This window comes from Hakea prostrata, chromosome 8 (assembly GCF_041222555.1).
Source record: "Hakea prostrata isolate BN-2017 chromosome 8, UWA_Hpros_2, whole genome shotgun sequence".
In the NCBI taxonomy this organism is placed as follows: domain Eukaryota; kingdom Viridiplantae; phylum Streptophyta; class Magnoliopsida; order Proteales; family Proteaceae; genus Hakea; species Hakea prostrata.
In genome coordinates, this window is record NC_142607.1 from 20,327,776 (window position 1) to 20,399,864 (window position 72,089).

General features: G+C 40.6%; 1 protein-coding gene across 1 annotated transcript; it reads left to right on the plus strand.

The window, feature by feature from the left end:
• Positions 1-2,261: 2,261 nt before the first annotated feature.
• LOC149007404 (PII, uridylyltransferase (DUF2921)) lies at positions 2,262-6,520 on the plus strand. Its single transcript, XM_089166768.1, has one exon. The coding sequence runs from the start codon at positions 2,745-2,747 to the stop codon at positions 5,928-5,930; it is 3,186 nt and encodes a 1,061-aa protein (XP_089022894.1). The 5' UTR covers positions 2,262-2,744; the 3' UTR covers positions 5,931-6,520.
• Positions 6,521-72,089: the final 65,569 nt, after the last annotated feature.

Below are 72,089 nucleotides of genomic sequence, written 5' to 3' on the forward strand. Positions count from 1 at the left end.
TTAGTTCAGATTCACGTGGGCTCAAATGTGACATCCATCTATCCCGTTAATCTCTAGACAAATCGTAAGGGAGCAACACTCAAAAAGACCTAAGCAAATGGGAGGCTTCCTGATGGGAGCTGGGAATTTAATGCACCTCAGAGCATTTAATGCTCTAACTAATGTTTCGATAAAGATGAGCTGAATCCCTTCGCAGTGTTACTTTTGCCAAGAAGTGACATTCTGACCACCATGTAAATTCTATGCTGAGAAGTCCCAATGCCACATTGCATTCACTGAGGGACATTCCTCAATGCCAACATTACTCCGAAAAGTGTCTTACCGAAAAGTGCTTGGACAATTCTTCAAACCGGATCTATGCAAATGTCCCCAACCAAGCGATTTGTACCGGTATAATGATCTAAACTATAATGTACATTACAATAGGTCAATGTGGGAAAAATGACCAGGTGGGCAGGGTGTTTCGCGACAGTGATGTTGTATTTGGGAAGCTTTACCTGATGAATCTCTAGGTGTTTAGTGGTTGAAGTTGAGTTCTTTGCTATCCTTTGTGGTTTAGATATCGTAGTAGACAAGGGTTGGCGGACCCTTGTGGTTGAATCATACTCAATTAAGGTTTTAGCCATCCTTAAAGATGAGTCTCGGCAACGAGGAACACTTACCAGTTTGATTGAAAGAGTCAAGGTGATCAAGGGTGTTGATGCTACCATAGGCTTTAGCCATGTGTGTCGGACCATGAACAACGTTGCCGATTGGATGTTGATGGTCCATTTCAGGGATGACGTTTAATCGATATTCTTTTAAGGATCCACGTTTGGAGTTGATGGAGATCCTTCAAGTAGATTTAGCTAGATAGTTGGTGTAGCGTGTTTTCTTTCTTTTGGGCACTAGCCCCGTTCATGTATCAAAAAAGGGAAAACAAAAGTTGTTCTTAAGAACATAAATTATCAAATAATTTGTTTCATAGTTCACAAGTGGACAAAATGATTCAACATGGAGGGGGGGCAAAAAATGAGAGTTGGATCACGTCTCCCATTAGGGGAGTACTAATGTTTTTTCACCACATATATTGTATGAAGCCCCCACTATAGTTCCTACTCTAAATTATATTATCATATTCAAGCGTGGATCCACATAAATTTGTGGGGCCCACATTATTGAGAATGAAGTCTTTATACTTACAAAATATAGGTAAATCAAAATATGATGATATCTAAAAAGAAGAATCTCAAAATCAACATTGCAAAAAACAAAAAGGCACATGATTGCAACAATAAAAGGCTAGATGCAAACTAAATGAATACGGTCGTTAGTTGTGTTCAGAATATGAAATTAATAAAAATAAATAAAAAGAGAGGGAGAACCTAATTGTGGATAAGATAAGATTTAAAAATAAACTCTTAATATTAGCTTTTCTAAGTTTTTTAAGCCATGTATGAGGAAATGGGAGAAAACAAATAGTGAGAAATTTTAGAGATCCAGAATTAGTTTTTAATTAAGATTTAGTTATTTATTCCTTAAAAATATGATTTTAACCGTATCCTTCAATAATTTTAGGGGAGCCACATAATGATATTTCACCATAATATTGAAACAAAGCAAATTTTTTTAAAAATTAGGGGCACCCTTGCGAAAGTAATTTTCACACTTTATGGAGGCAGGCTTTATCAAATAGCCAAAACAGTACTCAGATGACCATTCTTTAATGATAACGTCAGAAAATAATTTCGGAAAAAAAAAACTAATCGAATGCATAGATAAGGGACTGTACATTGATGTTTAGTTCAAGCACGGCTAGTTATGTGTTTGATTCGTTATCTTTGCTCGCCATGTCAATGGACCTTCGATAATACAGTCTAGTACTATTTTTTTTTTTTGGTAAATGGTCTAGTACTAATCCTTGGCTCAACATTTAAGTTCTTTTTTTTTTTGATATGAGGTTCATCAGGGCAAACACACGCGCACTACGATTTACATCCTCAAGGGAGCTTTTTTATATTAATGCCGCCCGAGTGAGTGCGAATCCAAGACATCCCCTAAGGAAATTGAATCTTTAACCTATTACATTCATTAACATTTAAGTTCTTTGATGTTAATGAATGTAATAGTTTTATTTAATTAAGTGGCATTTTTACCCAAAAAAGGGTTTCCAAAAGAAAATCCAAATATCAGAAAAAGTAAAAAAATGAAGTCAATCGGTTAAGTATGGCCGCCACTTTTGCCTCTTGGTATCCAAACCAATTCCGCGACTGACGCCGCTTCATCGGCTAAATAACATGCTTTCTTCTGTCAATCATTTTTCTGAACTCTTTAATTCCCAAAAGGGTCCTTGGAAACGTCTCTAGAAATTAAGTTGCCTTCATCGCAGTCTTCCACACCGAACAAGTCTAGTGTGTGTCTCAAGTCAAAACAGGGACGATCCTGTATTTATCTTCAAGTGCACATCTGTGTGTTCATACCATCCGGATCTAAAGCTCTGTGAGAATTTAGAGTGGGTTTCTGGTCAGATCAAGATAGTGAAACGATCAATGTTGCAGGTTAGTCTTCTCAGGTCAAGTTCGAATCTTGGCTATTTAAGATCTATGTGTGTTGGATCCAGTTCTTTATCATGTTCTTGCTATAAGTGAAGTAGGTCGAATTCATTTTCTGGTCTTGTGGATATTTTGTAAAAATTGCATATTAAGATATCTGAAGGAATTTGGTCTTCGGTTTTAGCAAGTGGGTGGTTGATAATTCACGGATATATGGCTAAGAAGTCGATTCCTTTGTTTGTATATCTCTCGATTCTTTCTGGGTTGTTTTTTTTCTTCATTAAGTTCTCGGATTCATACACGGTTGGAGTTGAAGATTCTGACGCACAAGATGGTTCATCTATGCCCTTCAGAGATAATCGACTCGATGAGGTCAAAAGGGAATGCAAATCTTTTATAGCTTCTGCTTCTGAACTGAAATCAGATGATGGTATAATGTATAGAATAAAAAATGAGCTTAGTTTCATGAATGGAGATTGGTTTCAGCAGGGGGGTGGGGCACCATTGATGCCATTTGATGACAGTGACTTGCCCAAAAGCTCTTCGTCACCACAACATTCTTTGAACCTAATCTCTTTTTGGGTAACGGGTGTTGATTCGGCTCATCCTTCTAAGAAGTTTGTTAATGTCAATGGGTTGTTGTTTATGGGCATTACCAGAAATGGTTCCTTTGGCTACAAACCCTATGGTCAAAGCCCTGAGTTTCAGATGTACCCAGGACATTCTCAGCTGACCATCGTTTTTCAGGGGATTTATACTGAAACGGAGAAGAATGGAGGGGAGAGAGCGATGTGCTTGATTGGGAATGCGATGTTGCCTTCTCGTCAACCTGGTTCTGCTGATCCATGGGAATGGGTGAAGTATTACCGACCAACTCTTCTGCAAGATGACCAGATTTTGCTTCTACTTCACTACCCTAGGACCCTCACCTTGACAACTAGGGAAATCCAAGGAGAAATGAAAAGCCTAAATGAGAAATCTAGTGTTAAATTCTTTGACAAGGTTCAAATTTCTTCTCAGTTGGGTCCATATGCAAACTACCAGTTTGGTTCCACAGAGCTTGTTTCTAAGGCTTGCGACCCATATCCATATCCAGATCGCTTGATACATGATACCATTGATGTTTATAGAGGATCTGGATTTTGTGGGATTCTTCAACGGTTTACTTCTAGAGATGCTTTCTCTTTTGTGCCCAACTGGAGATGTAATAGCTCAGAGTCAGATGACTATTGTCGCAAGTTGGGTCCATTCATGACAAGTAAGGAGATTAATTCCACAGATGGGGGTTTTAAAAATGTTAGGCTTCTTTTGCAGGATGTGAGGTGTGAGCCAAGAGGCGGGGATGGTAACCAAAGTACAGCAAGGGTGTCTGCTTTATTTAGAGTAGTTCCTCCATTTGAAAATCAGTACTCTGCCATGGAGAGAACAGCTCTTAGCAATATGACTCTTACTGCTGAGGGAATTTGGAGCTCTTCCACAGGGCAGCTCTGCATGGTTGGATGTATTGGAATTGCGGGCTCTGAATTGGACGGATGCAACTCAAGAATATGTTCTTATATTCCCATTTCATTTTCCATTAGACAGAGAAGCATCATGGTGGGTAGCATTTCAAGCATCAATAACAAAACTGGTTCATATTTCCCTCTATATTTTGAAAAGGTAATGCAGCCTTCGGAGCTGTGGGATCGGTTCAGCACTTCCCATCTATCATACAAATACTCCAAATTTATTCAAGCGGGTGTCGTCCTAGAGAAGAACCAGCCTTCTAACTTCCGAGCAGCTTTTAAGAAATCATTCCTCAATTATCCTAAACTTGAAGACTCTTCAGGATTTATGGTTAGCCTTTCTGATCTCTCGGAAGACCTCACTCTTCATGTCTCTGCAATTCCTGATCCAGTGCCAAAGGTCGGAATGCAAAGAACATCCATCGAAATGGAGGTACTTTCTCTTGGACCATTGCTTGGGCATTACTGGTCGACGGGAAATACTTCTGTGGGAGACGAGACTCCATTCCAAGCTAAAACTGAATCTACTGAAAGACAGCTACTTTTGAATGTCTCAGCTCAGCTGACTCTTTCAGGGAAACTTTACAGCAATGCTTCTGTGCTGTTCCTGGAGGGTCTGTATGATCCAACTACAGGAAAAATGTATATGATTGGTTGCAGGGATGTTCGTGCTTCGTGGAAGATCTTATTTGAGAGCATGGACCTTGAGGATGGGTTAGATTGTTTGATTGAAGTGATAGTAGAATATCCCCCAACAACTGCCCGGTGGTTGGTGAGTCCCATGGCAAGGATTTCAATCTCCAGCCAAAGGAATGAAGATGACCCTCTCTATTTTAGCCAGATCAAGCTTATGACACTTCCTATTCTGTATCGAAGGCAGAGGGAGGATATACTTTCACGCAAAGGTGTTGAAGGGATCCTTCGGATTCTTACACTTTCAGTGGCAATTGCTTGTATACTAAGTCAACTGTTTTACATCAGGGCAAAGGTAGAAGCTGTTCCTTACATGTCTCTTGTCATGCTAGCAGTTCAAGCTCTTGGGTACAGTATTCCACTGATTACAGGGGCTGAAGCTCTATTCAAACGGATGGGCTCTGAATCTTATGAAAGGCCTTCCTATGATCTTGAGAAAAATCAGTGGTTCCATGTGATTGATTACACTGTTAAGCTTCTCGTACTGGCCGCTTTTCTTCTCACAGTTAGACTTTGCCAGAAGGTATGGAAATCTCGCATCAGGCTGCTCACTCGCACACCTTTGGAACCAGGGCGTGTTCCAAGTGATAAGAAAGTTTTTCACATCAACTTGGTTATACATGTGATAGGGTTTGTAATTGCTCTCATTATTCATACCATTAATGCAAGCCAGAGGCCAAGTCTACCTAATAAGTATATAGATCAACGAGGAAATGTCAACGCTCTCTGGGAGTGGGAAGCCACACTAGAAGAGTATGTCGGTCTCATCCAGGACTTCTTCCTTTTCCCTCAGATTGTTGGCAACTACTTGTGGCAGATCCAGTGTGAGCCTCTCAGGAAAAGCTACTATGTTGGGATCACTGTAGTAAGGCTTCTTCCTCATGTCTATGACTACATACGAAATCCAGTTTCTAACCCCTACTTTGCCGAGGAGTATGAGTTTGTGAATCGAAGCTTGGATTTCTATTCAAAGTTTGGGGATATTGCAATACCACTTACAGCAGTTATACTTGCAATTATTGTCTATATTCAGCAGAGATGGGGTTATGAGAAGCTCAGGGAGACTATTAACTCAAGGTCTTACAGCAAGCTTATCTCATTGGGATCAAAAGTGTATGAAAGGTTGCCTTCAATGTCATTTGAAGCTGAGCTTGTCTCAGGGGTGAATAAAGAGGCACATGAGATTGAACGAGAGGATTAGCGATGATTCATGATTGACCTATTTAACTGCTATAAAAGCTTGAGCAGTGAGAGTTCTTACTGTCTCATGTTAAACCTAGGTGAACCACGCCATTTCTTGTTGACTGGAGATGTTGATTACGAGCTACTCCTTTTCAAGCTTTTGAGCAGTGAGAGTTCTTACTATCTCATGTTAAGTTAGGTAAACCACGCCATTTCTTGTTGACTGGAGAGGTTGATTACGAGCTATTCCTTTTCTTTATTGTTCTTGCTGATCAGATTAATATCATTTGGTTGCATTTCTTACCGTTGCTCCACGTATTTGCATGTGAAATTGAGTTTTTGTTTGTATCCTAGCTTAAACATTACATTGCCTGGAAATATTTCCTTCTTTTTTTTTTGGCTAAAGAGGAAATAATTAAAGATTCTAAAGATTCCAATACATAGGTCACTGGGAGAGCTCCTCCCCGTTCCTTTCTACCTTTCCTGATTCTAGAACATACAAAACCCTTTATTCCTTGCCTTTGATGCTACGCTAAGTAGATCCAGTGCAAATTCCATGGGCCACACTTCCTTATTAGGTGATGGTAGGTAGTGAGTGATTTTGTTGATGTTGCTCAAAATGGTATTCTCCCCGATTTGTGAGTGTCTGCTCGTTGTAACTTGTAAGCCCCTTAAAAAGCCATTTAGTACTGCTTTAGTTGGGCTGTTTAGTGCAATATACGGAAAACTACCTGATTACATATCATCCAAATAGCACGATAAGTAATCATCAGAATTGAAAATTTCCATCGCAACATAGGTTCTATCAAGATGAGAATGAAAAAATAATATGAATAGCTTCAGTCTATTGGTATGATTAAAGCACTCAGTTGGTAACCCTAGAGGTCGGATTGCCCAGGTTCGTCTGACCCAATCGCCATCAACTGATACCATATTAATTCGGTGCTTCCACCACAAAACACACAATGAGGTTGAATTGTTGTCCGCCGAGATTGAATCTCTTTAACTGGGGCTCCTCCATTTATCAGTGGCCAAAAATGACATTAAATTTTGCATGAACATTGACTTTTCAAAAAAACTTCCACCAAGCATATGAAATTTCGTAGAGTTTTGATAATTTGCATATTTTCTACGAAACGATCTTTAAATGCTAGTTTAGTAGAAAAGCATCCAAAAGGGGATATCAAAGATTTCCAACAATGGACCAAGGTAAATGGCATTTATGGCTGTAGCAAAATACTGTAGGAAAGTTAGCCGGATTTCGATTAGAAGAGGTCTCCTCTCAACCACATCAGCAAGACTGGAACTCCTTGGCTAAAAATGGGGATTAACATCTCCAATCTTATGATCCATGGTTGAAAGGGTCCAGGGATCAAACCAAAAAGAAGTTTATCTGCCATTTCTAACATTTTAGACAACCATACCTCCAAGAATATAGGGAGAATTCTTCATGACTTCTTACCAACCTTAGGGTCAAACAAAGATATGGGGAAGTATTTGGCCTTGAGGCATTTGGCCGAAAGTTGAATTTGGTTTAGTTAACAGTCTCCATCCTAGTTTAAGTAAAAGAGGGCAAGTTTAACCTCTTCCATTTTCCTGATTCTTTGATCCTCCAACTTCTTTGGGTGGAGAGAGCCTCTTTTTTGGGGGATTGGGGGGGATGGGGGGGAATGTTTTCATTAAAGGAAGTTATTCCGGAAGAGTTCAAGTACAGAGAAGAACTAGCTTTAAAATGAAATCAAACTTGACATAAATTACCAAATCTAAGAGTGGACATATTCCTTGAAATAAAAAGCAAAATTGGGACTAACTCAGTAGACCAATTAGTTAGTGGCTGACCCACTAAGGGCCAGGGGCCATGGCCCCCCGGATTTGAAATTTTTTTTATTCCTTTAGTTTTGTCCTTATTTATATTAATTTGCTTTTATTTTTTTTTGGATGAGGTTCATCCGCGCACCAATTACTCCAAGGAGATTTATATATATATAATTAAGCCCAAACCAAGACCCCCAGGGAAGTTGAGCCTTAACCCTTATAACCTATCATGGGATAAATGCATCCCTAGTTAAACTAACTCTAACCTATTTATTCTTTATTCCTTCCTTTCTCATATGTATTCTCTTCTGGTTCTTTCTTTCCTTTCTATAAGCGTGGGTCAAGGAAAATTTGGTAAAAAATCTTCTCCATAATTAGAAACTCTTTCTCTTTTTCAATCTATTTATCTTTTTTTTTTTTTTCTCATTTTTTTATTATTCTTTATTTCTTCTACAATTTTTATTATTTGATTTTATGTTATAAATTAAATGTCAATAGTTAGTAACGTAACTAATTACCATTGGCTTGCATCTCTTACCTAAAAAAATATATGGTTTGCATCCTACTTAAAAATATGGTTTGCATTTGACTTTTTAGGGGTCGTGTATTTAAAAATGTCGCAATCCCGAATACGAAAAGATTTGCTGGAACTCCTCATACCCGATTGATGGAGAGTTTCTTGAAGTTGCAAGTGCCTACTTTCTCTTGCGTCTATAAAGATACATTGTTTCTGAACAAGTGGCTGCGGGAATTAGAGAAAGCTTTCCGGAATCTGTAGTGTTCTGATGCACAACAGGTTTTGTTTTCCTAACTGAAGCTCCAGCATGAAGCTGATGCTTGGTGGACCTCCACCCAGCCTGTTCTTGAAGAATTGCATGCTAGTGTTGTGATTTGGGAATTATTCAAGGAAGCCTTTTGTAAGAATTATTTCCCTGAAGCGGTGAGAGATGCCAAGGAAGCTGAGTTTATGGCTCTTGTGTAGGGTTTTATGTCTGTGCTGGATTACCAGCAGAAATTTGAAGAGCTCTTTTTCTTTGGCCCTGATTCTTTGAAGCCTGATTGTGCTAAGGCAAATAACTTCTTTAAAGGTTTGCAGCCTACAATCAAAGCATACCTCACTATCCTCCCTATTGAGAGTTATGCCCAGATTGTATAGAACTCGAAGAAGCTAGAAGAGACTGAAAAAGAAAGTGCTTGTGCTCAAAGGCCATGGCAGCCAAGGAATCTCGGCTTAGTTGACCATACTGAGCAACGATTCACTAGACCTACACCATATCCTACTCCTGCTTTTCAACCTAGGAGCATAAGTCAGAGTTCTGTTTTGCTCATGCCAGTCAGCATAGTCAGTTTGGTGAAAAAAGACCTGCAGTGAATGTGCAATCTTCTCGGCCTGGAAATGCGAATCATAAACCCATGGTTCAGAAGCCTCCAACGGCAGCGACTCCAGTTGGGCCAAGGGACCTTGTTTGCTTTTTCTGTAAGCGGACTGGACACTTCACTCGTGCTTGCCCTAAGAGGTCGAATGAACCGTCCGCCCCTGCAATGAGGAGTGCTCTTGCCCCTCCTTCCGGAAGAGTGTTCAATATATCTGGTACTAAACAAGATGTGAACCATGATGTGGTAACAGGTACATTGTTAGTCGCTTCTATACCTGCATTTGTCTTATTTGATACAGGTGCATCTCATTCATTCATTTCATCTGCATTTGTTAAGAAGACTAACCTAACACCCAAGAACCTATCTAATTGTTTGATGATTAGTACACCTACTAAATCTATTGTGAAACTAGATAAAGTGTTAGAAGAATGTCATGTTTTGGTTTGTGAAAAGAATCTGAAGGCTAATCTAGTACTTCTTGACATGAAGGACTTTGATGTGATTTTGGGAATTGATTGGTTGACATCCTATAATGCTGTAATTTTATGTTCTTTGAAGAAAATTCAGTTTCAGATTTGTGGAAATTCAATTTTTGAATTTCAAAGTGAAAGGGGAAGAATTAGTAAGAAGACTTTGACCGCATTGATACAAGTCTGTGTGTGAAATCCAGCCCTAACCTAAGACCTTGACCCGAAAACCCAGTTGTTTATAGGTCCAAAGACCAGGAGTAAAGGAAGAAGCCAGCTGTGGGCCATCTCAGTAGAAAACATGGTGTTTGACTTTGAACCCATGGATATTGATGGTGGAGTTCAAATCTTGGAAGCCTGTGCTGATTTGGAAAGGAAGCTGCACCTGTTTGAAGATGAGATTAGTTGAAGGACTTGGAGTGTTATCTGACTTGGTTTGAAGGCATTTTTATACACTAGGTATATCACTTGATATGTGTGCAAAAGCCCTTGAGGTTTAGAGCCCATTTGATCCTCCATTTCCCCATTCGACTAAGCACTCGACCAAAGGTTTGCTAAATCCGAGAAAATGCAATTTTAGGGTTTTTCACTTTTATTTAAACCCTACTTCGTGTTTCTTAGTTGCGGCCGCCTCCTAAACACTTTTTGAACGTGAGAAGACCTCTCCGAAACTCTCTCTGGTGATTCGAACATTTCCTCTGCAGATCTGAAGCTTCTCATCTCTGATCTGCCAATTCAAGGTTAGTAATCACTTCGACATTACGAATTTCTTTTCTTTAATCTTATTCTTGATTGAGATTAAGAAGAAGATGTTGCATCCTTGCAACCATCCCTTCGTGATCTCATTCCATTCTTTAGGATCTATGATCATCGTCATGATCTTAAACCTAGCCTGATTAATTTCTTGAAACCCTGACCTTGTATGATGTTTCTGGAAACCTTTGGTAACCTCCCATGCAAGGGAAACCTCATGGGCAATGTTTAGATTAATCTAAGGGATAATTACTATTGCCCCCTTGTACTCTGATTTTATTACTACTTTATCCCCTGTACATTTTAAAATTGCTAATCCAACCTTTAACTTTGTCTACAATTACTAATGCCCCCCTACCGTTAAGCTCAATTAGTTTACTGATGATGTGGCATCTATATATTTTTTCAAAATCCCAAAAATAACCCTGCAGTTATCTCTTTATTTATTTACTCTTTTGTCAAGTTATAATACTACCCTTAACTATGGGGAAGAATTAACTTTAAATTAACTTTCTTTTCTAAAAAGAAACCACTGAATAAAAGAAAGATTTGATTTTTCTTCTCTAAAAAGGAATCACCGAATAAAGGAATATGTGATTAAATAAAACTTAAAATATAAACTAAAATATTAGGAAATATCAAATGTAATTCAAAGTTGTAAATTTAAAATCACCTAATATATGCTAACCATTATGCATGTTACCAAATTTTCTATTAATTAACATCTTATATGCTAATTTATTTGTAAAACTTCCATCATTGTGATTGTGAAAATTTTAAGTGGAATAGGAGAGGTCCCACCAAATCCAAAATTGATTCTAAAATATAAGGTTTTAAGGATATAATTGACTTTCTATATAGTTTTTATAAATGAGGGTAATGTCATATTTTTGACTTCTTAATTTTAATGAAGGGCAAAATAGACATATTTGATGTTAACAACCACTTAACACCGTTAGAAGTGAGGGAGGCAATAGTAATTTCATAAAGAAAGAGGTTTGATTAGTAATAAAACCAAAGTACAAGGGGGCAATAGTAATTATCCCTTCATCTAAACTTGATTTTTTAATGATTTTCTTGTTATTTTTGGCCAAGCAATTTATTCCCTTTCGTCCTGTGATCATAGCCTTTTCTTGGGAGCCATAAGGTTGAAACCCTAGTTTCTTGGTTCAAATCAAGAACCCATATTTTGACCATGACTTGATGATTTTACCTTCCCATATAGTTCTAATACATTCTAGGAAGTTCCCCTTCGAATTTCGGATCAATCCGACTTCAAACGAAGAAGTTATGACCAATCTAGTTTCTGCAATTCCGTCTTGACTCGGTTGGTCGAGTTTATTTACTGTTCTTGTCTTTTATACTTCTGATGTACTACTATAGGTATAGTAGCACTTCAATTATGTTTTCTTTTTCATTATTCAAGCATATATGAATTGCTTATTACAATATTGTTTAGTGATTAGATCATGACTTTATATTCTCTTTTATATGATGAATTGTTGATTGTGTATGACATGACTGATCTGAGAATGTGTTTGATTAAGTATGGTTTGGGATTGAGAGGTGTCCTTTTGACACTTCTGTCCTAGGACATCGGAGGGAATGTATGGGATGTTCTCCAAAGATGCTCATGGACGCTTTCCCGAATCATTGGGTGTCATACCTAGGACTGTCTAGCAGTGTTTGGCTAGGATGTCCCCATCATATCAGACCCGATTCAGAAGGGAATTGAGACCGAACGACCCGTGACAGCAATGGGGATTCATGGGCGCTCAAGACCTGTCACATCCACCCAGCCGGTACCCTATCTGGCATATCCGAGTGTGTGATCCACAGTCCACAAGATCCAGTAGTTAGTGAAATCATCCTCCCACATTCACAACAATATAATCAAGAACAAGACTAAATCAATGTTAACAGTATTACTCAAATGAATCAAAGATAAGTAACGAGATAATCATCAGAGTGCGGAAAAGATACCAATAGATATATTAATCAAAAGTAGAGTGAGGCCGAAACTCACTCCACGAGTACAACAGAATGTAATTCGAAAATCAAATGGGATTACAACTGATTCTAAAAACAAGAAAGAAAGATATAATCTAACTAAACTAGAGTCTTTTCTACTTTATAAAGGATGTCCTCATAAACATAAACTTCATCGATTATGCTCAGACGCTCCCACTCCATAGTAGGGCTAATCCTGGTAACAAGAGAGACCACTCGAGGGATCCTCACAGTAATCTTCGTAATCGCCAACACTTTGCGTATGGTACGCTTCTTCATCTTGCGCTTCTTCATATTGCGCTTCATAGCCATCAAAACCTATAGAATAGTCTAACAAAAGATATTGTACAAAAAGGAGTGAGTTTCAAAAGAAACTCAGCAAGGCAAGTTATTCCATAATAGCATAAATAACATAGTATCACAAACAAAGCATAAAGGGATATCATATGAGACAACAATGCATGTATGAGTCTAACTCTATGTATACTGGTCTCTATAGGCAGACATGCTTTAAGTCATAGCACCATATTTCTTTGGGTAGGTCTCATCTCACAACGCCGGTTGGCAAAGGGTCCTTCATCCATCTTGGACAATCCATGGTTAGGGGTTAAGTCACCTCTCTCTCACATCACCGTTTGGTCTAAGTATTGGCGCATGTCAAGGTAAAGCCTAGCCCAATGCAAGTCTTCTACTTGGTCATATCAACTCAAATCCAGATATGTCCACTCCTCGCCCCTGGCGATCCTTTCCGGTATCCTTCACACTAGAGTCAGCGTATCCTATGGCTACAACCAACTCGGACTACGGACTCATCAACCATATATGTGAAACCCAGCCCTGACCCTAATCCGGAAACTTTGTTATTTGTAGGTCCAGTGACCCGAAGTAAGGCAAGAAGTCATCTTTGGGCCATTTCTGTTGAAGACTTGATGGCTGGATTGGAATCCATGAGTGTTGATGCCAGTGTCCCAATGGTGGAAACTGCACCCGGATGAAGATTAGATTAGTTGATGGTCTTGGAGTGGTCTCTGTATTGATTCAAAGGCATTTCTAACTCCTAGGTATGTCACTCTAGAGGTGTGCAAAACCCCTTGATGTTTGGACTTGATCTGAGCCTTCAATTCCCTGTTTTGAAGTTGTTGTCTTGATTGGTCGACTCATTGGTCGATTGGACCAATCGACCAATTGATTCTGTTTTTGAAATTTGAATCCTGTCTCTTCTATTTAAGTCTAATCTCAGGAATACTCCACCTCCTCTGCCTCCTAAGCCTTTGGAACGAGTTAGAACCCTAATCTAACCCATTCCCTTGCATTCTTTGGTGATCTCTCGCAAAGACTTGAAGAATTCTTCATCCTCCTACAGCAAAGATATGATTTCACTCACTCTTTCTTCTATCTCTGATTTTCTTTCTTTAATTATGTTCTTCGTTGAGATCAGGAAGAAGATGATGCACCTTTGCAACCATCTATTCTATGATCTCATCATGTTCTTTAAGATCCATGATCATCATCATGATCTTAACCTCAGCCAGTGGAATCTTTGAAACCCTAACCCTAATCCTTTGAAACCCTAACCTGTGAGATCGTCTGGAGAGCTTTTGGTAACCTCCCTTGTGAAGGAAAATCTTCTTGGGTAATATTGAGTTAACCTAAACTTCATCATTGAATGACCCTTCTTGTTATTTTTGGCTAACAATTTATCTCCCTTCATCCAGAGCTCTCAATTAATTTCCAAGGGAACCAAAAAGGGTAAAACCCTAATTTCTTGGGTAAGATCAAGAACCTCTAGTTTAATCATGGTAACCCAATCAATGTGTTTTCTTTACTATATCTGTAATCCTCATATCCTAATTCTTGAATCTTTGATTATAATATTTTTCTCTCATAATCTATGTTTAACCTAGTAGGTTAACCTTTGTGTTCCTAGGTTATAATTTGGGAACTTTATTTGATTTATGATTTGATATCCTCTATACCCTAGAATACTACCATGATAATTCCCCTCTGATTTGTACCCTTTTGAACCATCGAATTCGGTTCTTGATTCTCAAAATTCGGATTCTTGCAGGCTATTGTCTGCATTGGTCGACTCATTGGTCGACTGGTCCAGCAGACCAATCAATCGACCAATGAGTACAGCAACCTCATTCTTGGTCTGTTTCAATTGATTTATGATCTTTTCCTTTATGCATCTTTCCTAACATGTTGTGTCCACTTGTTTAGGACTGTCTTCTCAGGTTTAGTCAAGATCATACTTGATTCTTTAAGATCCTATCCAAGTTAGAAGGTAAGGACAGTTAATTCCTTAACTACATAGATTGCTTGTTCTCTAGTTTCTACTTTATGAAACTATGAGATTACCTATTGTTATTGTATTTTAATTCTGATCTCCTACTGTGGGAACAGTAGCACTTGTTTATATCATCTTTTTCATTATTCATGTTATATGAATTACTTAAAACTGCTTAATCTGATTTTGCATTTACATTCTCTTTTATATGATGAACTACTTGTTGTGTATGTCATGACTGATCTGAGAATGTGTTTGATTAAGTTTGGTTTGGGATTGGGAGGTGTCCTTTTGACACTTCTGTCCTTGGACATTATCGGAAATAGTATGGGATGTGTTGTAACTAATATATCCATTACCGGTTTATACCAGTCAAACCAACCTCAGCCGGGTTCAATTGAGAGATAAAGGCAAGATGATCAGAGACGTCCAAAAAGGAGCGATGATCTGATGGTTATGATTGAAAGAGTATTATAAGCGGGAAAGCCAGTATAAAAGCGAGGGAAGATCCGTAAGAAGGTAAGTCTCTAGAGTCAACCAAAACTCTAAGCTCACTCTGATTGAACTCCATTACTAGCCTTTGAGAAGCTCCAGAGAGCTCTGTAAACACCTTCGACACCATACTGACTAGATCGTCGGAGACGTGACGCCGATCAAGACGATCGGCTCCGTTTCTTACTATGATTCTGTTTCTTTCAGGAGTGAGAGGTTGATTGATCGAAGAGCAAACCAGATCAAATCAGATCTGAGGAGTTCGGTGCGGGAAACTACGGTTCAAGGCGATCGGCAAAAATAGCACCAACATTTGGGGTTGTCTGTGGGAAATCAGTCCAGAACAGAAGCTATGGCTCAATCACCTGAGCGAGAGGAGGAATTACCGATAGAAATGGCGGAAACAAGCCAAAGGGAGCCAAGGAGAGTAAATCCAAAAAGAAGAACGAGAGAAGTGGTTCCGATGCCGCAAATTCCAGTGATGCAAACTCGACAAAGGCAGAGAATGCTGGAGGATCATTCTCCACCTCGTCCAACTGATCAGTTTGAAAGGCAAGAGAAACAATTAGCAGATACATTGGCGACATCTCGTCCAGAGTTAGATCCAAATCTGATCGCTGAGCGGTTTGAGAGCATGCAACATCAAATACTGGAAACACAAAATCTGATGAGGACTTTCATCAAGCAGATCGGAGTACATCCTGAGGAAAGAGTTCCGGTCTTGTCAGTTGGAAGATCTCGAACTCTTTCCCGAGCAAAAGCGACCTCTGTCCCAAATTCTCAGATTCAAAAGTCAGGAGGAAGCCGAAGGAGATCATTTCTGAAGGAAGGATCAGGAGAAAGTGCGGATCCAAACTATATTCCACTAGAGACTGAAGATTGAGAATCGTCTAGAGATGATCAATTGAGTCATATCTGGAGCAAAAAGAGTAGAAGCGTTGGGGATTGGAGAGATAAGAGAGAAACAGGAAAATCAGGAGATTGCAGATCTGAAGTCTATGGATCGGAAATCAGTAAAAGATTTCGCGTCCTCGATGATCAGATTCAGCAACTAGTGAACAAAGATGGCGGAGAAAAAGCTGAGGAAATAATGAACCAGAATCCATTTGCTAAAGACATTATGTCAGCACCATTGCCGCGCAATTTTAAACTTCCGACATTCACGATGTATGATGGAAGCACAGATCCAATGGAACACCTGGCTCAGTTCAACTCTGTTATGATGCTAGCAGGTAACTTTGATATTTTAAAGTGTCGCTCATTTCCATCTTCCTTGAAAGGATTTGCAACAACCTGGTTCTTCAGCTTATTACCAGATTCCATTAAGGATTTTAAGGATTTGACGAAAGTATTCTTGTCAAGATTCCAAAGTAGCATGAAAAGCAGCAAAACTGTTGATAATTTAGCTGCAATCCGTCAAAAATCGGGAGAATCAGTTCGAAATTATATGAAGAGATTCAATCAGGAGTCAATTCAAATTAAAAATTTGAATGAGGCGGTGGCATATGACGCTATGTTCAGAGGCCTAACAGACGAGCATCTTTTGGAATTCCTGATCATGAACAAGCCAGCGAATATAGCAGAATTGATGACTGGCTGTAATCAGTATGCAAATATGAAGGACATTCTCCAAGCAAGAAAAGAAAAGCGAAAGAAGGAGTTAAAAGGAAAGATGATGGAGTTGTGAAATCTGATCAGAGAGATCAGAGAGAGCGAAGGAATAGCAGGAGCTTTTCAAGAAATATTCCTGATCGTCAATACAGAAGGGACATCCCAAAACCATTCCAAGAAAACTACACTCCTCTCAATGCAAGAAGATCGGAAATTCTGATGCAAATTCAGCATCAGGGATTTATGAAATGGCCATTACCTATGATAGCAAAGGCGGATGAGAGGAATCCGAATAGGTTCTGTAGATATCACAAAGATCATGGTCATGATACTGATGACTGCAGAATTCTGAAAAATGAAATTGAACGACTGATCAGTCAAGGAAGATTGGACCAATATGTTCAAAAGAGAAATGGGGGCAACAGAAGAAAAGTCGCTGATCAGCCGAGAAGGTGGAACAATCGAACACCAGCTAGAGAAGAACAAGCCAAGGGAGATTTTCAGTACAACTCTCCAGAGGAAAATACTAAATAGCAGGAAAATCGGCAGATTCAACAGAAGCAGTCCCCCGTCATGACCATCCTGGGAAGTTTGGACTTAAATTCAATTTCAAAATCTAAGGCGCATGCCAGGTATGTGAATACCGTCGAATCTCATGTTATTCCTAGAAGAATCAAAATGATGAAGGAAATAGTCTTCATGGAGGAAGAAATGGAAGGAATTCAAGAACCACACGATGACGCCATTGTGGTGGTCATCGAGGTGGCAAACAGAGATATTCATAGAGTTCTGGTAGACACAGGATCATCTGTAGACATCATGTCTTACGAAGCTTTTCAGCGATTGAAGTTGGATACGGTCAAGATAAAACCTTGCAGCACAAGGCTATTTGGATTTTCTGGAGAGTCTACTTCAGTAGAGGGGATTGTGGAGCTAACAATAACACTTGGAACACATCCACAAACGGTAACTACAGTTACTAAATTTTTGTTAATAAAAAGTCTATCAGCATACAATATAATTCTCGGGAGACCAACGTTGAATACTATTGGTGCAATAATTTCGACAAGACATTTGAAGGTCAAGTTCCCAACAGAAGGAGGCATTGGAGAATGCAAATTAGATTAGAAAACTTCAAGGCAGAGCTATACAACTTTTTTGAAGGATTCAAAAGCACAAGGTAAGGCACTCGCCTTTACTGTTGAAGTTACGGATAACAGGGATGAGGAAAAAATTCAAAGAGGTGAACCGGTAGAAAAGCTGGAAAAAATTTGTTTTGGTTTGGAGAATCCAGAAAAAGGGACCATGATAGGAGCTGATCAGAATAGTCAGGACAAGGAGCAATTGAAAGAATTTCTTCAGAAAAACGCAGATGTCTTTGCCTGGTCAGCACAAGACATGCCAGGTTTAAGCAGAGAAGTGGCGGAGCATTGTCTATGGATAGATAAGTCTATCAAACAAGTGAAACAGAGACGAAGGAATTTCTCGTCAGAAAAGCATGATGCAATTAAGGTTGAAGTGGACAAACTTAGGAGATCCGAGTTCATTGAGCAAATCGAGTGTCCAAGGTGGCTAGCAAATGTGGTAATGGTGAAAAAGCATAATGGAAAATGGCGAATGTGTGTAGATTACACTGATTTGAACAAGGCATGTCCCAAGGATTGCTATCCTTTGCTGCGAATTGATGAGCTAATCGATGCTACATCAAGGTCGCAAATGTTGAGTTTTATGGACGCCTATTCTGGTTATAATCAAATTCTTATGAAGAAGGAGGATCAGCCTCACACGGCATTCATGACCAATCGGGAAAGCTATTGTTATAAAGTTATGCCTTTTGGGTTAAAAAATGCTGGTGCAACATACCAAAGGGCAATGAACAAGCTGTTCGCTGATCAGATTGGAAGAAATATGGAGGTTTATGTAGATGATCTTCTTGTAAAAAGTCAATTTAAATCTGATCATCTCGCCGATTTAAGAGAGTGCTTTGATGTATTGAGGAGAAATGGAATGAGACTCAATCTTGAGAAGTGTGCATTTGGAGTTTCATCTGGTAAATTCTAGGTTTCATGGTCACACAGAGGGGTATTGAAGCAAATCCAGAAAAAATCAGGGCTATCTTAAATATGACGGCTCCCAGCAGTATGAAAGAAATTCAAAGCTTAACAGGAAGAGTTGCAGCATTAAGTAGATTTATATCCAGATCAGGAGATAAGTGTGCACCATTCTTCAAGGCTTTGAAGAATCTAAATGCACTCAACGAATTCAAATGGTCAGAGGACTGTCAGAATTCATTTGAAGAGCTGAAGAGGAGGTTGACCAATCCACCAGTTTTATCTCGACCAAAGCCCGGAGAGAGCTTGCAGATATATCTATCTTCTTCAAAGGTGGCGGTAAGCGCGGTGTTAATCCGGGAGGAAGGTACTGTTCAAAATCCTATCTACTTTGTAAGTCATACATTGTTAGATGCGAGAATCTAGATATCCGGAATTTGAGAAACAAAGCTTTCGCCTTAATAGTAGCAGCCAGGAAGCTCCGACCCTATTTTCGGGCTCATCCAATTATTGTTCTTACTAAGCGGCCTTTAAAGAAAATACTGCATAAACCCGATCTCGCGGGGAGAATGGTATCATGGGCGGTAGAGTTAACGAGAACATGATATAGATTATAAACCTAGAACTGCGATAAAGGCACAAGTTTTGGCCGATTTTATTGCTTGAAAGTATTTCATCACGAGAGGAGGAAAAAGATTCTAGTAAGGTGTCTTCTCAGTGTGGACCTTACATGTAGATGGGTCAAGTCATTCGCGAGGATCGGGGAGCGGGAGTGATTTTACAAAGTCCATTTGGATTTGTAATTCAAAATGCACTACGGTTTAATTTTCATGCTTCGAACAATGAAGCTCTTATTGCAGGGTTACGACTAGCCAGATCTCTCTGTGTTCAAAGCATCGAAGTAAAAAGTGATTCTGAGCTGGTGGTCAGCCAAGTCACTGGAGCGTATGGAGCAAAAGATGATCGAATGGTCAACTATCTTAAAAAAGTATCACAATGTAAGGAGTGGTTCGCACAATTCTCAGTCATAAGGATATCTCGAAATCAAAATAATGAAGCAGATTCTCTGGCAAAATTGGCATCCGCAAAGTCTATTTCTATTCCACAAACTGTATATTATGAGGAGCTAGATATTCCGGCATATTCAGAGCCAGAGATAATGGAAATTGACGCAGAGATATCTTGGATGGATCCTATTATACAATATCTGAAGGATGGTATTCTTCCTGAAGATAGGGAAAAGGCCAGAACTGTGAAAAGAAGAGCTGCTAGGTTCTTTTCTAAAGAATGAGTTATTATATAAAAGAACAGTTTCTGGGCCACTTTTGAAATGTTTGGGACCCTCTGATGCTCTTTATGCCTTATCAGAGGTCCACGAAGGAATCTGTGGAAACCACTTAGGTGGGAAAGCTTTGGCGTATAAAATTTTAAGACAAGGATTTTATTGGCCACGAATGCAATCTGAGGCGATTGAGTATGTAAGAAGGTGTCATCAATGCCAAATTCATGCACCAATTCAGAGCCAGCCAGCAGAGCAGCTAACATCAATTCTTAATCCTCTCCCATTTGCTATGTGGGGTATGGATTTGTTGGGACCTTTTCCTGTTGCAACTGGAGGGAAAAAGTTTGTAGTGGCTGCAATCGATTATTTTACGAAATGGGTAGAAGCAGAAGCCTTGGCAACAACTACCACGAGTCAAATTGAAAAATTCTTCAGAAATCATGTCATATTCAGATATGGCCTACCAAAGATTCTACTGACTGATCACGGACCGCAATTTGACAATGAAAGATTCAAGGAATGCAATGGCAGACTATCATATTGAGTGCAAACACTCATCTGTGGCATATCCTCAATGCAATGGCCAAATTGAGGTAACAAACAGAACACTTTTGCAGGGGATAAAAAAGAGGCTGGATGAAGTGCATAGTTTGTGGATTGATGAACTACCTCATGTACTATGGGCGTATAGGACTACGGTCAAGACCCCAACAGGTGAAACACCTTTCAGACTGGCGTATGGGTCAGAAGCATTGGCTCCAGTGGAGGTTATGGTGGGATCAAACAGATATGAGGGATTTGATCCAATAACTAATGAAGAAGGACTACGGGCAAATCTCGAATTTTTAGATGAAGTCAGAGAAAAGGCCTTATACCGTAATATGGAATATCAGAGGAGAACAGCAGCGTATTATAATGCTCGAATCAAACATAAATCTTTCAGAGTAGGAAATTTGGTTTTGAGGAAAAAATCAGCATCAGATCCAAGGAACTGTGGAAAGCTTTCTGCAAACTGGGAAGGGCCATATGTGGTAACAAAAGCGTGAGCAAAAACACATATTGGCTGAAGGATTCTCATGGAAGTTGTTTGAAACGACCGTGGAATGTAGTTCACCTTAAGAAATATTATCAGTAGAAAGAATTTTCTGGTATTCTTGGAGAATGCATTTTATTAAACGTGGTCATCCAAAGTTTCCTCTTCATTATTAATCCAAAGGACATTTATGCAAACCAGTTCTTCTAATCAAGCCATTTCAACGCTGATCCAGGGTCATTCTTTCTGAGGATGATCCCGACTTTCCGAAGTCAGGCCCAAGTGGTCAGCCTTCCGAGGCCTGGTCATGTTTTCCGAAGGCGATCACGGATCATTCCGTACCGAGGATGGTCCCGACTCTTCGTGAGTTAGGCTCAAGTAGCCAGCCTTCCGAGGCGTGATTATGCTAGCTGATCCGGATCATTCCTTCCGAGGGTGATCCCTACTCTTCGTGAGTTAGGCTCAAGTAGCCAGCCTTCCGAGGCCTGGTCATGCTTTCCGAAGCTGATCACGGATCATTCTGTACCGAGGGTGGTCCCGACTCTTCGTGAGTTAGGCTCAAGTAGCCAACCTTCCGAGGCCTGGTCATGCTTTCCGAAGCTGATCACAGATCATTCCATACCGAGGATGATCCCGACTTTACGTAAGTCAGGCTCAGGTAGCCAGGTCATGCTAAGCTAATCACGGATCATTCCTTTCGCGAGGGTGATCCCGGATTGTTCCTTCCGAGGAATGATCCCGACTTTCAAAGTCGGGCTCAAGTAGCTTGACCTTCCGAGGCCTGGTCATGCTTTTCGAAGCTGATCATGGATCATTCCTTTCGAGAGGATGACCCTGGATTGTTCCTTCCGAGGAATGATCCCGACTTTCTGAAGTCAGGCTCCAATAGCCATCTTTCTAAGGCAGCATTCGGATCAAGTACGACGGAATTAATCTGTAAAATAACTCAAGGATCAGGTTACACCGAGGACTATTAATCGAAGTTCAAAGATCAGATCAGGTATTAAATCAACATCTCAAGGTATCTGATCAGGTATTAAAGTTCCTTTCAAATACTTTTTCATCAGAAGTATTTCAGTAGAAGTCAATTTACAAAGTTTGATCAAAGATATATACATCTAATCAATTATGAATTGGTTTGAAGATGATAGTTAACATTACGAAAGATACTATTATGTCGAAACTAAAAAAATATATATAATATAAAAATAATAACAATAGAAGGAAGGAAGAAAATTTCATTCATATAAAAGTTGGACAAATTAAAAAACCTCATATGCAAAAGAGGTAGGCAAGAAAGAAAAAGGTAAGTTCATAAAGCAAAAAGAGTGTTTTTCTTCATATTTGTGGTTTTGTAGATGGATCAACATCTATAGCATTACCAGATGGATCAACATCAACAGCATCATTAGCAGCAATATCTTCATCTCCTTGAGCAGGTAAATTATCATCATCATTGTCTTCTGAACCACTGGCAGAATGATCTGGGCCAGAGCTGGAGGAATCACTCATATCATTGTCAGAATCATCTTCTAATGAGCAATCAGAGCTGGGATACTTCAAATTCCTAAGATCAAAAAAGGTTCTAGAAGGAAGAAATTCTGGGGATAACAACTTGAAATCTAAACCAGGATGAGTCTTAAGGATTTCTGAAAAAATTTGGTCAGAGCAATCCTTTACCATATTCTTGCAAAACCCTAGGAAAGTTGGATTATCTCCAACTTCCTTCACTGAGGAGGTAACTGAATTTAAGACTATCTGGTTTTCACTTTGTATTCTTCTCTTCTCAATTTCAAACTGTTTCCTCTCTGCCTCTAAGTCTTCATGCAGCAAAGTTTTGAATTTTAAAGTTTCATCCAGGAGAGCATGAAGGTTTTCTTTCTCTTTAGAAACCAAATTAAAGGAAGCATCAAGATTATCCTTTTCTGTTGTTATCTCATCGAGTCTTAACTCCAAACCATTACTTTTATCCTCCAAAGCAGACTTCTCCAGCAAAATTGAACTGAAAGCTTTCACATGATATTCTTGAGCCAACTCTAAAGTTGTATTTAGCTTTTCAATCTCATTAAACTTTTCCTGGAGTTCATTCTTTTCCTTCTCAATACTTTGTGACCAAACCAAGGCTCTGGTTAGCTTTCCTTTAAAATCTTCTCTTTCACCTATGGCAATTTTGGCCCTGTCAAGGGCATCATCCTTTAACCTTTTAAGTTGAAAAAGCTCATTCCTATGATTCAAAACTGTCACATCCTCCCAGCCGGTACCCTATCTGGCATACCCGAGAGTGTGATCCACAGCCCGAAGATCAGGTATCGAGTAATCAACCTCCCACATAAACAATAACATAATCATGAACAATAATAATAAAAGTGCGGAAGATAAACCATAGATCCAAATAAGGAAAGAATGAATCATATATAAATCAGAGTACTAGATATAATCAGAGTGTCTAAAACAGATAAGTAAAGTGAGGCAAAATCCCACTCTACAACCAGTGGAAAAGTAGTTCTAAACGAGAATAAGCAAGACAAAATCTAATCCCAGTAGCAGGTACAATGGGTAACAAAATTGTTCTCAACTTTATAAACAACATCCCTATAAGTATAAATCTCATAAACAGCACAAGGGCGCTTCCACTCAATGGTCGGACTAAGCATCGTACGAGCATAACCACTTGCGGGATCTTCAGTGTAATTGTTGTAACCGCAATCACCTTCCTGGAGATATGCCTCTTCTCCTTGCGCTTCTTCATAGGGGCCGTCATAATATTCAGTACCTGTAGAATAGTCTAACAAACATTGTACAATAAATGAATGAGTTTCAAAGAAACTCAGTAAGGCAGTTAAATCCATAATAACATAAATGGCAGGATTTCGGAACAAACATAAATGCAATATGGTATGAGACAAGCAATGAATGAATGAATCTAACTCTACATATGCTGGTCTCTATTGGCAGACATGCTTTAAGTCATAGCATCGTACTTCTTTAGGAAGGTCTGAATCACTCATCATCAGTTGGTAATGGGTCCGGCATCCCTCGGGACATTCCATGGCTGGGGGTATAGGTCACCACACTCTCACATCACCATTGGTCTAAGTACCGGCGCATGTCAGGGTTAAGCCTAGCCAAATGCAAGTCTTCTACTTAGTTACATCAAGTCAGATCCAGATACGTCCATTCCTCATCCCTGACGATCCTTTCCGGTATCCTTCACACTAGAGTCCTCATAGTCCCTGACTACGGACTCATCAACCCTATTGATCATCCACATATGGTAAACGGGAAGCTCTCACGTCCTCTCACGGGTTGGTTACCTGTCTTGAACGCCCGTGAGCCCAAGTCTATCCATATGCAACCCTACAAATAAATGGCCCCCACAATGTGATTCCTGTCCTCTCACGGGTTGGTTACAGGTCTTGAGCGCCCATGAATCCCCATTGCTACCACGGGTCGTTCGGTCTCAATACCCCTCCGATTAGGGTCTGACATAATGGGACATCCTAGCCAAACACTACTAGACAGTCCTAGATATGTCATCCAACAGTTTAGGAAGGTGTCCAGAGGGCATCTCCGGAAACATCCCATAATATTCCCGTAGTAGTCCAAGGACAGAAGTGTCAAAAGGACACCTCTCCTTTCCAAACCATACTTAAGCATACACATGCATCAATTCATATCATCACATATATGGTAACTTCATATATGGAAAGAAATCAATAATTACAATCACTTTGTATATAATTGGTAAGTAAATCATACATGAATCAATTCAATATGAATAAGTAATGCTACTGTTATCAAGATTATGCAACAGTAATATATCATTGTAAGAATCTAATTAAGGAAACAAATTAATGATATTCAAATATAGAAACTAGATTCATGCTATCTATGTTGTTAAAGAAGTAACCATCCTTACCTTTTATAACTCGCAAAGGAATCCTACGAAATCAAGTAAGATCTTGACAAACTTGAGAAGAAGGTCCTAAACAAGTGTATACAACATATTAGGAAAGATCCCTAACAGAAAAGATATCAAAACATCCAAAACAGACCAAATCTGGAGTTGCTGTACTCATTGGTCGAGTGGATTGGTCGACTGGTCCAGTTGACCAATCCACTCGACCAATGCAGACAGTAGCCTAAAAATCAGAGTTGGAGGAGAAGAAGAGAGTGTAGACATACCTTTGATGCAAAAGGAAGAGTTTTGACGAAGATCTGTCAAGAAAATCACCAAGGATGCAAGGGAGATGACTTGCAGAGGTCTTTGGTTCGTTCCAAAGAGTTTGGAGGCAGCAAATACGAAGTAGACTCGAGATTGGACTTAAATAGAGCAAGCAAGACCTAATTGCCAAAGACAGCACCCATTGGTCGAGTGGATTGGTCGACTGGTCCAGTCGACCAATCAGTCGACCAATGCAGACAGCAATTCCAAAACAGGGAATTGAAGACCCAGATCAAATCCAATCCTAAAGGGGTTTTGCACACATATCAAGTGACTTACCTAATAGGTAGAAATGCCTTCAAACCATGATAGAGAGCACTCCAAGTCCATCAACTAATCCGATCTTCATCAAGATTCAGTTTCCATAAATAGAACTTCATCATCAACTCTCATGGATTCAAAGCCAGACACCAAGTCCTCCACTGGGATGGCCCAAAGCTGACTTCTTACTTTACTTCGGCTCACTGGACCTACAAATAACAAGGTTTCCGGGTCAAGGTTAGGGCTGGGTTTTACATTCTCCCCCCTTAAAGAAATTTCGTCCTCAAAATTGAAAGCGTACCTGTGCTTCCAAAGAGGTAAGGAAACTTCTCCTTCATGTCTTCTTCCTTCTCCGAGGAAGCTTCTTCAGGGGTATGGTTCTTCCACCGAATCTTCACCAAAGGGATGGTGCGATTCCGCAACTGCTTGTCCTTCCTATCCAAGATTTCGCCCGGTTCTTCATCGTAGGTCAAATCAGCACTAAGTCCTTCAGGTGCTTGCTGCAAAATGTGTTCCGAATTCTCTATGTATTTTCGGAGCATCGAAATATGAAACACATTGTGAACACCAGCAAGAGGCGGAGGTAATGCTAATCGATACGCAACAGGTCCAACCTTTTCCAAAATCTCTAAAGGTCCAATGAAACGAGGGCTAAGCTTTCCCTTAACATTGAATCTCATCACACCCTTCATTGGTGAAACCTTTAGAAAGACTTTCTCTCCAACTTGAAATTCCAAATCGGTCCTTCTCTTATCAGCATAAGATTTCTGTCTTGACTGGGCAGACTTAATCCTTTCTCTTATCATATCCACCATAGCACTCGTAGCTTCAATCATCTCAGGACCTAAGACTTTTCTTTCACTTGTCTCAGTCCAATACAAAGGTGTCCTACAAGTACTGCCATACAAAGCCTTGAATGGAGCTATGCCTATTGTTGCTTGATAACTGTTGTTATAGGCAAACTCAACCAAAGCTAGGTGTTCATCCCAATTACCACCCATATCCACCACACAAGATCTGAGCATGTCCTCCAATGTCTGAATTGTCCGCTCAGATTGTCCATCAGACTGTGGATGATGAGCTGTACTCAAGTTCAATTGGGTTTCTAAGGCCTTCTGCAAACTATTCCAAAACCTTGAAATGAACCTAGGATCACGATCCAAAACAATACTCAATGGCACACCATGCAGATGAACCACATTATCCACGTAAAGCCTTGCTAGCTTATCCAGAGTATGAGTGATCTTCATAGGAATGAAGTGGGCTGATTTGGTCAACCTATCAACAATCACCCACACAGTGTCATTGCCTTTACTTGTCTGAGGCAAGCTAGTCACAAAATCCATAGAGATATCCTCCCACTTCCAACTAGGAATAGGAAGAGGTTGAAGTAATCCAGATGGGGGTTGTCGAACGGCTTTCACACGTTGGCAAGTCTCACACTTGGCAACAAAATCATCAACATCAGCCTTCAGACCAATCCACCAAAAATGTTCCTTCAAGTCCTTGTACATCTTGGTGCTTCCGGGTGTATAGTAAAGACCGACTGGTGTGCTTCCTTCAATATTTCTTTCTTAATTTCTTCGTTTTTGCAGGCACACAGTCTTCCTCTAAACAATAAAGCACCATCCATGGATATACCAAAGTCGGGGTCCGACTTAGGATTCGAAGAAATCTTCTCAACTTTGATCAAAAGCTCTTGATCAGAACTCTGCAGAGCAACAATCTTATCTCTATGACCAGATCTTGCCGTCATGGCAGAAAGAATAAAATCAAAATTCTCAGGGACAATTTCCAAATCAAAACTCTCAATAGAAGACCACAATGGTAAACTCAAAGCATTCAAATCCAAAGTCTTCTTTTGGTTCTTCCTACTAAGAGCATCAGCAACAACGTTTGCCTTCCAAGGGTGATACTGAATATCACAATCATAATCGGAGACTAGTTCCAACCATCTCCTTTGTCTCATGTTCAACTCCTTTTGGGTGAAGAAGTATTTCAAACTCTTATGATCCGTGAAAATGGCAATCTTCTCACCGTAGAGGTAATGTCTCCAAATCTTCAAAGCAAAGACAACAGCGGCAAGTTCTAGATCGTGAGTGGGGTAATTCCGCTCATAATCTTTCAATTGCCGAGAAGCATAGGCTACGACCTTGCCATGTTGCATCAGTACGCAACCCAATCCAATCTTTGACGCATCGGTATAAACTGTCATACCACCGGAACTATCAGGTATAGTCAAAACCGGGGCACTTTTCAATCTATCTTTCAACTCTTGGAAATTCTTCTCACAGGCGTCAGACCAAACAAACTTTTCTTCTTTCCTAGTCAACTTAGTCATAGGAGCAGCCAACCGAGAAAAATTCTCAATAAACCTTCTGTAGTAACCCGCCAATCCAAGAAAACTTCTTATTTCCGTTACCGACTTCGGTCTTTCCCAATCAGCCACAGCTTGAACCTTTTCAGGATCGACACGAATACCTTCGGCTGAAACCACATGGCCATGGAATACTACTCTCTTAAGCCAGAAATCACACTTGCTAAACTTAGCGTACAACTTCTTTTCTCGCAACCTTTGCAAAGTGAAACTTAGATGACTCGCATGCTCTTCTTCGCTCTTCGAATAGATCAAGATGTCATCGATGAAAACAATCACAAACTTATCAAGCACATCGTGAAATACTCGGTTCATGAGGTCCATGAACACCGCAGGAGCATTGGTCAATCCGAAGGGCATGACTCTAAACTCGTAGTGACCATACCGTGTTCGGAAAGCTGTCTTGAAGATATCACTAGACTTCACTTTCAATTGGTGATATCCGGACCTTAAGTCAATCATTGAGAACACAACTGCACCCTTCAACTGATCGAAGAGATCATCTATTCTGGGCAGCGGGTATCTTTTCTTGATAGTCAGCTTATTCAACTCACGGTAGTCGATGCACAAGCGCATACTACCGTCTTTCTTCTTGACAAACAAGACCGGAGCTCCCCAAGGTGATACACTAGGCTGTACGAAACCTCTATCAATAAGCTCATTCAACTGATTTTGCAACTCTTTCAACTCAGTAGGAGCCACCCTATACGGAGCTTTAGATACCGGAGCGGCACCAGGGACGAGATCAATAGAAAACTCGACATCCCTGTCTGGAGGCACTCCCGATAGATCATTAGGGAAGATATCAACAAAGTCGCAGACAACCCTGACTTCATCGACTCTTTTCTCCACTTTACCCTTGCCTTCAATTGAAGCATCATCCACTAGGGCATAGACTTGCATCAGTGCAGACAACACCTTCTTACAAACCCTTCTCTTTTCACCCTGAAATTCTAAGACCGGACTTCCACAAATATGGAACTGAATCTTCTTTGAGGAACAAAGGAACACAGCTTTGTGGGCTGTTAACCAATCAATTCCCAAAATAACATCGAAGTCCTTCATATCAAGAATTACAAAATTGGCTTCCAAGTTCTTCTCACCAATCAACACAGGACATTTAGATAACCCCTTATCTAGTTTGACAACAGGACCGGTAGGTGTACTAATCAATAAACAACTAGACAACTTCTCAGGGATTAGGTTAGTCTTCTTGATGAATGCAGATGACATGAACGAATGAGATGCACCCGTATCAAATAGGACAAATGCGGAAATAGAAGCAACTAACAATGTACCTGTAATCACTTCATGGCTTGGATCCTGCTCAAGACTTGGAAATACTGAAAACTCTACCAAAGGGAGGAGCAGGAGCACTCTTCACCACTCGGAGCGCTCTGCTGGACAGGCCGCTTCGGACAGGCACGAGCGAAATGACCAGCTTGCTTGTAGTAGAAGCAAACAGGATTGCTGGGTCCAACAGGGGTGGCTGCAACAGAGGGCTTCTGAACAAAAGGCCTAGCACTTGCACTTGTTGGTGGTCGGTTTCCGCCATCTTTGTCCTAAAGCGGCCGGGCTGCTGAAAACCCGAGTTCTGACCTACACTCTTAGGCTGAAAGGTAGGAGTGGGGTAGGGTGTAGGTCTCACAAAAACGCCGATCATTACGATCCACCAAACCAGGGTTCCTTGGCTGCCAGGGCTTTTGCACACGTGCACTTTCCTTCTCTGTTTCTTCCAATTTCTTCGAGTTCTCGCACCACTTGAGCATAGCTCACTATAGGCTGGATCGTGAGGTAAGCTTTAATGGCAGGGCGCAGTCCTTTGAAGAACTTCTTCGCTTTGGCGAGGTCAACCTTCAGAGAATCTGGTGCAAAGAAATGAAGCTCCTCGAACTTCTGTTGGTACTCCAACACAGACAGAGATCCTTGTGTAAGAACCATGAACTCAGCTTCCTTCGCATCTTTCACCGCCTCGGGGAAGTAATTCATACAAAAAGCCTCTTTGAACAACTCCCAAGTTACAACTCCTGCATGCAAACCTTCCAAAACAGGCCGAGTGGAGATCCACCATGCATCAGCTTCTTGTTGTAACTTCTATTCAGCAAACAGAATCTTTTGAGCTTCCGAGCATTGCAGATGTCGGAAAGCCTTCTCCAACTCACGAAGCCACTTGTTAGGAAACAAGGGGTCCTTGGTAACTCCAGTGAAAGTGGGTACTTGCATCTTCGGGAAAACTCTCCATCAAAGCGAGTATGAGGAGTTCCAGCTAAACCTCCCGCATTCGGGATCTGCGGCATGAGGATTCACATTAGCACCAGCTCGAGTCTCATTATGCAGAGTCATGAAACCCACCAACATCTGGTTGAACTGAGCTGCTTGCTGCTGCATCATATTGCCCATAATATTGGCAATATCACGGAAACTTCCAACATTTGGGGCACCGGGTATCTCATGGGTACCCTGATCGACATTAGGTATCTCACCACCTCCATGAGGTATTTCACCACCTCCTTGACCACTGGATTCACCACGCCCACTTCTCAGAGTAACCATTCTGCAAAACTGAGAACATCAAAATACCGAATTTCGAAGTTTCAACATAAACCACAAGTCCAAATGATTTGAAAACTTAAATCATGCTCAAATATATCCATATAGTCATCAAACAATAATCCATAAGGCAAAAATCACATTTTCCAAAAATTCAATAGAAAAAGAGGTCTCTGTGACCATTGGTCGAGTGATTGGTCGACTGACCCAGTCGACCAATGAGTCGACCAATGCAGACAAAATGTGAAAATTCGCATTATAAGCCTCACTTCCACATTCCAACTTCATTTTATCTTCTTTCAAAGGTGAGAGAGCTCTAGGGAAAATCTCCAAAGGTTCTCACAAGTGTTCTTGAGGTGTTTTGGTGCTTCAACAACAACACAACAACACACAACCATCACAAACAAGGTAAATCTCTCATTCCTTCTTCCATTTTCATCTTCTCATGCTTGCATTTCAATCAAAACCATGCTTTGCTTGTATCCAATGCTAGAAATCATGCTTAGGAATGCTTAGAAACATATTCCCTAGGTTTTAAACACAATGCCATGCATAGACAACAAGTTCTAACATATTGGTGTTCATCTCGCAACGTTTTCATACCGAAATTGTTATCTTTAGAAAATTTTCGTTTTCTCACAAACCGCATGAAATTTTCGCATGAAATCAAATGCTACATGCTCAAGATGATATTGTAGATAGGTCCATAAAATTTGATTTAACCAATTTCAACTTTTCAAAAATCCAATTTTGACCTAAATTGCAAAATCCCCAAATTTCCTTCTTGCTGAATTTTTTGCTTTAATTCAAGTTTTTGATCGATTTTCTTCAAACAAACTTCATAGACATGAAATTCCAAGTATTGCGCACATGCTAGTATGTTCAAATCAAATTTCCCCAAATTTGAAATTTTCCGAAAAATTACGAAAATACCCTTTTGGCTCAAATCTTAAAGTAGCACTAACTGGAATTGTCTCTTGTCTCTTTCACAGATACACACTATGGAGAGGGGAGGGCGAGGACGAGGTAGAGGTCGTGGTCGCATTGTAGGGGCACTTAGGGGCAGAGGTCAGGTTCCTTCAGAGCCTAGACAGGAGGTTCGGAGACCAGACATGTTCGACACACCTCAGGCCGAGTTCTTGTACGAGGCCTACTTCAATTACTGTAACATCGAGATGGGACGTCTACTTCACCTACGCCAGCTCAGAGTCTTTAGGATTCGGCAGAGATTCGACACGTTGCAGTGGACTCATCTCTTCACCGAGGATCTGCCGGTATACCCGGAGCTAGTGAGGTTGTTCTTCAGCAACCTTACCTACACGAGAGGAGGCTCGAGGTCAAGGACATCCACTTAGACTCGTCCTAAGGAGCGGGGGTCTTCCGGACTCGGATTCGCTTTTCCACCCGAGCACCGGCTGAGATCTTGCGGGTTCCTTACTATCCACAGCGGTGTGTGTGGATACCTGCAGGAGCAGATCTGGACAGCCATCCGATGCCGTACGAGCTTCGCGAGATATGCTCTACGTTGTGGAATAGTCGTCGATGCTTCACTCCGTGGACTAGCGGACGGATGACGGATTCTGCACGGATTATCGGTCGCATAGTCGGCCGAAACATTATGCCGAAGGCCGGACATCACCATCGGGTCACGGTGATGGAGGCCTTAGTCATCTACCGCATCTACATGGGCTTCGAGATCGATCTCTCCTACATCATTCAGCGGGTCATGCTTTGGACTTGGTTCTGCGGCCTAGCATGCGGAACCTTTGCTATGGGAGGCTACGACCTTGATCTTCGGGCATTTCGGGGTGAGTTTCGAGGATACACCGGTGGACACCGGTTCACGGGGATACTCCATCGGGACTCGGACCATTCGTCGGATGAGACTGCAGCGACGGTCTCGAGAGATCTCCTGGTCCGGAGGGTGAGGATGATGAGGAGTTAGAGGATGAGGATCAGGAGTCGGAGGATGGAGGAGAGGATATCGGTCCCGATAGTGATGATCAGGCCGGAGATGATACGAGATATGCACGAGGCTGAGCCGGTGCATCACGAGTTTCCTTCATCACACTTCGAGGCGGGTGGCCCTTCACATGCGGTTCCGGAGACTTCGGATCTTGGGGCACGAGATGAGATCGATGACTTCCATGCTAGAGAGGATGGAGGTCGGACAGTGCAGATGTATGAGAGGATGGAGTCACGACGGGATAGGATAGAGCATCGGGTGACTCGGCTAGCGGAGGAGTTCGGAGCATACGAGAGATCGGAGAAGATCACCTAGATAGACTGTACCCTAGGATTTCCATTTATGCATTTCAGATGTAATCGTTGTAAAAGCTTTTGAAATTAATGAAGTTCATTTTGTTTCACTTAATTATTGTATATTATGCACCTTTCTTTTCTTTGCATTAGTGACATTTGTTTAAGTATAATTATGGTATGTTATTCGGAAATGTTCTGTTATGCTTCATAGGTTAAGTTTCTAATCCAAGTGTTCTATTATTCATTTCTAAGAGTAGAAGAGTCATTTTAGATCAATGACTCAAGAATGTTCAGTTATTGTCTTTTGTGGTTAGGATTTCCTCGAACTAAAGGCTCTGATACCAATCTGTCACATCCTCCCAGCCGGTATCCTATCTGGCATACCCGAGAGTGTGATCCACAGCCCGAAGATCAGGTATCGAGTAATCAACCTCCCACATAAACAATAACATAATCATGAACAATAATAATAAAAGTGCGGAAGATAAACCATAGATCCAAATAAGGAAAGAATGAATCATATATAAATCAGAGTAGTAGATATAATCAGAGTGTCTAAAACAGATAAGTAAAGTGAGGCAAAATCCCACTCTACAACCAGCGGAAAAGTAGTTCTAAACGAGAATAAGCAAGACAAAATCTAATCCCAGTAGCAGGTACAATGGGTAACTAAATTGTTCTCAACCTTATAGACAACATCCCTATAAGTATAAATCTCATAAACAGCACAAGGGCGCTTCCACTCAATGGTCGGACTAAGCATCGTACAGAGCATAACCACTCGCGGGATCTTTAGTGTAATTGTTGTAACCGCAATCACCTTCCTGGAGATATGCCTCTTCTCCTTGCGCTTCTTCATAGGGGCCGTCATAATATTCAGTACCTGTAGAATAGTCTAACAAACATTGTACAATAAATGAATGAGTTTCAAAGAAACTCAGTAAGGCAGTTAAATCCATAATAACATAAATGGCAAGATTTCAGAACAAACATAAATGCAATATGGTATGAGACAAGCAATGAATGAATGAATCTAACTCTACATATGCTGGTCTCTATTGGCAGACATGCTTTAAGTCATAGCACCGTACTTCTTTAGGAAGGTCTCAATCACTCATCATCAGTTGGTAATGGGTTCGGCATCCCTCGGGACATTCCATGGCTGAGGGTATAGGTCACCACTCTCTCACATCACCATTGGTCTAAGTACCGGCGCATGTCAGGGTTAAGCCTAGCCAAATGCAAGTCTTCTACTTAGTTACATCAAGTCAGATCCAGATACGTCCATTCCTCGTCCCGACGATCCTTTCCGGTATCCTTCACACTAGAGTCCTCATAGTCTCTGACTACGGACTCATCAACCCTATTGGTCATCCACATATGGTAAACGGGAAGCTCTCACGTCCTCTCACGGGTTGGTTACCTGTCTTGAACCCCCGTGAGACCAAGTCTATCCATATGCAACCCTACCAATAAATGGCCCCCACAATGTGATTCCTGTCCTCTCACGGGTTGGTTACCGGTCTTGAGCGCCCATGAATCCCCATTGCTACCACGGGTCGTTCGGTCTCAATACCCCTCCGATTAGGGTCGACATAACGGGACATCCTAGCCAAACACTACTAGACAAGTCCTAGATATGTCATCCAACAGTTTAGGAAGGTGTCCAGAGGGCATCTCCGGAAACATCCCATAATATTCCCGTAGTAGTCCAAGGACAGAAGTGTCAAAAGGACACCTCTCCTTTCCAAACCATACTTAAGCATACACATGCATCAATTCATATCATCACATATATGGTAACTTCATATATGGAAAGAAATCAATAATTACAATCACTTTGTATATAATTGGTAAGTAAATCATACATGAGTCACTTCAATATGAATAAGTAATGCTACTGTTATCAAGATTATGCAACAGTAATATATCATTGTAAGAATCTAATTAAGGAAACAAATCAATGATATTCAAATATAGAAACTAGATTCATGCTATCTATGTTGTTAAAGAAGTAACCATCCTTACCTTTTATAACTCGCAAAGGAATCCTACGAAATCAAGTAAGATCTTGACAAACTTGAGAAGAAGGTCCTAAACAAGTGTATACAACATATTAGGAAAGATTCCTAACAGAAAAGATATCAAAACATCCAAAACAGACCAAATCTGGAGTTGCTGTACTCATTGGTCGAGTGGATTGGTTGACTGGTCCAGTCGACCAATGCAGACAGTAGCCTAAAAATCAGAGTTTTGAGATATAAAATCCAAATTTGGTGGTTCAAAAGGGTACTAATCAAGGGGTAAACTACATCAGTAGTATCCTAACATATAGGGGACCTCAAAACACTAATCGAATCAAGCCATCAAGATCCAAATTAGGAAACAAAAAGTTACCATAATTAGATCAACCATGGATCTTGAAGAATTCAAGATAGAAATCAAAGACAAGAACAATAGGAGAATGAATCATTGATTCGGGTAAAGGTATCATGAAAAGCATACTTAGATCTTCAAGGAAATAGGCTTAAAAGCATAAATCTAAATAAGGAAACAAAACCTACCATATATGTAACTATCATGATTCATGAAGAAAACATGGTATGGTAGAAGAGAAACAATTAGAGATTGATAGATCATGGATCATGAAAAGAAAACACAGCAATTGACTACTAACATGATCAATATAGAAGATCCAAGGAGATCAGAATTCAAATTAGAAGTTAAACAAAGACTAGATCATGGTTTGATCATGATTCCTTCAAAAGCTTGCAATGATCATGGTTAAGATCATTGTTTTAGCCATTAATCCTTAGGATGATCATGAGAGACAAGTCCAGAGATGTTTGCAACAGAGAATGCAGCATCTCCTCTACTGTCTCAACTCAAAAAGGAAAGAAAAACAGAGATGGAGGAGAAGAAGAGAGTGTAGACATACCTTTGATGCAAAAGGAAGAGTTTTGACGAAGATCCGTCAAGAAAATCACCAAGGATGCAAGGGAGTTGACTTGCAGAGGTCTTTGGTTCGTTCCAAAGAGTTTGGAGGCAGCAAATACGAAGTAGACTCGAGATTGGACTTAAATAGAGCAAGCAAGACCTAATTGCCAAAGACAGCACCCATTGGTCGAGTGGATTGGTCGACTGGTCCAGTCGACCAATCAGTCGACCAATGCAGACAGCAATTCCAAAACAGGGAATTGAAGACCTAGATCAAATCCAATCCTAAAGGGGTTTTGCACACATATCAAGTGACTTACCTAATAGGTAGAAATGCCTTCAAACCATGATAGAGAGCACTCCAAGTCCATCAACTAATCCGATCTTCATCAAGATTCAGTTTCCATAAATAGAACTTCATCATCAACTCTCATGGATTCAAAGCCAGACACCAAGTCCTCCACTGGGATGGCCCAAAGCTGACTTCTTACTTTACTTCGGGTCACTGGACCTACAAATAACAAGGTTTCCGGGTCAAGGTTAGGGCTGGGTTTTACAAAAACGGCTTCTCTCAACATAGAAACTTCTTCCTGCAATTCAGCACAATGGTCAGAGCAAATTTCATAATCAGTATGCAAACTATCAAGATCATTCATCAAATCTATCTCTTTGAATTCAGCTGCTGTTAATTTTCTCTCTGAAGATCCCAATTTTCTTCGAAGATCCTATACCTCATTAACCAATTCGAAGTTCTTTTTGATCAGTTCATCATTTTCCTGAGACAAAGTTTTTTCTCTCTCCAATACTTCAGAAAATGCATTGAAGGCAGCCCCAAAACATCTGTTGATCAATCAATAATATATATATATATATATATATATATAATCAAATCAATAGTAAATTAATTCTAAATAAAAGAAAGGGAAAAAGGTCTAAATCTTACCCCCACCCATGAGAATAAAGGTCAGAATCAGACATCCGTGCAGTATTCCTCTTGTCACGGGGGATTCTGCCTTTTGTGCCCCATTCTCTAGCAACCTCCCAATTACGGCTGGCCGTATGATTTTCTTTTAAAAACCACTCAAGGTGGAAAGGATTACCGGAATCAGCATTGCTCATGGTATCATCAACTTGGTCAGGGGCTGGTTGGAGATCAGCTATCTCAAGAATATTCTCAGGATTAACATTTACTGCAGCATCATTTGAACCAGTCTACATTATGATATTTTCTTGGTTTTCATGACCATCATGAGGGTCAATTACCATGAGAGCTTCAGGTGGGACAAGATTATTTTCTGGTAGAGCTACTTCATGAATTTCATGGGAAACATTTTGGTTATTTTCCTCCAAAGGAGGAACATCTTGATCACTTTTCTCAGGAGGGGGAACATCAGTATCTGGGGCAGCAACAACATCAGTATCTGGGACAGCAACATCCAACACAGGGATGGATAAAGGTAAAACGGAAATTTCATTCACACGATCCTCGGCAACAACATCCAAGGGAGAGACAGGAACATCAACATTTTCATCACATAATTGATCAACTATTTCTTCAATAATACCACCTGCAGCATGTGTTAATATGTCTTCAGCAATTTTCTTCAGATGGTCAGAAGAATAGTCAAATAAATCCTTATCTTGACCTTCGTCCTCAACCATTTTTTCTGGGAAGACTGAAGTATCATGAGGAATTTCTTCACGTGGACTATCTTCAACAGTGGGAACTTCTGTGGGGGCAGTATGAATTTCTTTTCTTCTTTTCTTCTTCTTCTTTGAGCCAGACGAGCCCTGGTCAGAAACTGGACCTGTAGACCTAAGTCTACATCTCAATGTATTGGAGGTTCTGGAGGTCCTCATCTTGGGACCAAGGGTTTCACTTGCAACTGTTTTCACAATTTGCACATCAGCATCTTCTCTAATGGCACTTTCTGGAGCCGGGGTGGTTTTCTCTTGATCAGGGGAATCTCTCTTAGCAGTTTTTCTTTTTGAAGGATGTCGGGCAGTGTGTTTTCTTTTCTTGGAGGGTTTAATAACCCTAGAATCGGATTTCTTTTCCTCTGAAACACTTCTTCGTAGATCAGCAACATTAAGGATGGGACGAGCAATTACTTCTGATGGTAAAAATACATGATAATGAGTAAGGATTACAAAAAGAAAGAAAGGTATACAACAGTTATTATCTTTACCTGGAAAAAGGCCGTGACTAATGAGACCTGCATCTGTCTTCAACTTGGTCGCATCTATGGGAGTTCCAGTCGGAATCATACTCCAGGTTATTTGGTCATATTCAATAAGCACAGGACGTACTTTTAGAGGAGATAAGGATTCCAAGGAATGAAGACACCATCGAGACCGGAAGTTTGGATTTGGAATGGCGCAGAAGAAGTATTTTTCCCGCCATTGCTTGTTGTCATGGGGAATGGAAGAATCAATGAAAATTTTGGATTCTCTTCCCAGTTCACCCACAATGCAGGTTCTTCTAGAAAAGTGAAGGTATCCATGTTCGCGGGATACTTTCAAGGTGTAGTAATTTCTGAAGAGGTCAACAGATGGGACACGATTCAACTGGAGAATAAATGCAAAAAAACAGTAAACCAGTCTCCAACTATTTGGAGTAAGCTGAGAAGGACAGACATGATAATAGTCCAATAAAGATTGAACTACGGGAATCAGGGGGATTCTAAAACCTGAATCAAGGTGATCAAGGTAGATGGTGATAACACCAGGATCAACTGAGTAAGGACGGTCGGAGGAGTCAGGAACCCATACTCTAGCATCAGAAGGAAAATGATAACTTTCCAAATAAGAATCCAGGTGGGATTTCTTTATTTTGGTGGGATACCACTCAGGACCAGCATGCTTTGGGTCCATTTTTTTCTCTGGACATGTTGACAGGAGTATAAAGAAGGATGGCTTCATCATGAGCATACGGAACAGGTTTCCAGTCTAAAGGATTATGCTGAGAGGAGGAAGAAGCACCAGACACGTTTTTCATTTGCTCGCTGCTTGGAGGTATAGCAGGTTGGGCAGAGGTACTGGGTACTGAAGGATTGGAAGCAGGATTCATGGCGGAGACAAGAAAGGAAGAAGAAGAAAACTGGAAAGGTAAAATCTGAAAAAGAGTGATAAAGGAAATAGCAGATAGGTATGTTTGATGTTCGCGAAGAATAACAGAGTACGGAAAGGAAAAGGCGACAGTTGACAGATATATATAAAGAATGAGAGAGGATTTCTTGAAAGGAGGGGGAAATTCACGATGGTCCAAAATCAATGGTCATTACCTTTCGTAACCGATGCGTGGGATCAATCGGCTAACGTATGAAAACAGCAGTTGAAAAGAATGAAGATGATGTGTGAAAGGGCAAGGGAACAATATGATGGTAATGCATGGGAAAAAGACGAAATCAGTGATCAAGCGGCGGTAACGTTAAGGAAGTTAAAAAGTTATATTTGAAAATCCATAAAAGGTTTGACAAGACAGTGATTTCAGCCAGTTTTAAGATAACTTGGGGGCTGAGTACAGTAATATAATTTCAACCAATACAAAGGACATGATTTCATGAGGGACATGGTTATAAGCAGATTTTCAAGATAATGATGATATGATATGATAACTCGTCATCAAGGTTTTGAAGAAATCAAGGATTACCTGGGGAAAAGGCGTAATAGCTGGACAAGGAATACTGTGTGATTTTAATGAAAAAGATAAAACCTGTTGATCAGAGTCTCATTTAGATTCAACCTGATCAGCAGGCTTGGGGGCTTATGTTGTAACTAATATATCCATTACCGGTTTATACCGGTCAAACCAACCTCAGCCAAGTTCAATTGAGAGATAAAGGCAAGATGATCAGAGACGTCCAAAAAGGAGCGATGATCTGATGGTTATGATTGAAAGAGAATTATAAGCGGGAAAGCCAGTATAAAAGCGAGGGAAGATCCGTAAGAAGGTAAGTCTCTAGAATCAACCAAAACTCTAAGCTCACTCTGATTGAACTCCATTACTAGCCTTTGAGAAGCTCCAGAGAGCTCTGTAAACACCTTCGACACCATACTGACTAGATCGTCGGAGACGTGACGCCGATCAAGACGATCGGCTCCATTTCTTACTGTGATTCTGTTTCTTTCAGGAGTGAGAGGTTGATTGATCGAAGAGCAAACCAGATCGAATCATATCTGAGGAGTTCGGTGCGGGAAACTACGGTTCAAGGCGATCGGCAAAAATAGCACCAACAGGATGTTTCCGGGTTGCCCATCGACGCTTTCCCGAATCAATGGTTGTCATACCTAGGGATGTCTAGCAGTGTTTGGCTAGGATATACCCCTGTTATATTAGACCCAATTTGGAAGGGTATTGAGACCGAACGACCCATGGTAGCAATGGGGATTCGCGAGCACTCAAGACCGGTGAGTTATATCCGTGAGAGGACGGGAATCACATTGTGGGGGCCATTTATTGGAGGGTTTCATATGGCTGGACTTGGGCTCATGGGCGCTCGAGACCGGTGAGTTATATCCGTGAGAGGACATGAGAGCTTCCCGTTTACCATATGTGGATGACCAATAGGGTTGATGAGTCCGGTGAGTAATATCCGTGACTCTAGTGTGAAGGATACCTGAAAGGATCCCGAGAGGGGAGGAATGGAAGTATCTGGAACTGACTTGATGTAACTGACTAGATGACTTGCATTGGGCTAGGCTTTTCCCTGACATGCGCCAGTACTTATGCCAAATGGTTGTGAGAGAGTGTGTTGACTTAACCCCCTACCATGGTTTGTCCGAGAGGGATGCCCGAACCCACTACCAACAGGAGCCGTATGCGTGACCTACCCAAAGAAGTATGGTGCTATGACTTAAAGCATGTCTACCATAGAGACCAACATACATAGAGTTAGATGCATTCATACTTTATCTGTTTCATACTGCATCGCATCATGCTATGTTTTGCCACATGTTATCTATGATGTTATGGATTAACTACCTTACTGAGTTTCTTCGAAACTCATTCCTTTTTGTATATTCTTTGTTTAGATTATCCTACAGGTACCGATTATTATGACGAGCAGTACAGTGAAGTGCAAGCCGATGAAGCGTATTACACGCAAGGTGCTAGCGACGATCAAGATTACTCTGATGATCCCCCGGCGGATCAAGCTGCGTACTACTTTTGAAAACAGCATAGAGTTAGAACGAATTCATTGGATTGACGAAGTCCATACTTATGAAGACGTTATCTATAAACTAGAAGACGCTTGATCTTAGTTTATTTCTTAGTACATTTATTTCAGTTGTAATTCATTTTGACTTTCATACTACGTTCCGCTATATTGGTGAAGTGAGTTTCCGCCTCACTTTACTTTTTTTGATATCATTGGATATTTGGTATCTTTTCCGCACTCTGATTATCTTGAGTATCCATTATTGTTTTGAACCTTTGTTCATAATATTAAACCTTGATTATTTCCTATTTATGATTATGTTATTGTATATGTGGGAGGATGATTTCCTCGATACTTGATCTTTGGGGCTGTGGATCACACTCTCGGGTATGCCAGTTAGGGTATCGGCTGGGAGGATGTGACTGATTGGTATCAGATCCCAAAGTTCAAGGAAATCCTAACCACAGAAAAAACTAACAGAACATTCCTGAGTCATAGATCCAGAAGTGACTCATCTACTCTTAGAAGTGAATAATAGAACACTCGGACTAGAAACTATTAATGAAGCATAACTGAATACTTCTGAATAATGCACAATAATTATACTTAAACAATTGTCACTTAATGCAATAAAAGAAAAGTGCATAATACACAATAATAAAGTGAAACAAAGAGAACTTCATTAACTTTAAGAAAAGTTTTACAACGACTACATCTGAAAAGCATAAAAGTAAATCCTAGTACAGTCTATCTAGGTGATCTCCTCTGATCTCTGTAAGCTCGGAACTCCTCTGAAAGCTGAGTCACCTGATACTCTATCCTATCCTGTCGTGACTCCATCCTCTCATATAGCTGCTCCTGTCTGACCATCATCCTCTCCAGCATGGAAGTCATCGATCTCATCTGTGCACTGAGATCCGAAGTCTCTGGAACCGCATGAGAAGGACCACCTGTCTCGAAGTGCGAGGAAGGGAAATCGTGATGCTCCGACACTGTCTCGTGCATCTCAGTATCATCTTCGGCCTGATCATCATCACTGTCAGGACCGATATCCTCTCCACCATCCTCTGACTCCTGCTCATCCTCTGTCTCATCATCCTCCTCACCCTCTGGACTAGGAGATCTCACTGTCTGTGTCAGTCCCATCTGATGTACCATCCTAGTCCCCATGACGTATCCTCGTGGACCAGTGTCCACTGGTGTATCCTCGAAACTGACCCCGAAATGCTTGAAGATCAAAGTCAGTAACCTCCCATAGCAAAGATTCCGCATGCTACGCCGCATAACCAGATCTAGCATGACCTGTTGTATGATGTAGGAAAGTTCGATCTCGAAGCCCATGTAAATCCGGTAGATGACTATGGCCTCCATCACTGTGACCCTATGGTGATGTCCAGCCTTCGGCATGATGTTTCGACCGACGATGCTACCGATAACTCGTGTAGAATATGTCATTTGTCCACTGTTCCTAGGAGTGAAACACCGGCGGCTGTCCCACAGTATGTTGCATATTTTCGCGCAACTCGTATGGCATCAAGTAGCTATCTATATCTGCTCCTGCAGGTATCCATACGCATTGATCTGGGTAGTGAGGGACCCGCAAGATCTCGACTAGTGATCTGGTGGAAAAGCGAATCTGAGTCTAAAAGACTCTGCTCCTGAGGACAAGTCTAAGTGGATGCCTTGGACCTCTAGCCTCCTCGGTATAAGTAAGGTTGCTGAAGAACAACCTCACTAGCTCAGGATATACAGGTAGATTATCTGTGAAGAGATGAGTCCACTGCAAGGTGTCAAACCTCTGCTGTATCCTAAAGACTCGGAGCTGGCGAAGGTGTAATAGACGTCCTAGCTCGATCTGGCAGTAGCTGAAGTAGGCCTCATACAGGAACTCGGCCTGTGGAGTGTCGAAGCGCTCTAGTCTCCGGACATACTGTCTAGGCTCTGAAGGAACCTGACCTCTACCTCTGAGTGCCCCGACTATGCGACCTTTACCTTGTCCGCGTACTCCTCTCGGCATAGTGAATATCTGTAGAAGAGACAATGACATTGTTGGTTAAGTACTATTTCAAGATTTAAGCCAAAAGGGTATTTTCGTAATTTTTCGGAAATTTTCAAATTTGGGGGAAATTTGATTTGAAGATACTAGCATGTGCATAATACTTGGAATTGCATGTCTATGAAATTAATTTGATGAAATTCGATCGAAAACTTGATCTAAAGCGAAAAATTCAGCAAGAAGGAATTTGGGGATTTTGCATTCTAGGTCAAAATTGAATTTTTGAAAAGTTGAAATTGGTTAAATCAAACTATATGGACATATCTACAGTATCATTTTGAGCATGTAGCAATTGATTTCATGCGAAAATGCCAAGCGGTTTGTGAGAAATTGAAATTTTTCTAAAGTTAACGATTTCGGTACTAAAACCTTGCGAGAAGTGCAGAAGGTGTTAGAACTTGTTGTCTATGCATGGCATTGTGTTTAAAACCTAGGGAATATGTTTCTAAGTATTCCTAAACATGATTTCTAACAATGGATACAAGTAAAACATGGATTTGATTGAAATGCAAGCATGAGAAGATGAAGTAAAAGAGAAAAAGTTAGTTTTACCTTGTGTTTGATGAATGTGAGTTGTGGTGTTGTTGTTGAAGCACTTGAATCACCAAAAGATGCTTGGAAGAACCTTAGAAGATGTTTCCCCAGAGCTCTCTCACTTGTGGAAGATGTTAAAATGAAGTTTGAATGTGAAAATGAGGCTTATAATGCGAATTTTCGTAATTCGTGAGCATTGGTCGACTCATTGGTCGATTGGGTCAATCGATCAATCAACCGACCAATGGACCCAGTAGCTCCAATTTTGGTTGAAATGTTGGAAAATGTGATTTTTGTCCTATGAATTGTTGTTGGATGACTAAATGGATGTATTTGAGCATGATTTAAAATTTTCAAATCATTTGGACATATTGATTTCATTGAAACTTCGAAATTTGGTATTTTGAAGTTTCCGGTTCTTGCAGAATGGTTACTCTGAGAAGTGGGCGTGGCGAATCCAGTGGTCATGGAAGTGGTCGTGGTGAGATACCTGAAGGTGGTCATGATCAGCAGACTGGTGACCAAGGTACCCAAGACATACCAGGTGCTTCGAATGTCGGAAGCTTTCATGATATTGCCAACATCATGGCAATATGATGCAACAGCAAGCAGCCCAGTTTAATCAGATGTTGACGGGTTTCATGACACTGCATAATGAGACTCGTGCTGGTGTTAATGTGAATCCTCATGCCGCAGTTCCGAATGCTGGTGGCCTTGCTGGAACTCCTCATAATCGCCTGATGGAGAGTTTTCTGAAGATGCAAGTGCCCAGCTTTACTGGTGTTACCAAGGATCTCTTGTTCCCTAACAAGTGGATTCGTGAGTTGGAAAAGACTTTTCGTCATATGCAATGCTCCGAAGCTCAAAAGATTTTGTTTGCTGAACAGAAGTTGCAGCATGAAGCCGATGCTTGGTGGACTTCCACTCGGCCTGTTTTAGAAGGTTTGCATGCAGGTGTTGTAACTTGGGATTTGTTCAAAGAGGCTTTTTGCATGAATTATTTCCCTGAGGCGGTGAAGGATGTGAAGGAAGCTGAGTTCATGGTTCTCGCACAAGGATCCTTGTCTGTGTTAGAGTACCAACAGAAGTTTGAAGAACTTCATTTCATTGCTCTTGATTCTCTGAAGCCTGATATTGCTAAGGCGAAGAAGTTCTTTAAGGGATTGCGCCCTGCCATTAAAGGCTATCTCACTATCCAGCCTATAGTGAGCTATGCCCAAGTGGTGCAGAACTCGAAGAAGTTGGAAGAAAATGAAAAGGAGAATGCTCGAGTGCAAAGGCCTTGGCAGTCTAGAAACCCTGGTTTGGTGGATCGTAAGGATCGGTGCTTTGTGAGACCTACACCCTATCCCACTCCTGCTTTTTAGCCTAGGAGTATAGGTCAAAGCCCCGGTTTTCGACACACTGGTCGGTTTCAGTATGGCGGGAATCGACCACCAGTGAATGCAAGTGCTAGGCCAGTGAATGCGAATCCTAAGCCTTTTGTTCAGAAGCCTCCTGTTGCAGTTGCTCCGGTAGGACCGAGCAATCCTGTTTGCTTCTATTGTAAGCAGTCCGGTCATTTTGCTCGCGATTGTCCGAAGAAGCCTGTCCAGCAGCCTATCCCAGTGGTGAAGAGTGCTCCTGCTCCTCCCTCTGGTAGAGTGTTCAGTATCTCTAATACTGAGCAAGATGGAAGCCATGATGTGATCACAGGTACATTGTCAGTCGCTTCTTTTCCTGCATTTGTTTTATTTGATACGGGTGCATCTCATTCGTTCATATCATCTATATTCATTAAGAAGACTGACCTAATCCCTGAGAAATTGTCTAGTTGTTTATTGATTAGTACACCTACTGGTCCTACTGTGAAACTAGATAAAGGATTAGTTAAATGTCCTGTGTTGGTTGGTAAGATGAATTTGGAAGCTAATTTGGTACTTCTTGATATGAAAGACTTCGATGTTATTTTGGGAATTGACTGGTTAACAGCCCACAAAGCTGTATTTCTTTGCTCCTCGAGAAAGATTCAGTTCCATACTTGCGTAGGTTCAATTTTTGAATTTCAAGGTGAGAAAAGAAGGGTTTGTAAAAAGATATTGTCCGCACTAATGCAAATCTATACCATAGTAGATGATGCTTCTTCTGAAGGCAAGAGAAAAGTGGAGAAAAGTGGAGAAAAGAGTTGACGAAGTCAAGGTTGTCTGTGACTTTGTTGATGTCTTCCCTGATGATCTATCGGGAGTGCCTCCAGATAGGGATGTTGAGTTTTCTATTGATCTCGTCCCTGGTGCCGCTCCAATATCTAAGGCTCCGTATAGGATGGCTCCTACTGAGTTAAAAGAGTTGCAAAACCAGTTAAATGAGCTCATTAAAAGAGGTTTCATACAAACTAGTGTGTCACCTTGGGGAGCTCCGGTCTTGTTCGTAAAAAAGAAGGATGGTAGTATGCGTCTGTGCATTGATTACCATGAGTTGAATAAGTTGACTATCAAGAATAGATACCCGTTGCCCCGGATTGACGATCTCTTTGATCAATTGAAGGGTGCAGCTGTGTTCTCAAAGATTGACTTAAGGTCTGGATATCTCCAGTTGAAAGTGAAGTCAAGTGATATCTTCAAGACAGCTTTCTAAACACGGTATGGCCATTATGAATTCTGAGTCATGCCTTTTGGATTGACTAATGCTCCTGCTGTGTTCATGGACCTCATGAACCGAGTCTTTCACGATGTGCTCGATAAGTTTGTGATTGTCTTCATCGACGATATTCTGATTTATTCGAAAAGTGAAGAAGAGCATGAAAGGCATCTAGATTTCACTTTGCAAAGACTTTGAGAAAAGAAACTTTATGCTAAGTTTAGCAAGTGTGATTTCTGGCTCAAGAGTGTGTATTCCTCGGCCATGTGGTTTCTGCTGAAGGTATTCGTGTTGATCCTGAAAAAGTCCATGCAATTGCTGATTGGGAAAGACCGAAGACTGTAACGGAAATAAGAACTTTCCTTGGTCTGGGCAGTTACTACAGAAGGTTTATTAAGAACTTTTCTCGGTTAGCTGCTCCTATGACTAAGTTAACCCGGAAAGAAGAGAAGTTTGTTTGGTCTGACGCTTGTGAGAAGAATTTCCAAGAATTGAAGGATAGACTGACAAGTGCCCCGGTTTTGACTATACTTGATAGTTCTGGCGGTATGACAGTCTATACTGATGCGTCGAAGATTGGTTTGGGTTGTGTACTGATGCAGCACGGTAAGGTTGTAGCCTATGCCTCTCGGCAATTGAAGGATTATGAGCGGAACTACCCCACTCATGATTTAGAGCTTGCCGCTATTGTTTTTGCTTTGAAGATTTGGAGACATTACCTCTATGGTGAGAAAATTGCCATATTCACGGATCATAAGAGTTTGAAATACTTCTTTACTCAGAAAGAGTTGAACATGAGGCAAAGAAGATGGTTGGAACTAGTCTCCGATTATGATTGTGATATTCAGTATCACCCTGGTAAGGCAAACGTTGTTGCAGATGCTCTTAGTAGGAAGATTCAGAAGAAGGTTTTGGATTTGAATGCTTTAAGTCTACCCTTGTTGTCTTCTATTGAGAGTTTTGATTTGGAAGTTGTTTATGAGAATTCTGCTGTTGTTCTTTCTGCTATGACGGCAAGGTTGGGTCTTAGAGATAAGATTGTTGCTTTGCAGAGTTCTGATCTAGAACTTAAGGACAAGGTTGAGAAGATTTCTTCGAATCCTGAGTCGGATCCCGACTTTGGTATATCTTTGGATGGTGCTTTATAGTTTAGAGGTAGATTGTGTGTGCCAGCAAATGAAGATCTTAAGAAGAAAATATTGAAGGAAGCACACCAATCAATCTTTACAGTACACCCTGGAAGCACCAAGATGTACAAGGACTTGAAGGAACATTTTTGGTGGATTGGTTTGAAGGCCGATGTTGATGACTTTGTTGCCAAGTGTGAGACTTGCCAGCGTGTAAAAGCCGTTCATCAACCTCCATCTGGATTGCTTCAGCCCCTTCCTGTTCCTAATTGGAAGTGGGAAGATATCTCTATGGACTTCGTGACTAGCTTGCCTCGGACAAGTAAAGGCAATGACACTGTGTGGGTGATTGTTGATAGGTTGACCGAATCAGCCCATTTCATTCCTATGAAGATCACTCATACCTTGGATAAGCTAGCTAGACTTTATGTGGATAATGTGATTCGTCTACATGGTGTGCCAATGAGTATTGTGTCCGATCGTGATCCTAGGTTCACCTCAAGGTTTTGGAACAGTTTACAGAAGGCCTTGGGAACCCAATTGAACTTGAGTACAGCTCATCATCCACAGTCAGATGGACAGTCTGAGCGGACAATTCAGACTTTGGAAGACATGCTCAGATCTTGCGAGGTGGATATGGGTGGCAATTGGGATGAACACTTAGCTTTGGTTGAGTTTGCCTATAATAACAGTTATCAAGCAACGATAGGCATGGCTCCGTTTAAGGCTTTGTATGGTTGCACTTGTAGAACACCATTATATTGGACTGAGACGGGTGAAAGAAAAGTCTTAGGTCTTGAAATGATTGAAGCTACGAGCGCAATGGTGGATATGATAAGAGAAAGGATTAAGTCTGCTCAGTCAAGACAGAAATCCTATGCTGACAAGAGAAGGACTGATCTGGAATTTCAAGTTGGAGAGAAAGCTTTTTTGAAGGTTTCACCAATGAAGGGTGTGATGAGATTTATTGTTAAAGGAAAGCTTAGCCCTCGTTTCATTGGACCTTTTGAGATTTTTGAAAAGGTTGGACCCGTTGCTTATCGATTGGCACTACCTCCGGCTATTGCTGCTGTGCATAATGTGTTCCACGTTTCGATGCTCCGGAAATATTTTTCTCTCATAATCTATGTTTAACCTAGTAGGTTAACCTTTGTGTTCCTAGGTTATATAATTTGGGAACTTTATTTGATTTATGATTTGATATCCTCTATACCCTAGAATACTACCATGATAATTCCCCTCTGATTTGTACCCTTTTGAACCATCGAATTCGGTTCTTGATTCTCAAAATTCGGATTCTTGCAGGCCACTGTCGGCATTGGTCGACTGGTCCAGCAGACCAATCAATCGACCAATGAGTACAGCAACCTCATTCTTGGTCTGTTTCGATTGATTTATGATCTTTTCCTTTATGCATCTTTCCTAACATGTTGTGTGCACTTGTTTAGGACTGTCTTCTCAAGTTTAGTCAAGATCATACTTGATTCTTTAAGATCCTATCCAAGTTAGAAGGTAAGGACAGTTAATTCCTTAACTACATAGATTGCTTGTGCTTTGGTTTCTACTTTATGAAACTATGAGATTACCTACTGTTATTGTATTTTAATTCTGATCTCCTACTGTGGGAACAGTAGCACTTGTTTATATCATCTTTTTCATTATTCATGTTATATGAATTACTTATTACTGCTTAATCTGATTTTGCTTTTACATTCTCTTTTATATGATGAACTACTTGTTGTGTATATCATGACTGATCTGAGAATGTGTTTGATTAAGTTTGGTTTGGGATTGGGAGGTGTCCTTTTGACACTTCTGTCCTAGGACATTATCGGAAATAGTATGGGATGTTTCCGGGGTTGCCCATCGACGCTTTCCCGAATCAATGGTTGTCATACCTAGGGATGTATAGCAGTGTTTGGCTAGGATATACCCCTGTTATATCAGACCCGATTCGGAAGGGTATTGAGACCGAACGACCCGTGGTAGCAATGGGGATTTGCGGGCACTCAAGACCGGTGAGTTATATCCGTGAGAGGACGGGAATCACATTGTGGGGGCCATTTATTGGAGGGTTGCATATGGTTGGACTTGGGCTCATGGGCGCTCGAGACCGGTGAGTTATATCCGTGAGAGGACATGAGACCTTCCCGTTTACCATATGTGGATGACCAATAGGGTTGATGAGTCCGGTGAGTAATATCCGTGACTCTAGTGTGAAGGATACCAGAAAGGATCCCGAGAGGGGAGGAATGGAAGTATCTGGAACTGACTTGATGTAACTAACTAGATGACTTGCATTGGGCTAGGCTTTTCCCTGACATGCGCCGGTACTTATGCCAAATGGTTGTGAGAGAGTGTGTTGACTTAACCCCCTACCATGGTTTGTCCGAGAGGGATGCCCGGACCCACTACCAACAGGAGCCGTATGCGTGATGTGAAACCCAGCCCTGACCCTAATCCGGAAACTTTGTTAATTGTAGGTCCAGTGACCCGAAGTAAGGCAAGAAGTCATCTTTGGGCCATTTCTGTTGAAGACTTGATGGCTGGATTGGAATCCATGAGTATTGATGCTAGTGTCCCAATGGTGGAAACTGCACCCGGAGGAAGATTGGATTAGTTGATGGTCTTGGAGTGGTCTCTGTATTGATTCAAATGCATTTCTAACTCCTAGGTATGTCACTCTATGTGTGTGCAAAACCCCTTGATGTTTGGACTTGATCTGAGCCTTCAATTCCCTGTTTTGAAGTTGCTGTCTTGATTGGTCGACTCATTGGTCGATTGGACCAATCAACCAATCGATCGACCAATTGATTCTATTTTTGAAATTTGAATCCTGTCTTTTCTATTTAAGTCTAATCTCGGGAATGCTCCGCCTCCTCTACCTCCTAAGCCTCTGGAACGAGTTAGAACCCTAATCTAACCCATTCCCTTGCATTCTTTGGTGATTTCTCGCAAAGACTTGAAGAATTCTTCATCTTCCTATGGCAAAGGTATGATTTCACTCACTCTCTCTTCTATCTCTGATTTCTTTCTTTTATTCTGTTCTTCATTGAGATCAGAAAGATGATGAAGCATTCTTGTAATCATCAATTCTCTGATCTCACCATATTCTTTAAGACTCATGATCATCATCATGACCTTAAACCCTGCCTGTTGAATTCTTGAAAACCTAACCCTAATTCTTTGAAACCCTAACCTGTGTGATTGTCTGGAGAACTTTTGGTAACCTACCTTGTGAAAGGGAAATCCTTTTTGGGTGACCTTGTGTTAACCTAAAACTTAATCATCTATATTTTCCTGTTTTGATTTGTCTTTGTTCATCCAGATCTCACAGTTATTGTCCAGGGAGCCAAAAGGGTGAAACCCTAATTTTCCTTGGATCAAACCCAGGAACCCCTTTGTTGATCATGTGAACCCAATTATTATGTTTTCTTTACTAGATCTGAATTCTTTCATATCCTAGTTCATTATCTTTAATTTTTCTATTTTTCCCTCCCAACCTATGTTCAACCTAATTAGGTTAACCTCATGATTTCTAGGTTGTAACTTAAGAACTTGTTTTGATTTATGATTTGATATCCTCTATACCCTAGAAAACTACCATGATAATTCCCCTCTGATTTGTACCCTTTTGAACCATCGAATTCGGTTCTGGATTCTCAAAATTCGGATTCTTGCAGCCCACTGTCTGCATTGGTCGACTCATTGGTCGACTGGTCCAGCAGACCAATCAATCAACCAATGAGTACAGCAACTTCAATCTTGGTCTGTTTCGATTGATTTATGATCTTTTCCTTTATGCATCTTTCCTAACATGTTGTGTGCACTTGTTTAGGACTGTCTTCTCAGGTTTTGTCAAGATCATACTTGATTCTTTAAGAACCCATTCAACTTAGAAGGTAAGGACAGTTAATTCCTTAACTACATAGATTACTTGTTCTCTAGTTTCTACTTTATGAAACTATGAGATTACCTACTGCTATTGTATTTTAATTCTAATCTCCTACTGTGGGAACAGTAGCACTTGTTTATATCATCTTTTTCATTATTTATGTTATATGAAATACCTATTATTGCTTAATCTGATGTTGCTTTTAGAGTCTCTTTTATATGATGAACTACTGGTTGTGTATGTCATGACTGATCTGAGAATGTGTTTGATTAAGTTTGGTTTGGGATTGGGAGGTGTCCTTTTGACACTTCTGTCCTTGGACATTATCGGAAATAGTATGGGATGTTTTCGGGGTTGCCCATCGACGCTTTCCCGAATCAATGGTTGTCATACCTAGGGATGTCTAGCAGGGTTTGGCTAGGATACACCCCTGTTATATCAGACCCGATTCGGAAGGGTATTGAGACCGAACGACCTGTGGTAGCAATGGGGATTCACGGGCGCTCAAGACCGGTGAAATGATCCGTGAGAGGACGGGAATCACATTGTGGGGGCCATTTATTGGAGGGTTGCATATGGCTAGATTTGGGCTCATGGGCGCTCAAGACAGTTGAAATGATCCGTGAGGGGACATGAGAGCTTCCCGTTTACCATATGTGGATAACCAATAGGGTTGATGAGTCCAGTGAGCAATATCCGTGACTCTAGTGGAAAGGATCGCCCGGGGCGAGGAATGGAAGTATCTAGACCTGAGTTGATGTAACTGAGTAGATGACTTGCATTGGGCTAGGCTTTTCCTTGACATGCGCCGGTACTTATGCCAAATGGTTATGCAGGACCCATTACCAACCGGCTGCCCAAGATACCTTAAATGGTTGAGGGAACCCAAGATATCTTATATGGTTGAGGGTGTGAGCGGACTTTCCTTAAGAAGTACGGTGCTATGACTTAATGCATGTTTACCATAGAGACCAGCATACATAGAGCTAGATGCATACATACATTACTTGTTTCATACTGCATTGCATCATGTTATGTTTTGCCACATGTTATCTATGATGTTATGGATTAACTACCTTACTGAGTTTCTTCGAAACTCATTCCTTTTGTATATTTCTTTTTGTTAGATTATCCTGCAGATATAGATTATCATGACGAGCAAGACAAATGAAGCACAAGTTGATGAAGCGTATTACACGCAAAGTGCTGGCAACGATCAAGATTACTTTGATGATTCCCCGGCGGATCAAGCTGCGCACTACTTTTGAGAACTGCATAGAGTTAGAACGGATTCATTGGATTGATGAAGTCCATACTTATGAAGACGTTATCTATAAACTTGAAGACGCTTGATCTTAGTTTATTTCTTAGTACATTTGTTTCAGTTGTAATTCCTTTTGATTTTCGTACTACGTTCCGCTATTTTTGGTGAAGTGAGTTTCCGCCTCACTTTACTCCTTTTTGACATCATTGGATATCTGGTATCTTTCCGCACTCTGATTATACTAATTATTCATTATTTGTTTTGAACCTTGTTTATAATATTAAAACTTGATTTATTTCCTGTTTATGATTATGTTACTGTATATGTGGGAGGATGATTTCCTCGATACTTGATCTTCGGGGCTGTGGATCACACTCTCGGGTATGCCAGTTAGGGTATCGGCTGGGAGGATGTGACACGTGACCTACCCAAAGAAGTACGGTGCTATGACTTAAAGCATGTCTACCATAGAGACCAGCATACATAGAGTTAGATGCATTCATACTTTATCTGTTTCATACTACATTGCATCATGCTATGTTTTGCCACATGTTATCTATGATGTTATGGATTAACTACCTTACTGAGTTTCTTCGAAACTCATTCCTTTTTGTATATTCTTTGTTTAGATTATCCTACAGGTACAGATTATTATGACGAGTAGTACAGTGAAGCGCAAGCAGATGAAGCGTATTACACGCAAGGTGCTGGCGACGATCAAGATTACTCTGATGATCCCCCGGCAGATCAAGCTGCATACTACTTTTGAAAACAGCATAGAGTTAGAACGAATTCATTGGATTGACGAAGTCCATACTTATGAAGATGTGATCTATAAACTAAAAGACGCTTGATCTTAGTTTATTTCTTAGTACATTTATTTCAGTTGTAATTCCTTTTGACTTTCATACTACGTTCCGCTATATTGGTGAAGTGAGTTTCCGCCTCACTTTACTCTTTTTGATATCATTGGATATCTGGTATCTTTTCCGCACTCTGATTATACTGAGTATCCATTATTGTTTTGAACCTTTGTTCATAATATTAAACCTTGATTATTTCCTGTTTATGACTATGTTATTGTATATGTGGGAGGATGATTTCCTCGATACTTGATCTTTGGGGCTGTGGATCACACTCTCGGGTATGCCAGTTAGGGTACCGGCTAGGAGGATGTGACACTATAGGTCATCCACATATAGTAAACGGGAAGCTCTCATATCTTCTCACGGGTTGGTTACCGGTCTTGAACGCCCATGAGCCCAAGTCTATCCATATGCAACTCTACCCATAAATGGCCCCCACAATGTGATTCATGTCCCCTCACGAATATAACTCACCGGTCTTGAGCACGCATGAATCCCCATTGCTACCACGGGTCGTTCGGTCTCAATACCCTTCCGAATCGGGTTTGATATAACAGGGGTATAACCTAGCCAAACACTGCTAGACAAGTCCTAGGTATGAAAACCAATCCGGGAAGGTGTCAAAGGGCAACATTGGAAATATCCCATACTACTCCCAATGAGGTCCAAGGACAAAAATGTCAAAAGGACATTCCCCAATCCCAAATCATACCTAAGCAATCACAATCATAATTCAGTCATATCATCCACGACAAATATCTCATCATATGAAAGAGTATAATAAGACAAGCTTAAATAAATAAGAAACATACATGAGTAAGTATTCATACAAAATCAAGTACATAAAGTAAATAAGGAAATAAAATCCTAATGTACTTGCAGCATTCATATCATAATAGAAACTAACATAATAGTAGCAAATCTAAGTAGTTCCCAATTTAGAAACTAAATCTATGCAAATCTATGTTAATATGGTAACAACTTTCCTTACCTTAAATAGATTCAAATGTATCCCGGACGGACAAGAGGATGAATCCAAAGTTAGAAAATAAACCCTAGAATAGCATCACACAATCATTAGGAAGTAGTCCTAAAAGAATAAGCATGAATTTAATCGAATCGGACGAAGAAAACAGATTCTGTTCTTGGGGGTTGATTGGCTGGGTTGAGTGCTCCAGTCGACCCAGGCAATCTGCCCAAGAGCAAATCCGAAAATAAAAAGAGAATCATGATCCGAAACCTATGCTACACAAACCGGAATGCGACGAAACTTGGAGGGATTGTCTAACACAGTAGTCTAAGACTAAAGAGCATAATTTAGACATCAAACCACCATTAAAACATTACTTACTAAATTAGAATCATAGTTTCTATTTTGGTAAAAATCATAGTTTTCATTGCAAACATGCTATGAATGAAAGAGATGAACTAGAGATGATTAGATCTCATTCTAGTGCAAGAACACAGTAGATCAGAGGTATGAATAATCATAGAGAAGCATCTATAATGTTAGAATGAATCAAAATAGGAATATTATCATAGTTTAAAAAGAAATCATAAGAATCATGTCAAGAATGAATGAGATGAGATGATCATAGTACAAGAGAATGAAAAGAGATTGTAAAGATATGACTACAAGGTTGCAGCATCTTCATCATAATCTCAGTTCAGAGATGAGAGTGATCATGGAAAGAATAAATCATTAACATAAAAGATAGATTACTAACCTTTAATTGAAGAACAAGAGAGAGAGTTTGCAAGATTGCAAGATTAGGTCTTCTTCTTCACTCTTGGAGGCTTGGAGATGGTTTCCCTTCGTTCTCTAAGTGTTATGGAGGCTAGGGATACTAAAATCACGAAGTCATGGGGTATATATAGCAAGATACTCAAAACAGAAGATTATGTTCGAGTTCAGCATCTCTGGGTCGATTGGCTGGGTAGCATGGCCCAGTCGACCCAAGCACTCGACCCAGGCTGACAGCAAAGCCAAAGACAGGGATTTGAGAGTCTTCCACTTCTCGGAATCAAACGAAACTTTAAACACATATTCTATAACATACCTAGCATGGAAAAATGGCTTTAAATCATATCCCACCAAGCTCTAAGGTCATCAACTAATCTTCTCTTCATCAAGGTTCAGTCTCTTCTCTATATCTAACACTGTCTTCAAGTATGGGGCATCATCTTCAATCTCCATAGGTTCGGAGTCGAACACTATATCTTCTACCAATATGGCCCATAGTTGACTTTCACTTCTACTTCGGGTCTTCGGACCTACAATCAAAGAGTATCCGGGTTAAAGTTAGGGCCGGGTTTCACAAGACCGGTAACCAACCCGTGAGAGAACGGGAATCACATTGTGGGGGGCATTTATTGGAGGGTTGCATATCGATAGACATGGGCTCATGGGCGCTCAAGACCGGTAACCAACCCGTGAGAGGACATGAGAGCTTCCCGTTTACCATATGTGGATAACCAATAGGGTTGATGAGTCCGTAGTCAGGGACTATTAGGACTCTAGTGCGAAGGATACCGGAAAGGACCATCAGGGACGAGGAATGGACGTATCTGGAACTAAGTTGATGTGACTGAGTAGATGACTTGCATTGGGCTAGGCTTAACCCTGACATGCGCCAGTACTTAGACCAATGGTGATGTGAGAGAGCGGTGACTTAACCCCCAGCCATGGAATGTCCCGAAGGATGCCGGACCCACTACCAAAAGGCGTTGTGTGATTGACCTACCCAAAGAAGTACAGTGCTATGACTTAAAGCATGTCTGCCAATAGAGACCAGCATACATAGAGTTTAGATGCATACATACATTATTTGTTTCATACTGCATTGCATCTTGTTAGGATTTGCAGCATGTTATTTATGTGTTATGAGTTAACTTGCCTTACTGAGTTTCTTCCGAAACTCATTCCTTTTTGTACAATGTTTTGTTAGATTATCCTACAGGTACTGACTACTATGAAGGAAAGTATGATGAAGCGCAAGCCGATGAAGCGTACTACACGCAAGGTGTTGGCGACAATAAAGATTACACTGATGATCCCGCAAGTGATCAAGTTGCGTACTACGATTAGTCTCTGTTGGACTGACGAAGTCCACTATTTTGAAGATGTCATCTATAGGATAGAAAACTCTTAAGTTTAGTTTGTCTTCCTTATTTTCTTTTGACTCGGTTGTAATTCTTTTTAGACTTACATACTACGCTCCGCTGTATCTGTGGAGTGAGTTTCTGCCTCTCTCTCTACTCTATTTTGATATCTTCGGATATCTGGTATCATTTTTCCGCACTCTGATTACATTATTTATTCATTTTTTGATTTGGATATTTTGGTTATAATATTAAACATTGATTATTTCCTGTTTATGATTATGTTATTGTCTATGTGGGAGGATGATTTCCTCAATACTTGATCTTACGGGCTATGGATCACACACTTGGGTATGCCAGTTAGGGTACCGGCTGGGTGGATGTGACATTGTGCATTAGTGGAAAGTGCTTCACCTGAAAGCAAGGTCAAGGAAGAGAAGAAGCTTGAAGAAGTCAAGGTTGTCTGTGACCTCGTGGATGTTTTCTTGGATGATCTGTCATGGCTGCCCCCTAATAGAGATGTTGAGTTTTTGATTGTTTGACTCCATGAGCTGCTCCGGTATCTAAAGCTCCATATAGAATGGCACCTACCAAGTTGAATGAACTGCAAAACCAGCTGAATGTGCTCTTAGTTCGAGGTTTTATACAGCCAAGTGTATCAGAGCTCCGGTTTTGTTTGTTAAGAAGAAGGACGGTAGCATGCATTTATGCATAGATTACCAGGAGTTGAACAAGTTGACCATCAAGAATAAATATCCGCTGCCCAGGATTGATGATCTCTTCGATCAATTGAAAGGTGTAGCCGTGTTCTCAAAGATTGATCTAAGATCTGGATATCACCAGTTGAAAGTGAAGTCAAGTGATATTTTCAAGACAGCTTTTAGAACAAGGTATGGTCATTTTGAGTTTAGAGTTATGCCTTTTGGTTTAACTAATGCTTCTGTTGTGTTCATGGATCTCATGAACCGAGTATTTCATGATGTGCTTGACAAATTTGTGATCGTCTTCATTGATGACATTTTGATTTACTCGAAGAGTGAAGAAGAGCATGTGAAACATTTAAATTTCACTTTGCAAAGGTTGAGAGAAAAGAAGCTTTATGCTAAGTTTAGTAAGTGTGATTTTTGGTTCTCAAGGGTAGTATTTCTCGGCCATGTGGTTTTAGCCAAAGGTATTCATGTTGATCTGGAAAAGGTACAAGCAGTTGCCGATTGGGAAAGGCCGAAGACCGTGATGGAAATAAGAAGTTTTCTACAAATGGCGGGATACTATAGAAGATTTATTGAGAACTTTTCTAGGTTGGCTTCCCCTATGACTAAGCTAACTAGAAAAGAAGAGAAGTTTGTGTGGACCGATGCATGTGAGAAGAATTTTCAAGAGTTAAAAGATAGATTGACATGTGCCCCGGTTTTGACTATACCTGATAGCTCTGGTGGTTTGACAGTCTACATTGATGCATCAAAGATTGGTTTGGGCTGCGTTCTTATGCAACATGGTAAAGTTGTAGCCTATGCTTCTCGGCAATTAAAGGAATATGAGTGGAATTACCCCACTCATGATTTAGAACTTGCCGCTATTGTCTTCGCTTTGAAGATTTGGAGATATTACCTATATGGTGAGAAAATCGCTATTTTCACATATCATAAAAGTTTATGAAATACTTCTTTACTCAAAAGGAATTAAATATGAAACAAAGAAGATGGTTAGAATTGGTCTCTGATTACGATTGTGACATTCAGTATCACCCTGGTAAAGCAAATGTGGTTGTTGATGCTCATAGCAGGAAAAGTAAAAGAAAAGAGTTGGATTTGAATGCTTTGAGTCAACCATTGTTGTTTTCAACTTCGGAACTTGGTTTGTAAATTGTTCCTGATGATTCAAATTTTGTTCTTTCTGCCATGATGGCAAGATCCACCCTTAGAGATAGAATTGTTGCTCTGCAAAGTTCTGATAAGGAATTGAAGGAGAAGATTGAGAAGATTTCTTTGAATCTTGAGCTGGACCCTGATTTTAATATGTCTATTGATGTTGCTTTATTGTTTAAAGGAAGACTTTGTGTGCCGGCTGTTGAAGAGATTAAGAAGGAAATCTTTAAGGAAGCACACCAGTCTATTTTCATAGTACACCCGAGAAGTACCAAGATGTACAAGGATCTAAGAAAACATTTTTGGTGGATTGGTTTGAAGGCCGATGTGGAAGATTTTGTGGCCAAGTGTGAGACTTGTCAGCGTGTGAAAGCAATTCGACAACCTCCGTCTGGATTACTTGAGACCCTTCCTATTCCTAGTTGGAAGTGGGAAGATATCTCTATAGACTACGTGACTAGCTTGCCTCGTACAAGTAAAGGTAATGATACGGTATGTGTTACATCCACCCAGCTGGTACCCTATCTGGCATACCCGGGAATGTGATCCACAGTCCAAGGATCAAGAATCGAGGGACCATGCGTCCCACATACATGATAAAATAATCATGAACAATAATAATCAAGGTAAAAACAACTAATACTAAATATCATGAATAAGATAAGATTCAATAAATCAGAGTGCGGAAAACAGATAATGTCAAAGTATAACTATGATCATAAAGATGAGAGAATGTGTGATAGTCACCCTCTCAGAGTAGCGGAAATGAAGTATGATTAAGTTAATTACAAGTCCAAGTATCAAGAGATAATCCAAAACAAGTTAATTACATGTCCAATGGTTCCATAAATAGACCAAGGAAATGGGGCACTAGGCTAGGGTTTCTTCTGTCCTAATTGATGGTCACCTCAATGGTGTGGATGAAGAAAGCCCAGCTCTGCCGCTCCCGCACTATCGTGGGGCTAACCCTGGTGCGAATAGTAATCCTCCTCGGCACAAACACTCTGATCTTCACCCAAGATACCACCCGGAGGGTAGTATGCGGGATCAAAGACCGTCTCGAAGGGGTGCCACCATAATCTTCGGTACCTGTAGGATAATCTAAAAACATTTGTACAAAAGGAATGAGTTCGAAGAACTCAGTAAGGTAGTTATTCCATAATTAAAATCTTACATATACAAAACATAACATGATGCATTATGATATGAAACACATGATGCAAATATGATTCTAACTCTATGAATGCTAGTCTCTATGGTAGACATGCTTTAAGTCATAGCACCATACTTCTTTGTCAGTCACTCCCCCTCAATCTTACAAGATATCTTGGGTCTGCCAGGGAAATTAGGTAAAGTCATCTCAAAAACCATGGTAGGGGAATCGGTCACCGCTCTCTCATATCACCTTTTGGTATAAGTACTAGAGCATGTCACAGTAAAGCCTAGCCCAATGCAAGTCATCTACTCAGTCGTATCAAGTCAGATCCAAATACGTCCATTCCTGGCCCATGGCGATCCTTTCCGGTATCCTTCACACTAGAGTCAGTGTAATCCCAGATTACGGACTCATCAACCCTATTGGTCATCCACAAATAGTAAACGGGAACCTCTCATGTCCTCTCATGGATTGGTTACCGGTCTTGAGCGCCCGTGAGCCCAAGTCTAGCTATTTGCAACCCTACCAATAAATGGCCCCTTTCGGGTATCCGTAGCATGGTTTATGTCCCCTACCGGATTGGTTACCGGCCTAGAGTGCCCATCAAACCATACACTACCACGGGTCGTTCGGTCTCAATGCCCTTCCGATTCGGGGTCGACATGACAAGGACAATCCTAGCCACCCAACTAGACAATCCTATGTATGTCATCCAATAACCCGGGAAAGTGTCGATAGGCACCTTCGAAGAACATCCCATACTATTCCCTCCGATGCCCAAGGACAAAAGTGTCAATAGGACACTCCCCAATCCCAAGTTATGCGTAGGCAATCACATATTCAAGTTCATCATTTCTCATGCATCCAATGCATCTTCATAATAAAAGTTAAATCATGATATTGAAATGAATCATCATCGACAAAAGTAATCAATAATAATTTAACATGACAACAGTATAAGAATTCCGATACTACTGTCCTAACACATGTATAACAGTCTTATGATAATTAAAAGTAATCAAGAGATTCTTTTCTTTAAGTAAGAACACAATTCATAAGTTGATGGCCTATATGTTTATGGAGATAACCATCCTTACCTTAGGTTGAGTTGATGATGAATTGAGAATACCAAGAAATGGTCCAAAAGAATTGTTAAGACCCTAAACAAACATCAATAATAAGTTAGAGAAGAAATCGGGAAGATCAGATGTGAAATGGGTCAAAACGGGCTAAAGTTGTTGTCAGCAAAAATCTCTTCGGGACAGAATAGTGGATTTTGGGGGTTTTCATCCGAAATTTGTTTTCTGGGGTTCGGATCAATCTGAAACTTGGAAGAATGCTTAAGAACAGTATGAGGACACTATAAATCAAGAAAATAACATAATCCAATGGTCTAAATAGAAAGCCCCAATTTGAGCTATCAAGTTCAAGAGACAAGCATCATGGCATGAATTGGGATTGATTGCATTAACATAGAAATGGCATGCAATAGCTAGGGGAACTTATGGAAATTCGATTGGAATCATGTAATAGTGGTAAACATGAACATAGCATACCATACAACTCAGTTTTGTACAAAATGGCATGATGTCAAGAGGAAATTCAAGGAATACATATGCTAGGCTTGAGATGGGGGCATAGCATCAATAGATGGCTTAGAAGATCATGGGTTAAGCATAAGTGGACACTTGGAGTGATGGTTGCAAGGTTGCAGCACCAACTCCAATGTCTCAACAGCAAGAGAGGAATAGAAAAGAATAGAAAAAGGTAGAATAGAGAGTGGAATGATGATTCATACCTTTTTGTTGAAGATGGAGGCAAGAATCAATGATAAACAATGTGCTTTTGGTGGAGTATCCTTCACATATGCCTAGGAGTTGCTTTGGGAAGCTCCCCCCACGTTTTCAGGAGTGAAAATGATTGCAACAGGGCTCAAGGCTCGAGGTTATAATAATTAGAAAAGAGAATATTCCATAGAATCATTAACTTTGCTGACTGGGAAACTTTGGTCGATGGCATCGACCAAAGAGGATCGACCAATATTTCTCAGCAGAAAAACAGGTTTAGTTCAGCAACTTCAAGTAGGGTTTTGAAAGGCTATACAAGGTCAAATTGAGTGAGGTTTTCTTCTACAATTCAATCAAGAAGTCTAGTTTTGGGGAATACCTTCAGATTGTGCACGGAAGGTCATTAAGTACTTCAACTAAATCAATCTTCTTCGATGCGCAGACTTTCCTTAAATACTGACAATGCATTCAAGCAAGGGGTATCATCGTCAATGTCCATGGGTTCGGTCTCTGCATCATAGTTATCAATCAGAAGGGTCCATAACTCTCTTCTACCACCGCTTCGGGTCTTTGGGCCTAAAAACAACAATGAATCCGGGTTAGGGTCAGGGTTCGAATAGGGCTGGATATTACATTCTCCCCCCCCCCCTTAAAAGAAATTTCGTCCTTGAAATTGAAAGCGTACTTGTGCTTCCAAAAAGATGAGGAAACTTCTCCTTCATGTCTTCTTCTTTCTCCCATGAAGCTTCTTCGGGGGTATGGTTCTTCCATCGAATCTTCACCAAAGGGATGGTGCGATTCCGCAACTGCTTGTCATTTCTGTCTAGGATCTTAGCTTGTCCTTCATCGTAAGAAAGATCGGCACTAAGTCCTTCGGGTGCTTGTTGTAGTATGTGCTCCGGGTTCTCTATGTACTTTCGAAGCATTGAAACATGGAACACGTTGTGAACTCCAGCAAGAGATGGAGGCAAGGCCAAGCGGTATGCTACAATTCCAACCTTCTCCAAAATTTCAAAAGGTCCAATGAAGCGGGGGCTAAGCTTTCCTTTCACATTGAATCTCATCACCCCTTTCATAGGTGATAATTTGAGGAAAAGTTTCTCTCCGATTGGAAATTCTAAGTCGGTTCTTCTCTTGTCGGCATAAGATTTCTGTCTAGATTGAGCAAACTTGATCCTTTCTCTAATCATGCCAACCATATCACTTGTAGCTTCAATCATCTCTAGACCCAAGACTTTCCTTTCACCAGTCTCAGTCCAATACAAAGGCATCCTACAAGTGCTACCATACAAAGCCTTAAACGGAGCCATGCCTATTGTTGCTTGATAACTGTTGTTATAGGCAAACTCAACTAAGGCTAAGTGTTCATCCCAATATCCACCCATGTCTACCACACAAGATCTAAGCATGTCTTCTAGTATATGAATTGTCCGCTCAGATTGTCCATCAGACTGTGGATGATGAGCTGTACTCAGATTTAATTGGGTTCCCAAGGCTTTGTGCAAACCATTCCAAAACCTTGAGGTGAACCTAGGATCATAGTCAGAAACAATACTCACTGGCACCCCGTGTAGAAGTCTAGCTAGCTTATCCAAGGTGTAAGTGATCTTCATAGGAATAAAATGGGCTGATTTGGTCAACCTATCAACAATCACCCACACAGTGTCATTTCCCTTACTCGTCCGCGGCAAGCTAGTCACAAAGTCCATTGAGATATCTTCCCACTTCCAACTAGGAATAGGAAGGGGCTGAAGTAATCCAGATGGGGGTTGGCGAACAGCTTTCACACGTTGGCAAGTCTCACACCTGGCAACAAAGTCTTCAACGTCCGCCTTCAAACCATTCCACCAAAAATGTTCCCTTAAGTCCTTGTACATTTTGGTACTTCCAGGGTGTACTGTAAAGATGGACTGGTGTGCTTCTTTCAATATTTCCTTCTTAATTTCATCAACAGCAAGCACACAGAGTCTACCTCTAAACAATAAGGTACCATCCATAGATGTACTAAAAGTAGGGTCCATTTCTGAATTCAAGGCAATCTTCTCAATCTTCTCTTTCAACTCTAGATCAGAACTTTGCAAAGCAACAATTTTATCTCTAAGGGAGGATCTTGCAGTCATGGCATAAAGAATACAATCCAAACCCTTAGGAACCACTTCCAAACCAAATCTTTCTATCGAGGACAACAAAGGCTGACTCAAAGCATTTAAATCCAATTCTCTTCTTTGACTTTTCCTACTTAGAGCATCCGCAACTACATTTGCTTTACCCGGGTGATACTGGATGTCACAATCATAGTCAGAGACCAATTCCAACCATCTTCTTTGTCTCATATTCAGCTCCTTCTGGGTGAAGAAGTATTTCAAACTCTTATGATTTGTAAAGATGGCGATCTTCTCACCGTATAGATAATGTCTCCAAATCTTCAAAGGAAAAACAACAGTTGCAAGCTCTAAGTCATGAGTGGGGTAGTTCCGCTCATAATCCTTTAGTTGCCGAGAGGCATAAGCCACTACCTTACCGTGTTGCATCAACACGCAACCCAAACCGATTTTGGAAGCATCAGTGTAGACTGTCAATCCGCCGAAACTAACAGGTATAGTCAAAACCGGAGCGCTTGTCAATCTAACTTTCAGCTCTTCGAAATTCTTCTCGCAAGAATCAGTCCAAACAAACTTCTCTTCTTTTCTAGTTAGCTTAGTCATAGGGACAGCCAACCTAGAAAAGTTTTCAATAAATCTCCGGTAGTATCCTGCCAATCCAAGGAAACTTCTTATCTCAGTCACGGTCTTCGGTCTTTCCCAATCGGTAACAGTTTGCACTTTCTCTGGGTCAACACGAATACCCTCGGCTGAAATAACATGGCCAAGAAATACTACACTTGAGAGCCAAAAGTCACACTTGCTAAACTTAGCATAGAGTTTCTTTTCTCTCTACCTTTGCAATGTGATGTTCAGGTGCTCCACATGCTCTTCTTCATTCTTTGAGTAAATCAAGATGTCATCAATGAAAACGATAACAAATTTGTCAAGCACATCATGAAATACTCGGTTCATGAGGTCCATGAACACGGCAGGGCCATTAGTTAAGCCAAAAGGCATCACTCTAAATTCATAATGTCCATGCCTTGTTTGAACTTTGTCTTAAAGATGTCACTTGACTTCACTTTCAATTGATGATATCCCGATCTCAAATCAATCTTTGAGAAGACAGCCGCACCTTTCAACTGATCAAAAAGATCATCAATCCGAGGCAGCGGGTATCTATTCTTGATTGTCAGCTTGTTCAATTCCCGGTAGTCAATGCACAGACGCATACTACCATCCTTCTTCTTTACAAACAAGATCGGAGCTCCCCAAGGTGATACACTTGGCTGCATGAAACCTCTCTCTAAGAGTTCATTCAATTGTGTTTGCAACTCTTCGAGTTCAGTAGGTGCCATTCTGTAAGGGGCCTTAGATACAGGAGACGCTCCAGGAATTAAGTCTATGGAGAACTCAACTTCCCTATCAGGAGGCAATCCGGACAAGTCATCCGGAAAAACATCAGCAAACTCACTAGCAACTCTGACTTCCTCAAGTTTCTTCCTTTCTTTGATCTTGCTTCCAAGCGAAGCACTTTCCACTAAGGCATGGACTTGCATTAGGGCGGTCAAGGTCTTCTTGCTAAATCATCCCTTCTCTCCTTGAAACTCGAAAACTAAATTCTCTTCTACACAAAACTGGATCTTCTTCGAGGAGCATAAAATCACAGCATTGTAGAAGGTCAACCAGTCGATTCCCAAGATTACATCAAAATCTCTCATGTCAAACAATACAAGATTTGCCTTCAGATTCCTTCCACAAATTAAAACAAGACAATCTTCTAACACTTTATCTAGTTTAACAGCAGACCCAACAGGGGTACTAATAGACAAATAACTAGACAAACACCGAGGTGTCAAGTTAGTCTTCAAAGCAAAAGTAGATGATATGAATGAGTGAGATGCACCCGTATCAAATAATACAAATGCGGGAAAAGAAGCAACTAACAGAGTACCTGTGACAACATCGTGGCAAGGATCCTGCTCGGCACCAGATGTCACATCCCCCCAGCCGGTACCCTAACTGGCATACCCGAGGGAGTGATCTACAGCCCAAAAGATCAAGTTTAGGAACGATCATATCCATTTCGCACAATAACATAATCAAAAGCAAGAACAAATCATAATGTTCAAGTAATTTATAATAAAAGTCAAGAAAGGATCTCAGAAGGATCACTATAGAATATCAGAGTGCGGAATAACAAGATACCAAATCAAAAGACAATTGTAGAGTATAGCGGAAATATACCCTACAAACACATGCGGAAGGTAGATCGAAATCTAAATAAAGCTCTACGCTAATACAAGTAAAGTAAAAGATAAGTCTAGAAGAAACAAAAGAAATCTAATCCACATCTTTAGTCAGCTCTTCTTCTCCTTCAGTCTTATCTTCTTCACCTTGCGCTTCCTCATACGGACTGTCAAAGAAATTTGAACCTGTAGAGAAGTCTAACAACAGATTGTACAAAAAGGAATGAGTTTCGAAAGAAACTCAGTAAGGCAAGTTAATCCATAACAACATAAATAACATGGAAGCAAACCATAACAAGATGCAATGCAATATGAAACCAATAATATATGTATGCATCTAAACTCTATGTATGCAGGTCTCTATGGAAGACATGCTTTAAGTCATAGCACCGTACTTCTTTGGGTAGGTCAATCACACAACGCCTTTTGGTAGTGGGTCCGGCATCCCTCAGGACAAACCATGGCAGGGGGTTAAGTCAACACACTCTCTCACAACCATTTGGCATAAGTACCGGCGCATGTTAGGGAAAAGCCTAGCCCAATGCAAGTCATCTACTCAGTTACATCAACTCAGGTCCAGATACTTCCATTCCTCACCCCGGGCGATCCTTTCCGGTATCCTTTCCACTAGAGTCCTAATAGTCCTGGACTACGGACTCATCAACCCTATTGGTTATCCACATATGGTAAATGGGAAGCTCTCATGTCCTCTCACAGATATAACTCACCGGTCTCGAGCGCCCATGAGCCCAAGTCTAGCCATATGCAACTCTCCAATACATGGCACCCACAATGTGATTCCCGTCCTCTCACGGGTTGGTTACCGGTCTTGAGCGCCCGTGAATCCCAATTGCTGTCACGGATCGTTCGGTCTCAATACCCTTCCGAATCAGGTCTAATATAATGGGGACATCCTAGCCAAACACTGCTAGACAGTCCTAGGTATGACAATCAATGATTCGGGAAAGCGTCGATGGGCAACCCCGGAAACATCCCATACTATTTCCGATAATGTCCAAGGACAGAAGTGTCAAAAGGACACCTCTCAATCCCAAACCATACCTAATCAGACATGACATACACAATCAGCAGTTAATCATATACAAGAGTATATACAGTCATGATCTAATCATTAAACAATATAGAAACAACCAATTCATATAAATATGAATAATGAAAAAGATTACATAAACAAGGGATACTGTTCTCACAGTAGTATATCAGAAGTATAAAGTATACAAACAGTAAACAAACTCATAGTTTCAAAAGATAGAAACCAGAGAGTATGTGATCTATGTAGTTAAGGAAATAACTGTCCTTACCTTGATTATCGCCGAAGATAATCCAAAGATCAAAGAGAGAGGCTCCAAACTTAGCAAATAAACCCCTAACAATCATAGATATAACATTAGGAAAGATGCCTAAAAGATCAGAGAGCAAACGAATCAAACTGAGCGAAAATTGAAGCTACTGTCTTCATTGGTCGAGTGCCTTGGTCTACTGACCCAGTCGACCAATCGAGTCAGTACGAAAATTTAGAAACTGATTTGGTCATAACTTCTTCGTTTGAAGTCGGATTGATCCAAAATTCGAAGGGGAACTTCCTAGGATGTATTAGAATCATATGGGAAGATAAAATCATCAAGTCATGGTCAAAATATGGGTTCTTGATTTGACCCAAGAAACTAGGGTTTCAACCTTTATGGCTCGCAGGAAAAGGTTATGATCACAAGAAGAAAGGGAATGATTGCAATCAAGAACATAATAAGAAAATCATAGAAATCTTGTTTAGGTTAATAGAAACATTATGGGAAGATAAAATCATCAAGTCATGGTCAAAAGATGGGTTCTTGATTTAACCCAAGAAATTAGGGTTTCAACCTTTATGGCTCCCATGAAAAGGTTATGATCACAGGAAGAAAGGGAATGATTGCAATCAAGAACATAATAAGAAAATCATAGAAAATCTTGTTTAGGTTAATAGAAACATTATGGGAAGATAAAATCATCAAGTCATGGTCAAAAGATGGGTTCTTGATTTAACCCAAGAAATTAGGGTTTCAACCTTTATGGCTCTCATGAAAAGGTTATGATCACAGAAAAGAGGGGATGATTGTTATCAAGAAAATAACAAGAAATCATAGGAAATCTAGTTTAGGTTAATAGAAACATTGACCATGAGGTTTCCCTCAATGGGAGGTTACCAAAGGTTTCCAGAAAGATCATACAAGGGTTAGGGTTTCAAGAAATTTATTTGGCTAGGGTTAAGATCATGATGATGATCATAGATCTCAAAGAATAGAATGAGATCATGGAATAGATGGTTGCAAGGATGCATCATCTTTTTCCTGATCTCAATCAAGAACAAGAACAAAGAAAGAATAATTAGAAATTCAGAAGAGATACTAACCTTGAATTGTCAGATCAGAGATGAAAGGCTTCAGATCTGCAAAGGAGTCTTCGAAATCACCAGAGAGAGTTTCGGAAAGGTCTTCCCACGTTCAAAAAGTGTTTAGGAGGCAGCCGTAACAAAGAAACACGAAGTAGGGTTTAAATAGAAGTGAAAAACCCTAAAATTGGATTTTCACGGATTTGGCAAACCATTGGTCGAGTGCTTGGTCGAGTGGTCCAATCGACCAATCAGTCGACCAAGCAGAACAGCAAGGTTCAAACAGGGATTCCGAGGGCTATATAGGGTCAAATTGAGTGAGGTTTTCTTCTACAAGTCAATAAAGAAATCTAGTTTCCAGAAATACTTTCAGATCAAGTATGGGAATTCATTAGATCCACCAACTAAGCTCACCTTCTTTGATGCGCAAGCAGGATTTGACAGACATAGTTCAGCAACTTCGGACAGGGATTTGGAAGGTTATATGGGGTCAAATTGAGTGGGGTTTTCTCCTACAATTCCATCAAGAAGTCTAGTTTCGGGAAATATATTCAGATTGGGCACAGAAGTTCATTAGGTATTCCAACTAATTCACCCCTCTTCGGTGCGCAGATTCAAAACTAACACTGACAATGCTCTCAAGTGAGGGGCATTATCGACAATGTCCATGGGCTTGGGTTCTGACACCAAATCATCAACCAAAAGGGTTTACAAGCAACAATCTAAGATCAAATCAAGGTCCAACTTTAAGGTGTAACATTTAAACTAACCCTTCTTTACCCAAAATAGTTAGGGTGCCCTGGCTAGGTTTGGGCTGGATTTCACATTCTCCCCCCCTTAAAATAATTTCGTCCTCGAAATTTGGGAGAGTACTTGGTTTCAAAAAGGCAGGGGTACTTTCCTATTATCTTGGCTTCCTTTTCCCAAAGTCCACGGAAAACAAATAACAATAAGTCTTATGTAAGGAGACAAGGAATATATCTGACATGCTTTGAAATCAAATCGAAAGTATGATCATGGCACGATGAAGATTTCACAAGGATCATGGTGAAGATCAATATGAAGATCATAAAACTTTAAGAATGAAAGGAGATTGTAGAAGAGATGGTTGCAAGGATCAATATGTTACAAGGATGCAACATCTACTTCATAATCTCAATCTCAAAGAATAAATCATGGCAAGAGTAGATCAATGCAACACAAGAGAGATTACTAATCTTTGATTGAAGAATAGGAGATGAAAAGCTTGAAGTCTTGAAACAATTTGAAGGAATAACAAATCATGAAGATCACACTTGATTTCTCTTCGAAATCATCATGTGGAGAATTCACAAGGTTATAGAGTGTATGGAGATCCACTCTAGAATAGCAGGGATAGAAGGATCAGTCATGGGAATGATTTAAGATCATCCTCCTATCAAAAGGAATGTAAGGCACAAGAAGAAATCGTGGAGAGAATAGATCAGCTTTGGGGTAAACTTCTACCAAACGAAACTAGGCAATTTGTACAACAGAGAATAAATTGAACAATGCATATGGTATGTATGCATTTAGCATAGCATCAAGGTTAGGGTTAGGTGGGATCTCACACCAGATATGCTAAATACTCTGCCAGAGGGAGGGGCAGAGGTAGGAGCAGGAGTACTCTTCACGACAGGAGCATGAGGTTGGATTGATTTCTTTGGGCAGAAATGAGCATAATGGCCTGCTTGCTTGCAGAGGAAGCAAGTGGAATCTTTCGGTCCAACAGGAGCTGCAGCAGGGGGAGGCCTCTGATATGCTGGCCTAGGATTCACCATCCCAGGTCTAGGAGGATATGTAGCTCTCGGAGGTCTGACTCCACTGGACTGACCATGATGGCTCACAAGAAGAGAATTAGAATTTTGGCCAAAATTTTTCGGCTGATAGGCGGGAGCAGGGTAAGGAGCAGGTCTAGCAAAACGCCGATCAATGCGGTCTACAAAGCCAGGGGGCCTAGATTGCCAGGGTCTCTAAACTCGAGCATTTTCCTTCTCATTTTCTTCAATCTTCTTCGAGTTTTGGACCACCTGAGCATATCCTTCAAGAGGCAAGACAGTGAGGTATGCCTTGATAGAAGGCCGCAAACCCTTGAAAAACTTTTTCGCCTTCGCTTCATCAAACTTAATGGATTTGGGGGCGAAGAAGAAGAGTTCGTCAAAATTTTTTTGATACTCAAGCACAGACAAGGTACCCTGTACTAAGGCCATGAACTCGACCTCCTTTGCATCCTTTACGGCTTCCGGAAAGTAGTTCTTGCAAAAGGCTTCTTTAAACTTCTCCCAAGTGACAACACTGGCATTCAAAGTCTCAAGGATAGGCCTAGTGGAAGCCCACCATGCATCAGCTTCTTGCTGAAGCTTTTGCTCGACAAACAACACTTTCTGAGCATCAGAACATTGCAAATGTCTGAAGGCCTTCTCCAGTTCTCGAAGCTACTTGTTTGGAAAGAGAGTGTCCTTTGTTACTCCAATAAAAGAAGGTACTTGTAACTTCAAGAAACTTTCCATCAAACGAGTGTGGGGTGTCCCGATGAATCTTTCCACAAGAGGGGCTGCGGCATTTGAAGTTCCAACTCCGGCACGGTTCTCATTGCGAAGGGTAGCAAAACCAGCCATCATTTGGTTAAATTGGGCAGCCTGCTGTTGCATCATGTTGGTCATGATGCTGGCGATATCTCTAAAGCTTCCGATATCGGGGGCACCAGGGATGCCATTCATGGTGTGGCTATCATCCTGTGTCTGCTGATCAGAGCCCCCAGCAGGAGTTTCCTCGTTTCCGTTGCTGCCGGATCCGACGAAACAGTTTCTAAGCAAGACCATTCTGCAAGAATCAAAGATAAGGATACCAAAATTTCAAATCTGACAAGGGCACTTGATCAACGAATAGGATATTCAAATCATGGTTAGAATTATCAATATAGCAATCAAATAAATCAACAAGGGTCAAAATTCCAAGGAATAAATTAAAAAATCAAAAATTCCCAAAAACAGCCCAAGGCAGCAAAATGACCAACTTTGGTCGATGCTTCTTGGTCGATGGCATCGACCAAAGAGGATCAACCAAAATAATTCTGCGCGAAAAAATCAGATTTAAAGGGCCCACTTCTCATTTCATTTTCGTTTCTCACTCAACCATTTCGAGTTTGGCTCTAGGGAAAGCGATTTTCTAGGGTTCTTAAAGATTCTAGGACTTGATTCAAGGCTTCAACCACACTTGCAAATCTCTCTTGATCATCAACACAAGTAGGTTCTCTTTCTTTTTCTCTTTTCTTGAAAACTTCATCTACCATTGATGTGTTTTCATTAAAACTGAACAATGCTTGTTGCTAATGGTTAGAATCATGCATGTAGGTGATTAGAAACATGTTTCCATAATTTTTCAAGTAAGACTAAGCCTCAAACACAAGATTACACTCATTTTGGTTACCAAATAACTATTCATTTCACAGAAACCCAACTTTACAAAAACTTGTCTCATTTTCAAACCAAAATGAATTTTAACATGAAATAAATTTCTACAGTACTAATTCACTATAGGGGAGGTGTTCCCACTCTCCATTCAGTCAAACTCCAATTTTTCAAAAATCACAAATGCAAACCAAAAGAAGGATTTTCTCTCTCCTACATTGCTGAATTTTCATTTTGAGGATGTCAAAAAGATGGATTTTCACCTAACGAAGGATTCCAGCATGTTTGTATAGGTCTTATGCACATGTTAGAATAATCAAATCAAAATTTCATCAAGATCTAAATTTTCCAAAAATTTACGAAAATGCCCTTCACCTAGAAATCACACACTGGGACTAAGATCGAAACTTTCTGAAAATTTACGAAAATGCCCTTCACCTAGAAATCACACACTGGGACTAATCCAAATGAGTTTCTTTCTTTGTTTCAACAGCTTCACTATGCCTAGAGGAGGGAGACGGGTGGATAGAGGTCGAGGACATGTTCCCCGGTCAGAGGTTACAGACGAGGAGCATTTCACTACTCCTATGGCTGAGTATCTACATGAGTACTACTTTTACGACATACCGATTGAGCATGGACGGTTGGTTGTTGTGGATGATTTAGAGACGTTTCACATTCGGGAGAGATTGGAGGTTATGGATTGGCTTCATTTGTACACCACAGCATATCCAGTATACCCAGATCTCGTCAGGTACTTCGATAGTAATCTGACTTACAGTATCGAGGATGATCCACGGGATGG

Bases quoted from the DNA above. Each gene is read 5' to 3' on its own strand.
- LOC149007404 (XM_089166768.1), top strand. From the start codon at position 2,745: ATGGCTAAGAAGTCGATTCCTTTGTTTGTATATCTCTCGATTCTTTCT.